This window comes from Rattus norvegicus, chromosome 6 (assembly GCF_036323735.1).
Source record: "Rattus norvegicus strain BN/NHsdMcwi chromosome 6, GRCr8, whole genome shotgun sequence".
NCBI lineage: Eukaryota > Metazoa > Chordata > Mammalia > Rodentia > Muridae > Rattus > Rattus norvegicus.
In genome coordinates this window covers 28,533,848-28,605,936 of record NC_086024.1, presented here as the reverse complement: position 1 = coordinate 28,605,936, position 72,089 = coordinate 28,533,848, and the positions used below count along the sequence as shown (strand labels likewise).

Sequence of the window (72,089 nt, the reverse complement as noted above, 5' to 3'; positions counted from 1 at the left end):
GGCAAACTCATGGGACTTACTGGTTCCTCCACATCCGGGAAGACCAGCCTGGACCTGAAGTAACCAGGGATGAAAGCTGGACCTACCTTCTCAAGCATGATGGGATTGAATCAGATTTCAAGTGTTATTTTGAGCATTCTAAAGGGTTTAATTTAATCAAAGGATAAGTCCAGACCAGAGACCATATTCTAGGGGTGAATATTCCAAAAATACTTAATTTTAAAAGAACTGGAAAAAAACCCACAAAATTTCTTTCAAACTGTGATAACTGACAAGACTCTCCAGGAACTGAGAACTATTAAGAAAAACAAAAACAAAAACAAAAACAAACAAAAAACAAGTCTTAAGTAGAAAACCCAAAAAACAAATGTGATGGTTTGCATATGTTTGGCCCAGGGAGTGGCACTATTAAAAGATGTGGCCTTGTTGGAGGAAGTGTGTCACTGTGGGGGTGGGCTTGGAGACCCTGCTCCTAGCTGCCTAAGGATGCCCAGTCTGTTCCTGGCTTCCTTTGGATGAAGATATAGAACTCTCAGCTATGACTGCACCATGCCTGCCTGGATGCTGTCGTGCTCCCACCATGATGATGATGGACTGAACCTCTTTACCTGTAAGCCAGCCCCAATTAAATGTTGTCCTTTATAAGACTTGCTTTGGTCATGGTGTCTGTTCACAGCAGTAAAACCCTAAGACAACAAGGAAACAAAAACAACATTTCTTCTGTTCCATGACTAAGATACAATTTTAAAACTATTCTTGGGGTCAGTGAGATGTTTCAGTTAGAAAGTAATTACTGTAAAAGCATGAAAACCTGAGTTTGGATCCCCAGCACCCGAGTAAAACCTCTCTGTTATGGGGAAGTGTGGATTGTTGTCTATATGCAGGTGAAGGCAGGTACAAGATAAGACAAGGCCTGTGATTGGGCAGTGAAAGAGTAAGGTGGGCATGGAGTTTGGAAGAGAGGAGAGCGAGGAGAAAGAGGAAGAAGAATCAAAATGGAGGAGGAGAAGGACGGTCCAGATCTGTGTGACCTTAAAGAGCCAAAGGTAGTTATGACTATTTCATAAGGGATGGATTTTTATAGGACAATTTGTCTTATCTAGGTGGGCAGATTATTTATTGTGAGGACATTTTGTGGGGTGAGGATTTACTGATATAAATCTGATTGATAAATTACAAGCTTGCTGTGTTTTGATTTTAATGGGTTACTGGGAGTTGTGGCTATAACCACACGTGGTAGATGCCGGGGATGTGAGCAGAGTTCACAGCAGAACGTCACAAGAGGGCGGCCACTGCTGGGGCCAGAGATTAGCCTGCAACAGCTTGGCATGGAAATTGGAAATGTAGCAAATCAGGTTGAGATGCTTTGTTGATTAAGAAGAAAATACCCAGCGGATGCCATGTGGCCTGTCAGAGATGGCATCGTGTGGGATGGTAGATTCTCCTTTTGTAAAATTTGCTGCTACAGAGAAGGAGAGCAGCTGGATTCCTAAAATTCACTAGCCTACTAATCTAGACAATGGGTGAGCTCCAGGTTTAGTCACAGACTCCATCTCTAAATAGTAGTAGTAGTAGTAGTAGTAGTAGTAGTAGTAATAATAATAATAATAATAATAATAATAATAATAATAATAGTTGTGTTTTATAAAAAGAAGGAGAGAAGCCAGGGATGTGTTTGTGGTATGATGTGAGGGAAAGGGGCGCCTCTATGGAGTGCCATTCCTTCCCCCTGAGGTACCAGCCACATGAAGGTACAGCATAGAACAGAGTTTATTTAGGGGCATGGGGAGGGGAGTTGAGAGAGTAGAGACAGAGAAAGGTGGGGGAGGAGAGAGAGAGAGAGAGAGAGAGAGAGAGAGAGAGAGAGAGAGAGAGAGAGAGAGAAAGTAGAAGCTGGCAATGAGCACATGGAGAGGTGGGAGGGAGAGCACATGAGAGAGGGCGGGGCAAGCGGCCCCTTTTATAGTGAGTCAGGCACATCTGTCTATTGCCAGGTAACTGTGGGGCAGAGCCTAGACAAAATGTCAACAATAACAAACAGGCAAGGTGGGGAGGGGTAGAGAGGAGCACTGATATTAGCCTCTGGCTCCCACATCTACACGACACAGGTACATGCACCCCCAGGTCATGTACATAAACACACAAAAAGCATTTGTAAATAATCTTTTCAAAGTAAATCCTCTCCTTCTAGGGCAAAGACATAGATTGTCAGAAGGGATTTTTCACAGACGCTTGTCTCTGTACTCCACTGCAGTTATAGCTTGAAATCCTGACCCCTAAAATATTGTATTGGGAAGGGACCCTCTGGGAGGGTGACCAAGTAGGGATGTAGCCCCCTATCTAGTGGGTTAGCACGTGTACAAGAGCAGCTCCACAGGGCTCCTTCACCCCTTCATCTGGTGAGATTACAGTACAAAGCTGGCTGACTACGGTACAGCCAATGCCAAGTTTACCAGCCATGATTTCCAACACCTCAACTTCTAAAGCGGTTGCTGGGAAGCCACCCAGTCTCTGGTGTTCTGCATGCATGGACTGTAACACCTGCTTCTCAGCCTCCCTTGAGAAAAATGACAAGTTGCCTCTGTTAGGGTGACAAGGGCGGTGCAGCAGCAGACCGAGCATCTGCATTGGACTGCATCTGCTGTTTAAAGACAATGAACTCAGCTAGGGAATGGACAGGCACCCAGAGCTGTAGCAGAAAAGGTGGGGACACACATGTCATCTGTGCTCAAGACTGGATGTCCATCTCTTGACAGGCAAGTGACCTGCCACTAAGTTATAACCCCAACACTTCTATTTCCTTTTATATTGAGACAGGGTCTCACTAAGTTGCTCAGACTTGAGTTTATTTTTTAATCCCAAGCAGGCCATGAGATTCTGCTGAGGTCACCCATATAGCAGCAATTATAGACCCGTTCTGTTGCATCCAGCTAAGAGCGGGTTTAGAGGAGCATAAAAGATGGAGGGATTGGAGCTTGTTTGCAATCGATTCTCAAGAAGTCTCTCAAGTTCAGCCTGCCCTGTCATTCACAGATTCGGTATTTGCAAACCCTTCTATTTACTGAAATTTGTGCCCCAGATCCAAACTCCCTGTGCTCCTGGGTCCTTCACAGACACAGCAAGACAGGGTTTGTGCACAGTGAGGTGAATTCCACCTCTCTGGTTCGGCTCCAATACCAGTGCCTTTTGGCAGTCTATTTAGTACCATGTTCCTCGCAGCTCCACGCCTTTGTTGGTGATTCCACTGTTCAAAATTAGCTCCTACACAGTGTTGAAGAGCTGTTGAGTCAGGAAGGCGTGGTGCGCCTTACAGAGGAAACGTGTGTCGGAGACGCCGTTCAAGCATGAGTTACAGAGCTGTTTGCTGTGAGTTTGATGTTAATGAATCAACGCTTCATAAATACCAGGTCTAAACCAAAACACATAGAAAACATGTACTGATAGAATGGAGAAACTGTTGTGGCCTAAGGCTTGCAGGAACCTAACTAGCCCCGTGTTCCCCTGGGGAGCAAGGTTCCAGTATTTACAAACATTACTCTTGCGGCTGTGTAGAACATGGTTTCCATGAGGAATGAGAACTAACTGTACTTGAAACAGCATCATTTTATTTCACAATGTACATTTCACAAACAGGAGAACCCGATTCTCCTAAGACTGAGGCTTGCCCAAGGCACCACACTCACTAAGTGTCAGGGCCAGGACTTGAACACAAATGCTCTGACTCTTATTCTCCTCAAATTTCTACTCTGAAGTGTAGCAGATGCTAATACAGCAGAAATACTAATGGCCCTCAGGCCAGGTCTCAGAAACCTACAGTCAGATATAGCACACACTGAAAGATAATCAGCCCAAGTCTGCGAGGATGTCTGCCTGGGCTCCTGACCATAGAGAGCGGCTGATCAGATAAGGAGCCAGAGTCTTGCTCGGGTCTTCCTGAACTTGGCTGTTTGAGAGCGTTATCAGTGGCCCACAGCAGGATCTGAAGTGAGATGGCAGCTGGCCCAGGAGAAGCCCGGTGTCTTAAAATTCCAGAGGCAGCAGTGCCTGGAAGCCTCGGGTTGCATGAAAGCAGCTTGGTTGTACACATGCTTGACATTCCCTCCAGCAACCCCAGCTCTCTCCTCCTGTTTCCAAGTCTTGCCGTGTTTTTCTTTTTTTTTTTAGAAAGACTGAACACATTAATAGGGGGAACCAAATAAAAATCTATGGCATTCTGGAGAACCAAACCATGAAGAAGAATGGTTCCCTTCTGGGAGGGAAGAAAAGAAGGACAGAGGGAAGGACGTAAGGACCGAAGAAGGGTGGGACAGACAGACTGACAGACCAACAAACAGACCACATTTTATCTTACTGAATGATACTTTTGAATTATTGTATGTCTGTTCAGTATTCAACTGATACCCTAGAAAAAAGTAAGCTCAGCTAGTGAATGGTGTGTATTTTATCTGTATGTGTGAGCACACTTATATGTACGTGTCTGTCTGTGTGTGTGTGTCTGTGTGTTTGCGCGTGTGCGCATGCATACACACATTGGACAAATAGGGTTAAGAAGGAACCAAAGCATTGGAAGAAAAAGGAAAAGAAAAAACCCTTCACTCTACCCATCCACTGCTAAATTGGTTATCTCCATGAGATCCCTTTCAAATCTTCCAAATTGCAAGGACATAAAATCCTTTGAAATGATGTCCCTTACAGAAAGAAGAATCAACATGGAAAGGTTAGTTAGAGGAGGCCAGAAGCAGGCCCAGGTTAACCAAGAGGGTCTGTGAGCTCCAGCAACTCTGGAGGACTTCTGCTCTGTGGACACTTAGGGACCCCACAGCCTCTCCCTAGTAGCATTAAAAGGCATCCACTACTTAAAGTCCCATCTGTCCAGCTAATACATGACCTACTGTGTAGAAATACTGGATATTGCACCATTTAAAGAAATCCCACCCCTAACTAAGAAGCTACTGGTCATTACCAACCGCTGGGAAAGTAGGAGTTGGTTTTATGGAAGTTGTGGTCTCGGGTGGGTTGAACACGTTACACTACATAGCCACACACCCAATAGTAATTGAATAAAATGGGCTTTTGTTTTGTTTTGTTTTGTTTTGTTTTGTTTTGTTGTTTTGGTGTTTCAAAACAGGAGTAGCACTGACTGTCCTGAATTTCATTCTGTAGACTACGCTGGCCTGCAACTAGTCCCTAAGTGTGTGTGTGTGTGTGTGTGTGTGTGTGTGTGTGTGTGTGTGTGTGAGAGAGAGAGAGAGAGAGAGAGAGAGAGAGAGAGAGAGAGAGAGAGACAGATAGACAGACAGACAGATTTTGATCCTCTATTCGCACACTGCCTTCCCTGTGGTGGTAATGATGGAAAGAGACACTTAGTCACCTGTGGAATCCCTATGGCTGTCTACAAATGAAGGCCCACTCATCCACCTCAAACTTTTGGAAATGTCTTACTATGCATGGCCATGCTGATTAACCAGACTGCCATGGACACTTTCATGCTGCAGAGGTCACTTACAGGTCTAGATGGCCAGCAAAGAGAAAATAGCTCCTGCCTCTCCTTCACAAGAAAGACAGTGTCCAATCTCTACCACTAACACTGGAAACTGAAATCTATTCTGGTTGGTTCTGTTCTCCTTGAATGCCATACAAAGCAATATCCTCCTCCAGAGGAGAGTTCCCCACCGTCTTCCAGCAGCTTCCCACCCACCCTCCTGCAGCAGACAGCTTCCCACCCACCCTCCTGCAGCAGACAGCTTCCCACCCACCCTCCTGCAGCAGACAGCTTCCCACCCACCCTCCTGCAGCAGACAGCTTCCCACCCACCCTCCTGCAGCAGACAGCTTCCCACCCACCCTCCTGCAGCAGACAGCTTCCCACCCACCCTCCTGCAGCAGACAGCTTCCCACCCACTCTCCTGCAGCAGACAGCTTCCCACCCACCCTCCTGCAGCAGACAGCTTCCCACCCACCCTCCTGCAGCAGACAGCTTCTGGGCTTGTGTAACCAAGCACAGTGATTGAGTTGGGGCTCTGAACTGGTCAAGATGGAGACCCCTTCCTTTCTCAGTCTCTATTTTCATTCAAAAGAGGATTGTAGCCACCCAGGCTCAGTGATGATCTGCCTTCTGGGGGAGCTATAGATTTCTAATGGCCACCCTCAACCTCATTCTCACTATAGAAATCTCTGGGTTCTTAAACTCGATAATTTAAACTTTCCTGTAGCTTGTACTTACTTATTCAGCCATCGGTTCTCTTTACGAAAAGCCTATCTAGTGAGGCTTGCTTGGCCTATTAATCAATGTATAGCCCCCAGCCAACTGGGCAGGGTAGCAAGGAAATGCAGACGAGAAGGGAAAGAGTTTCAACTCAATTTGGCTGGTATTAGAATCAATGATTGTTGTAGCTAAAAGGGAGCTGCAGAGCAATTCCTTTATTTGACAGATGAGTGGGCAGAGTCCCAGAGTGCTTACAGAACTTGCCTAAGGTCAAAAAACTGAGGACTAGTGGGGCTTAAATCAGAACTCGGGAGTCCTGACTCCAGGATCCTGCTGTGTTCTCTCCATATGACTAACTCCTTTAGGGCTACAACAGAAGACAAGCACCGCACCGAGTGCTTTAAATCGTAAGGTGAGCAGGTGGATCTTTTCTAGCCCACAGCCATCCTACATTTCTGGAATCCCTTCCTCTAGCCTCCCTTCTCCATTCTCTAAGATTCCAGAGTCAGGCCCTGGGTGTTCAAGAAAAAGGACTAATATGTATATTATGTTTTAAATGCAAATGTTTTCTACAATTACTGCCATTTTAAGTCTGTGGAGCCTTTAGGAGGTGGGTCCTGACTGGAAGATGCAGGTCACTAGGGAGTGGGCTTTGGAAGGTTATTCCCACTTCTGGTTCCTGACTGCTCTCTGCTTCCTGGACCACTGCCGTGTGGAGAGTCTTGGCCACAGCTCCCCCATGCCTTGACCTCTGACATACTGTTCCCACCATGATGGACTGGAATTCTCCTGAAACCTGGAGCCCCGAAATGCTTCTGAAGTGGAAACTTAAGGGTTCTTTGGAAAGTCAGTTGGATGGTGTTTCCTGGGACAAACATGTGAAGGAAGTTTTCGTTGAAGTGGACATAGGTGTGAAAGACTAAGGCAGATTCAGGAAGGAATGTTTCGGTGAAGCAAGCATAGGAGAGAGGATGTTCTGCTAAAAGATTCTTTGTTAACAACACACATGTATATGGTCTGCCTTACACTGTGTAGTTGAACTGCATTTGTCAGGACTCCACAAATAGAAATGCACCAAAAAACTTCTGGTGGTGTGCTGCAGTTTCTTGCCCCTTCATCGGACTTGGGCTGATTGGCAGAGTGATGTCAGCTGAGACAGATATACATGCTGAGGCAAGACAAGTGGAGGACACATGATGTTTGGAGCATATAAATAGAACAATGGCCACTGACAGAGGCTGAGCTTGGCTTGCTTATAGAGCTAGCTGTGCAATGCTTGTTGGTCTCACCTCTTTGATGATCTTCGCTTCCCTGAGAGAGGCACAGCTGAGAACTTCTCTTGGTGTTCCTGTTGGCCCTGGTCCCTCCTGCTGACTCATGCTGAGGCTGAGGCCTAACTGTCTCTGCTAGGTCATGTCACCACTGTTGCTAACCCAACTCTACCAAACTGGACTACTGGTGTATCCATGAAGTGTTTTAGAGTGGATTGAACTGCCACTGCTAACCTGTGACTGCTGATTTCCAGACAACACAGATGGGATTTGCTCCAAAGAGCTTTTCTAAACAGGTCCACTTCCCCTGTATCCTTTCTTTCCCACTATCTCTAGTGGGTGGTGGGTTACAAGGGAGGTTAAAGTGTTTAAGAACCATCATTAAAAATAAGATTTGAAAAAAATTAAAGTTACATTCTTCCTTTTTATCTTGCTTTTATCTTGTAATTTGTCACAAATGATGAGAAAAATAACCAGTGGAGTGTATATACTCACTACAATTTATTGAGCACTTAAGTATGTTCCAAGCGCTATGAGATCTGCTTCTATACTGGTAATGAATTTAACTCTTAACCATTAACTACTTCCATTGGATAAACTGGGAACTGGGGCTTTTCAGAGCCACCTGAGTATGGTAGAGTTGGGATCACAAACCAAAATGTGAATCTTTTACCCAGCACCCCTCCTGCCTCCCACTAATGGAAGCTGCATTTAACTGGCCTATGGCATTGCACACAGTCCATTCTTTCATGGAGGTGACTGTCTTTTACCAAATACACTTGTGCTCTCACGATCAATCAAGCAACCAGCAAAAACTGATAATGGATCCATTGCAATCCTGGTATTGTTTTTTACTCCTTTGCTCTCTTGCCTCAAATGGCTTAACTCTACAAAAACCACACAGGTCTTGCCAGCTCCAGCTGGCCATGTAGGAATAGCTTGCTCCCCTTCAGATTCCTGCTATGCTGAAGGTACAGTTGATTCCATCGTCCCTGCCCCCTTCCACAGGCACTTGCCCTAAATTGTAGAAAGAAACAAGCTGGGACCCTGAATCCACTTCCCCTTATACTGAGCCCTTTTATGTGGCACAATATGAATGATGTTGATACACAAAGAAAATATACAGCTCTGCCCTCCTCGGAGTTTATGACCTTGTAGAAGGAAAAATGCATTCACAAATCATTTGAAAAATAATGTGGGACCTAAAGCACACTGTGACGCCTGAGACTAGGGCACTGGTTCAACATAGTGAGGTCAGGGAATGTTCCAGAAGGAAACATATTTGAGCTGAGTATTTTAGGATCAGTAAGACCCATTTAAACTAAGAGAGGGAAAGAAGTCTACAGCCCACTGAAGATGGAGAAATTTCTTGAGCCTGTTCATGAGGTAAGGCCAGAGTCCTTTACTCACATAGCAGCAAGCATGCAGGGGGCTGTTGTTCTGTCAGCGTCTTGTGTCACGGAAGTGTTAACCCAGTATTCACAAGCCCCCAGGTAAGTAGCAGAGCCTACTGTGCAGAACATGGATGCTTAGAGAAGCTGAGTTCCTTGTCCAATTCTATGAAGACAGATGCCTGGGTTCCATACATGGCAGGGAAGTTGCAAGTCCAGAGCCTATGTCTGCACTTACCCTTGGGCCCAACAGCTGGGGCCCAAAGGAGTCAGTCTGAAGGCCAGATACACGATGGGAAACCCAGGTCTCCTTGGTTGGAAGCCAGATGCTAGGGCTAAGTCCTGAGGCCATTAAGCAGTGGGTTTTTTCCTTAAAGACGATAGGGGGTGCTGGTCACAGTTAGAGCAATCTTCTTAAACCAACCCCTGTGTTTCCTCCTTCCTGGTCTTATGTCTGAGTAGTGTAAAATTCTGGAAGACAGTTGGTCTGGAGAGATTTAAAGACATAGGAGCTGAAAGGAATAATATGGCTGCCATTGCTAAAAGGCAATCTTACCTGTGGCCTAAGTTAAAATCTTACCTTAAAAAAAAAATCCCTGTTTTCTCATATATGGAGTAGGCCAAGGATGCCCTACAGAGACTACAAAAGCCCCTCTCCAAGAGTCGGCTCAGATCACAAGTGCAGACCACAGCCAGAATCAAGACTTCAGCCTTTCTTCCCCTCACCAGAGATGGCCTTGTTTATACCTCAGCTTCTCTTGCTTGCAGTGAACTGTTTGACTTAGAATCTCCTAGGAAGAAAGATGGTGTCTTTCTCATCTACCTTTGTATATCTAAGACCCAATGCACAGCAATACACCTGCTAAACGAACTCACAAATCTATATGCCTTGTAGAGCCCAGAAATCCCACATGCATTTAATTAATTTATCTTTTTCTCCCCTGGCTTTCCACCATTTTCACTCACCGACGCAGCAAATGTTGGTTGAATTAACAGTTCATAAGTGTCATCCCACTCCAGGCACTGTGGGGGACGTGAGGCATAGAAGGTCCCCGTCACCCTCTAGCCCAGACTACTGGAACAGGTCTGAAGGCAGTAGGAGCTATGTACCGTAAGGAGTGTCTACAGTGTTCAAAGTGCTCTGTGGGTTTAAAGGGAAGAGAAAGCCCTGGGGTTGCAGTGGCAGCTTCACAGAGTACTTGAGCTTTGAAGAGGATTACTCTGGCCTGAGTGTAGAATTTACCCACATCACTTCCAAGCACGCGATGCAGCTTGACTCTGTGTCTGCTCTTCTCTGCATAGTCCCTATTTGCCCAACCTCTCAGCTATCAACTCGTTGCCCAATCAAAAGTAACAGATCTGATGAACAGGTAAAACAAGGCGCAGGACCCTTGCAGGATGCTGTCATATTTATAAATTGGCTTTCCTTGGCTTGTGGACAAGCCTCATGCAGTCAACTATGATGGGAAAGGGGACCAAGGAACCAGGTACAACATGGTATGTTTACAGACTTCCAAGGACCCCTCCCTCAGCAAGGCTCTGAGGAGATGCTATCGTAGAAGAATCCTGATAGGGTAGGCGCTTTGATGACCTGCCCCAATGTGGCCTCAGAGCTTTGGTTGGTTCTCATGGGAGGAGATAACAGATGGGGAATGGGGGAGAGAGAGAAGGAAAGCATTCCAATGAGGGAAGAAGAAAACCAGGAAGGGCAAAGTCTTGGTGATAACAATGTTCAGAACGAAACGATTCCTCTACCTCAGTGGTTCTCAACCTTCCTGATGCTGTGACCCTTTAATACAGTTCCTGCTGTTGTGGTGACCCCAACCATAACTACTTCATATCTATAATTTTGCTACTGTTATAAATAGGAATGTAAGTATTTTTGGAGATGGAGTTTTGCCAGAGTGTCTCGACCCACAGATTCAAGAAAGTCCAGACTATCAAATGACAAATACTGCCTTTAGTGCAAGGGGACTCACTATTCAGGAACACGTATGTTTATTCCTTTGGAAGCTGAAAAATGGAATATATCAATGGGTCGATGAGAGATATTCACACCTCTACATTTAAAAAAAGAATGCATGTGACCCTTCCAGGACAGCACAGGGTAGCAAGGCCTGGAGGCAGAGAGCGGGACCATGCACACCTGTTAGCAAGACTGTTGTAATTAGCTCCCCAAGACAGTGGACAGGCACCAGTCTTAGTCCTCAAAAGGCCTCATTAAACATCAAACAGAATTGGCCGCAGCCATTAGCAGATCTGAGAGTTCGACAAAGGGAAAAGGAAATTGTTTGGGAAGTACTGAGAGACACTAGGTGAAACTGTAGCTGGGGTGCAGGTAAAGTTGGCACAGAGTAGTAACCTCAGGCAGAACTGGGGAGTGGGGCGGGTATGGTGGAAGCTGGAGTCAGAGAACAGAACAAAAATGAGAGCTGTGTGTACGGCACCTCTGCCTTCATACGTCCGTAGCCAGTCCCGAGCCATCTGCCCCGTGCAGAGGAAAAGGAGGGCCCTTTTTCTCATGAGTTAAAATAAGCTGTCAGGCTGGGGACAAGGCTCGGCAGTGCGGTGCTGGCTTTGCAAGCAGGAGAAAATGGGATGGAGCCACAGGACCGGCATGGAAAGTGTCTTGTATGGTGGTGTGTGCATGTATGCAGTTCTAGTGCTGCCGAGTCGGAGTCAGGTGGATCCTGGGGTGCGCTGGGAAGCCATCTTACCTCGCTTTCTGAGGTCCAAGTCAGTGAGAGACCCTGCCTCAAATAAAGAAGTTATATGATTTCTAAAGAATGACATCCATTCAAGGTTGACCTCTGGCACACACACACACACACACACACACACACACACACACACACACACACGTATATAAAACACATCTAGGAACAATGTGAGTCACTTCTATGACTCGTTTCCCCAAGTAAAACCACCTTCTTTTTTATGTTGGGGAACCCTCAGTGCAAGGACTCCAGGTCTCCACATCAGAAGAAAAGTTGTCAGTTAAGAAACTTTCCCCATCCTCAACCAAAAAGAGCAAATCAAATTCACAAACAAAAAGAACAAGCAAAGTTCAGCTCTGAGCGAAAACAGGGATTAAAACAAAAAGACAAAGCAAATAGGTCTCTCACAGAATTAAAAAAAAAATGCACCAGTTACACATCATCAGGCACCATTTTATTTTGTTTTGGTCTCTGTGAGGTTGGTCTGGCTTGGTTTTTGTTGCAGGGTTTCCAATCTAAGGCTCACACCAGTTTCTAATTCATAATCCTTATGCCCCAGTCTCCTCAGTGCTGAGATTACAGCAAATACTTCTTAGCTGCCTCAGGCTGCCCCTTTTTTAGACATCAGAGAACAAGACAGATACCTCGAAATCCAAAATGTAATTTCCCTAAAGTACAAATTAATAAATATAAAACACTAGAAAATAATGCAAGGGCTGCTTTGAGGATCAGAAGAGAGGGGATACAAGCTATGAGTAAAAGACACATCGTAGGCCATTCAGAAAGTCTAGATTCAGGCTAGGGATACAGCTCTAAAGGTCCTGACTTCATGCCTGGGGCTGAAGAGTCTTCATTCAAAGGATGAGATCCTAAGAGAGAAACATAGTGTCAAAAACCGCAAAGAAACACTCCCATAGCTAGAGTCAGAAGACCCAGATAGAAACTAACAAAAATCACTGGGCAGGTGTGTACGTGCGAATCGCCTACATGAGAGGAGGAATTTGGGTTGACAGTATCCCATCTCATCACCATGACTGTAGGCTAGAATATGATCAAAGGATGTCTCAGAGGCTGAGAAAACGCCTGTTAGCAACTAGAAACCAAGCCACTGATTAACCAAATGAGGAAGAATGAGAAAATTCTCGTACCGACAAAACCGTCTGGGTGCCATGTGCCTGTCTTTGAAACTTATTTTAGGATCAACTTCAACAAAATGAGAGCTGAGGTAACTCTAAGGTGTGGGAAAGATGTCAGGAAGTACTGGGAGGCCTGCTGTGAAGCAGACCCCACAAGGAGGGAGCGAGGGTCAGAAGACTCTAAGAGAAGCCGAGGAGGGAAGGAGGACTGAAGAAGGGGCGGGGTGAGGCTCAGGCCTGAGAACACTTTAAGAACGTTAAAAGCAAAAAAAAAGAAATATTTAAAAAAAAGGGGCTGGGGATTTAGCTCAGTGGTAGAGCGCTTACCTAGGAAGCGCAAGGCCCTGGGTTCGGTCCCCAGCTCCGAAAAAAAAAAAAAAAAAGAAATATTTAAAGAACGTTAAAAGCATGGTGAGTATGGGGGGGGTGAATATAAGAGGTACTCAGACACCCCAAGGGAGAAGGAAGCGCTCTCAAATATGAAGCAGTCGGTTCAACAAAGAACAGAGGGTTGTTGTCCTTGAGGAAGAAGTGAAATGCATTCTGAACAATAAAGAGAGTGAGTGGTAAAGGGATAAAGTGGAAAGATAACTTAATGTGGAAAACCTAGAGCTATTCATCACCGGATGGTGGGCAGTGCTGAGAAAAGGACAGGTGCCATAAACGTGACCTCAAAATGAGAGACTTGGAAAAGAAATGATATGTCTGAGCAATTGGTGGAATTTTAAAAAGAATCGTCTATTTAATGATATTTCTTTGCTTAATAATATGTCTATGTGCATGTGTGTGCATAGTCTATGTGTGTTTGTTATGTGTGCACACGTGAATGCAGGTGTGTTCACCTATGCACACATGGAGAAACAGAAGGACATCAGGTGTTCTGTCCCGTCGCTCTGCCCCATTCTTTTGACACAGGGCCTTTCACTTAAGCTGGAGCTAGACTGATAGCCAGCCAGTCCCACTGATTATCCCACCTCCTCCCACAACAGCAGTGGGGGCTAGAGGCATGGCCAACTGTCTTTGTTGGGATCCAAACTCAGGTCCTCATACTTACCCAGAAAGAACTCTTATCTTCTGAGATATGGATCCCGCCTGAATAATTTCTTCTGAGCTGCAGGAAAAAAATTACATTGTAACCATAGGGGAAAAATATCATTGGCCTATCATAATTGATTGACTGCAGTAAACAGCCCCTCTTCTTGATAACATAAAATCTTTGTGTTGGTTCCACATTTAGAACAACATAGAGTCAAAGCAGAAGAAGAAGAAGAAGAAGAAGAAGAAGAAGAAGAAGAAGAGGAGGAGGAGGAGGAGGAGGAGGAGGAGGAGGAGGAAAGGAAGGAAGGAAGGAAGGAAGGAAGGAAGAAAGAGAGAGAGAGAGAAAGAAAGAAAGAAAGAAAGAAAGAAAGAAAGAAAGAAAGAAAGAAAGAAAGAAGAAAAGCTTAATTGTAGTTTCAAAATAAGATTTAAATCCCCCAGCCCCAGCAATACGAAAGCTGGGTTCAATGTTCTCATTTCTCAGAGAGATAAGAGGTTTGTCTTTACAGGACAGAGGTTTGAGTGGAGTTTAATGCTATCCTGAGATACAAAGTGCTAAGTAAAAACATCAAAGCGACAGGAACTCGGAAGCGCTGACGTCATTCTTTAGAAGAAAGAAAAGGAGAGGACAGTAAGGGAGCTGTGATCAGAGGAAGTCAGATGATCCTGTCCTGGGCTAGAATGGTAACGTGCATCACTAACACGTGCTTGGCAGCAGGCTGAGGGCACAAAGCGCCTAAAGCAATTGCTTCTGGGAAGCTGGGCTCAGGTGAGAATAGGAAGGGCAGAGAGAGGGAATGAGGTGAGTCTATTATAACCAGTGTGTGTGTGTGTGTGTGTGTGTGTGTGTGTGTGTGTGTGTGTGTAATATTTTATATATTATACTAAAAGTTAAAATATTATTTCTAAAAATATTCTTTAAAAATCTTAAAATACATAATCTGGGAAATACATATACATATACATATACATAAGACATAAGTATATGTCTTATTTGTTACTAAAGAACGATCTAACTCATAGATAATATAGAGCAGGCCTTTTCAGCATCTTTTATTTATGTGTCTGTGCATGATTGTGTATTATGTAAGTCCAGTGCCTCCACTGAAGGACAGTTATAAACTAACCACCTTGTGGATGCTGAGAGTCTTTGGAAACAGCAGCTACTGTTCTTAACCACTAAGCCAGCCCTCCTGCCCAAGATCAATGATTTATACATACATACACTTACTTACACACACATACAGGCACACACACACAAGCATGCACATGTGCACACACATACAGGCATACACAAACACACACACACTCAACCCTATGTCCTTTGACCTGTAGTCTGTCAACATATCCTTTCTTAACATACAGATAACCTTTTATATAAAGCTAGTAGAATTCACATTCAACTAATTCAACTCATGATTTATTTTTATCTAATTATAGGTTATCTCCCAGTTCCCATGACTTTTAGAGGGTTATTCTTTTAAAATATAGTATCCATCCAGTCTGACACACAACATTGAATTATTTTTGTTTTGTTTTGGTCTTCTTTAATTGAAAGTAGTTTTAGTCTTTGTCATTTTGTCATTCAAGAAGTTGTTGTTTCTGAAGAATACAGAGCATTTGTCCCACAGGATTTTTATGGAAATGGTGGGTTTTTTGGTTTTCTTTTCTTTTGTTGCAACAGACTTCCGGTTTGGGTGTGTTGGGTTTGTTTGCTGTTTCTTCGCCACAACATCGCAGAATACAGGTTTTCTACACAGCTGTGGAGCTCTGATTCTATTGACTTTTTGCTGTCTGGCCTCTATTGAACCAATTAGTAATCATTTGAGACGACTGCCTTTTTCAATTCTGAAAACTTAGTTCATTCATTCACTGTTTCCCTTTGTCTCACGGTGAGTTCCCAGTCGTCCACTGTGTTGTTTTTTAAAATGGCGGGCATCATTTTCTATACATCTTGGGACATATCTGAACTTCATAGCCATCTGACGTCTTTGCTAAACGACACACTAGGACTGGTTGTCCCACTCCTGGTCACTGCTTTGCTTTTCTTCCCAGACCTCAAGCTTTTGGTTAGCAGTTTGAAACTACAGGTAATACGTTATGCTGTGGATTCTGACTCCCACCCCTCCCCATTTCCAGGAGTGACAAAGAGCAAGGTCACCCACCCTAAACTGCAGATATCACTCCCCTGCCTCCAACCAAAGCTGTCTAGCTACTCATTTCTCTGCTTGGCTGTTTGCAACTCACCTTCACTTTAAAGAAGAAAAAAATATCTGGCTTTCCAGGAATTATATGAGTGAGTGGTCAAACAATGACCTGTGCTGAGCTCATTCTCCAGTTGGTGGTACAGGATACATTGCTGACAATCTTGAGTGAGTTGTCATATGTAATTCATAGTCTTCACAAACATGGGGGTATCAGCCCAAGGGGCAGAGATGATGGCCCTTTCAGTCCCACCGTATCCTCTGGCTCCCATCTTCCTCTCTCCTGTGTGTAACCATACAGAGCCTGCCCAACCAAGAAGTTGACTTTTCACCAGCTTCTGATTGATCTCTAGATCCTTGAAAGGACTGTTCTGTTACACTGGGGGAAGAGGAAACACTAACTTCTTAAAGCATGTGACCGGAAATTCTACCCTCTTTGATACACCTAGAGTTTTTTCAGCAAGTCATTTAGATGAATAGGCCTCAGCTTTCTTTTTTCTTTTTTTTTGGGGGGGGGGTGGGAAGTTGCAGTGAACTTTATGGATGGTATTCAAGAGAGTGGGGGCTCCCTAGGCCCCTCCTGTTATTATAGGGTCTTGGATAGAAATTGTGAGGAGATGCTCAGTGTTGGGGGCTGAGTTGGGACTCCTTAGCAACTGAGAACCTCTCTCTTGCTCTAAGTGTCCTTGCTGGTTTGGGTGGTCCAGGGTTTCTTACTCCTTGGAGGCCATGTAGGCCACAAGGTCCAACACCCTGTTGCTGTAGTCGTATTCATTGTCATACCAGGAAATGAGCTTTACAAAGTTGTCATTGAGAGCAGGGATAGCCCCAACATCAAAGGTGAAGGAGTAGAAGTTATTGTTGAAGTCACAGGAGAGAACCTGATCCTCAGTGTAGCCCAGGATGCCCTTTAGTGGGCCTCAGATGCCTGCTTCACCACCTTCTTGATGTCATCATACTTGGCATCCTGTTTCTCCAAGCCATATGTCTGATTCACAATGGTACATTAGGGGTAGGAACACGGAAGGCCATGCCAGTGAGGTTCCTGTTCAACTCTGGGATGACCTTGCCCACAGCCTTGGCAGCACCAGTAGATGCAGGGATGATGTTCTGGGCAGCCCCATGGCCATCATGCCACAACTTTCCAGAGGGGCCATCCACAGTCTTCTTAGTGGTAGTGATGGCATGGACTGTGGTCATGAGCCCTTCCATAATACCAAAGTTGTCATGGGTGACCTTGGCCAGGGGGGCTAAGCAGTTGGTGGTGCAGGATGCATTGCTGACAATCTTGAGTGAGTTGTCATTCGTAGTTCATACTCATCACAAACATGGGGGTATCAGTCCAAGGGGCAGAGATGATGGCCCTTTTGGTCCCAACCTTCAAGTGGGCTACAGCCTTCTCCATGGTAGGTATTGAAGATACCAGTAGACTCTATGACCAGCACTAGCATCATGATGTTTGATGTTAACAGGATCTCGCTCCTGGAAGATGGTGACGGGTTTCCTGTTGATGACAAGCTTCCCATTCTCAGCCTTGACTATGCCATTGAATTTGCCATGGGTAGAGTCATACTGGAACATGTAGACCATGGTGTTGAGGTCAATGAAGGGGTCGTTAATGGCAACAATCTACACTTCCCCAGATGCAGAGCAGAAGGCAGCCCTGGTAACCAGGAGCCCAACCCATTGGGCCAAACCCATTCATAGTGACCTTCACCATCTTGTCTATGGGACAAGGCTGGCACTGCAGGAGAAGATGTGGCTGTCTCTGGAACAGTGAGGAGCAGAGAGCAGACCTCAGCCTTCTTAATGCTGAGACCTTTTAATACAACTCCTCATGTTGTGATGACCCTAACCATAAAATCATTTTGCTGCTACTTCATAATTATAATTTTGCTACAGTTATGAATTGTGATGTAAATCTCTGTATTTTCCAATGGTCTTAGGTGACCCCTGTGAAACAGTTGTTCCCACACAGGTTGACAAACACCTATTGCTCTGACATTATTCAAATATCTCTCTTTTCTTTAATGGTTTATGATGCTTTGACATGTGCTAAACATGTGGATTTGGTTTCTGAACTCATATTTTATCAGTTCATTTACTTGTGACTGAGTACCACAGTCTTAGTCATAGGACTTTTTTAGCGTGTTTTAATATCTCCTGTGCCTACCCACATACCGCCTTTTTACTGTTCCGTGGTTATTTTCCACATGAACTTTCAGTATGGTTTTGTCTCAATCCAGGACAAAAGGCATAGCATTAGTTCCATTGGGAATGCAGTCAACATCTAAACGAACTTAAGCAGATCCAACATACTACAACAATGCAATATTCTATCCAGGAACAAGCAATGCCCTTCTATTTGTTCAACTGTGTGCCTCCCAGAAGTGCTTCATGGCTTCATTCATTGGATTCCCATGTTTCTTACTATTTATTTTAACACATCTTTGTTATTCTTATTCCTTTAAATATAAAAGGCTTACAACGTGTCAAATCAGGCCTGGCAAGTGCTCATTGTACTCACTAGGTCCAATACCCAACTTTTCCTCTTGTTTAGCAAATGACCTTCAACATGGTACGACCTAATTCTCTCAGAGCCCCAGCTTCTTCACCTGGGAAATGGGAGTTGGTACTGCACAGAACTGAAGGGGGCTGAAAGGATGAGCTGAAACGAAATTTCCACATGGAATGGCCCACCCATCCCTAGTGTACCAAGTTTTTCTTTTCCTACAAAATGTTGGCAAGGGTTGTAAGGATTACAGCATCATTTGATTGCTAGGAAAGTAAACCACTCCCGTTACGTGAGCATCCAAGCAAGAGACTGGGGAATGAGGCGGTAAAGAGAAGATGCAAAAGATATCATTAGAAAACTCTAGAATAATGGTTGTGCTAAAAGCACCAATTAAAAGCTGCATTGGAGCTAGCAACATGGCTCAGTGAGTAAAGGCGCTTGGCACCAAGCCTGATTACCAGAGTTCAATCTCTAGGACCCACAGGTAGAAGAGACTTGACTCTCATAAGTTTTGTCCTCTGACTTCCACATGTACATCATGGCATATCCATGCTTCTCCCTAACACACACACACACACACACACACACACACACACACACACACACACTCACACACACACACACACACACAAATAAATGTACTTTAAAAAACTCTCTTATTGCTTGTATAACATGGAGTATTTGTCTAGCTTTGTCCACAACTCTGTTCATTTCCTCCCCACCGTGAGAATGGAACGGAGCGTATGGGAAACAAGAAGAAAGAAAAAGAGAAACCCTAATCAATGAATGCTTCTTCGTGTTGTGTCAGACATAATTAGCAGACATTTGCATAGCTAGCGAGGGGGTGAGAAATATAGGATTCTTAGCTCGCAAAGTTTATTATCATTCAACTAACAAAAGTAATGAGACATAACTCCGTCTAGACAGAGAGAACAGGATCCTGGACAGGCATTGGAGTCTTGATGCTACCTGTAATTAATAACATAAATTGGATTGTTTTACATAGTGTGATTAAGTTTAAGATTCCTTGTTTTTTTAAAAGTAATAATACTAACAATAGTATTGTTAACTAACAATAGTATTGTTAGTATTATTGCTATTATCACTTATATGGAGGACAGAAGAATGGAGCTAGAGTTTGCAATGGTGGCGAGCCTCCCCACATGGGTGCTGGGAACCCTCTCAGGAGCACAGGAAGAGTGCCCTTAATTACCTGCGGAGCCATCTCTCCAGCCCACTTCTCCTTTTCTGTCAGGAAGGTTGAATGAGGTGATCTTGATGATCTCTTGGGCTTTTAAAATTCCACGGCTCTGTTTTGCATGTTCACAGCGTGAGAAAATGATTATCGTAAGACAATTACAAATAAAGTGTCGTTGAATTCCAGAAGATAATAAAATAAAATGACCCCACTTAAAAATTGTCACCACTTCTCCCTGCGCTGTGATCACAGTTGCCGGACTGGACATTTACCTTTATGAACTGCACATCTGTTTCTGCCTTGCAGCATGCCTGCTGGATCTCTTGGTGAAACCTTGTTGGTCAAACTGTCGGAGACAGACTAGTAGGGTACAAAATGAAACTGTGTTATTTATTCTCTTAATATAGGAAACATTCACACATGTGAGATGTGATTGCTCCTCAGGTTCCTTAGTAATTATCTAAACACACACACACACACACACACACACACACACACACACACACACACACACACTTTAGGATTAGTTCGTTTGCAGGGGAAAAAAATTGATTCAAAAATCACAAAACCTTCCCTAACTTTCCAAACTCTCTGAGGTGGGACTCGGAGAAATCCCATCAAATTTCTAACAGCGTTCCAAGTTCTCCTCCAGCCTGGGAATTTATTCATGACTCACAGTCCCTTCACTATCTCAATGCAGCAAGCTCTGTTCTCCCGTCGCTACTTTCTGAAGTAATCACCCGTAATGCCAGGAACGGTGCTTTGAGATCCTAAGCGGAAAGGATTTGTGTCCATCCACCTGGACTTTGGTTGGCATTACAGCATGCCCCTCGCCTCTGAGCCTTTCATTCAGCACTGAGCAACTTTGCAATCTTGCTCCCTTTAAAAGTCGCTGTACCATGTGGGGAACTGGGGACGTGCTGCCTTTCAAGACACCAAATGTCCCATTTTCAGAAAACAGCCTGTTCATTTCCGAGGCGCCTTTGGCTGCTACTCCAGATTCCCCGAGCCAAACAGAACTTCCCGGAGCAGCTGGGGCACGCAGGTGCTTCCGGCTCCTCCACGTCCACACCTGAGGCAAGCACCTCCACGTCCACACCTGAGGCAAGCAAGAGAGAGAGCATTTGAGGCCTCGCTCTTTGTGGGCCTGAGGCCTCCGGGCTTCCAACTGGAAACACCAGTCTCCTCGCCCCCAACCCCATCCCTACTCACCCACAACCACACCACTTAAATCTGGCAACCCAGGAGGACCGGTTTCCTCTGGATATAGCTTTCTTGTTACCCTTTTGGCAGTGGTTTCTCTTTAAGTTTGGTTTTCTTCTGAATTCAAGACTGAATGGAAAACAGTAATAAGTCCGTTCAAGATATGGAGGTGGGGGTGGGTCTAAATCTCCTACCCTCCCCCAGCAGACATACAATGGGACCCAAAGTACAAAACCCTGAGGCTCTTTACTACATAACCTGAACATTAACAGCAGGGAAAGAAAGAACATATTTGGATCGGTAAGTGAGGTTTAAAAGGAAAGCTATGGGGCTGGGGATTTAGCTCAGTGGTAGAGCGCTTACCTAGGAAGCGCAAGGCCCTGGGTTCGGTCCCCAGCTCCGGGAAAAAAAAGAACCAAAAAAAAAAAAGGGGGGGGGGAAGCTATGAGGTTGTAACACCAGGCAACACTCCTAACCCAACAAAAAGAAGCAGGAAAACTTCAGAGAGCAACGAAGCCATGAACCTGAGTGTACACCAACCTGTCTTGCACTTCATCCACTGTCTGACCTTGCCGGTCACGTGAGCCCTCCAAGCTTCTGTTCCTTGAGGAGGTACAGTTAATGCTATCGGCCCATTCCCTGAGGTGCCCCCATGTAACCAATGGCAACGACATTCCTTCTCTCTGTAACACTCTACCACACTGGGGGTTGGTATAAAACAGCCGGGCTACATAAACCCCTGCCTAGCATTTCCGGTGATCCAAAATGTGATCCCAATTACAACCCTGCTTAAAGTAGCCATTCATTCCTTTAGAGCCGGCCCCCTTTGCTTAAGTCTAAACCTGCACTTGCCATTGATTAAGGCCTCCACATTTTATAACTTTCTACATGACACATTTATTACATCTTTGTAATCTATCCCCACTAAAACGTACTCAAGCTAAGCCAGACACTTTTAGGACATGATTTTTAAGTAGTGGCTATGTGCAAATTGCATTAGTGCCTCCAAATTAAATTGTTTTTACCTTAATGCACGATGTCAAACAGAGAAATATCCAAATTCGAATTCTTGGGGATAGAGAAAGTGGTAACAGGCTTGGAACTTGAGATTTAGAGAAAGTTGGGTTCGTGAACTCATTTTCATCTTCAAACCGGTCTTGAGTCTTCTAGACTTAGAAAAGAAAAAAGCCAGTAATTCCATGCAGGGACTGAGGGGCGGGGGAAGGCAGAGGATGTGAGTGGGGAGGGCAAAGGGGACTGGAAGGAAACTGTGTATAGAAGACACCGAGAGAGAAAAGACAATAAACGCTCCCTTAAAGCTTTCCTGTCTCCTTGCCTGGTCCCCGTCAGCTCCACTCTGTTAATTACACCGTGTACTTTTATGTCTGTTTATTATGGACTCATTCCTTTCGCACCTGTCTCGGTTCATTTTATGCTCACAATAATCCCAGGACCTACAGGGAACAGCCTACTTTGTATCCATTTCTTCCGTGGAGGGAAGATGCTCTGTGAGAGTGACTGGCCACTCCTGTTGCCTGGTCAGAAGGGGAATCCAGAGCCTTCCATTCCCCTGTGCGGTCTGCTCTGCACAGATCTTGTAATTGCTAACCCTTGGCCGGGCTGTTCATTACAGGTGTAGACAAAGGTCCAGAGGGCACCCGCCAGCATTTCTAGATTTGTGTTGTCCTGGCAGAGGAACTGGCTAGTGATGGGAACAGAGGCAGTCTATTAAGGAAGAGGTGCTCTGAGGAAGAAGTGAGCTGGGAAGGTTAAGCTCAATGGCTCGGGGTCATGAAGGTTGTCACCCTTTTAGACAGTAACGCTTCCTCTGGCATTTGTCTACTGCACAATCTCTCATGTCGTCCCTAGTCAAGGGTTTCTTTCATGTATAAATCTGGATACATCTCTCCGTGCCTTGCCCTCCAGCTATATGCTGCCCCATAAAGCATCTCTAAGGACCTCCCTTAGAAGTATCAAAGGCTCCTCTGAGGAATACTCCCTCAGGAACATGCCCCTGGGAAGACCCTGGCTGCATTCTGGAGACCTAGATTCTGGGTCCTGCCTGACTCACTAAGCAACCCCACACATTTTGCTCACATTGCCTTGGCCTGCATCTCTGTCACAGTTGGAGGTTTCAATGAGCCCATTGACAGGCTCATAGTCAGTGCAACAGAATTTTCTATACACATGAAGGTAGTTTGCTAAGCTGAAAGTTAGACTTCATTGCATCCCATTGGTCCCTGAAACTGCCCTCCTTTAAGCTCTTGTCTTGGGAACATCTTTCAGTCACATCAGAGCCTCAGACCATCTGGCACAGGACCTGGTTCCCTGACCTCATCCTGGGGATCTGCCAAAGGGGCTGCTCCCCAGGGACAAGTGCCTGCCTGTCAGCCCAGCCCTGCCAGAGGCTCCCCAATTAGGTTACAGGTCGGCTCTCTTGCTCTGCCCCAGCAAGGGGCCATCAACAACCTGAGAAACCTGTGGCCAAGGCTCTGAGATGTGAGATTCACTATTGAATGAGTCAGTCCTGGGGCCTGCTAAGCAGTCACTACCCATAAGTGTGCCTAAGGAACAGGTTGGAAATAGGCAGCTCTAAGCTGAGATTCTGCTCTTATTAGATCTAACAGCCTGCTCCTCTTCCTCCAGTCACTCCTCAGGACTGAGCCTTTTGTGTTCTTCCCAATTCGCTAACTGCTTATTGGGTTAAAGCATCAAACACAGGAGTTCAGCCAGTTCTGGTTTTAGAAATCTGTAGTGTTCATGGAACCTGGTGAATCTGGGATCCCAAACTGTTGCAAGAAAAGGTGGTGTTGAAGATGAAGTAGAGAATCTTGAGTTGGGGCAAGGGTAGGGAGGAGAACACTGTGCAGTGTTTAACTGTGTTACACACCAAGCCTTCAGACAGGCTGCAGAGCCCTTCACTATCCCCCTGACTGTCTGAAACCAGAGACACACGGGGTGAGAGAGACAGCTACCTTGAGGTCCCTTCATTTTCACAACAAGTCTTAGAAGAATCTGGAGCTGTAGAAGGTCTCTAAGCCTGCCCTGAAAGTTATACTGAAGGCAGTGCCACCAGGCAGCTGTAAGGAGCCCCAGCTCAGGGAAGTTTCTTCATGTCGAATGTGTAAAATGCTCTGGTAGGGCTGGCGCTGATTAGCACTAGACCCTGAGCTGCTGGCTTGTCTGCATGCAGTGTTTCATCTAGTCCTCCCAGGCATTACGTGACTTATGGATAACAGAGAGACATGCTCACCCAAACAGAGGCAGCAAGCAGTACAGAGCTGAAGCAGGACTGAGGCCTGGCTTCAGAGTCTGTCCTCCTGGCCACCTTACCAAACAGGTTTTGCTAAATGAAGTCTGGAGACCTCTTAAGGAGGGAGGAAAAAGGCATGAGCTCTACTCTGCGATGTGGATCCCTTATCTCTCTGATTTCCTTCCTAGTGACAGATTAGGACACTGAGACTCAGGTCATTAATGAGCGGAGAGTTATCAAACTGGGATTCAAACCCAGGTCTGTTGGGTCGGTGCTTGCATTCTTCCCAAGGGCCTGACCTGAGAGTTTGTGATTCTCTCTCAATTTCTAGATTCTTCTAAGTCAAACTCTTAGAAGAAGGAAGAGCTCTGAGAATGCCATGGGATTGAGGGAAAATGTAGTCTGTTAGGATTAGGCAGTGGCATTCCTGAAAAGTCTCTGCAAGTCCCCAAAATGCTAGGAGCTGCTGACCCACTTTTGAGACTTTCTCAGAGCCAGCAACCATGAGATCTGAAGACACGTGGTCTTTCAAAGGGACAACACCAAATGAAGAAGCCAGAATTTTACTTATATTTTCTCTCTACTGCTGAATGGACTCAGGGTAACCAGTTCCCTTCTTGGGGTCTCCATTTCCTGATGTCTTTCCAAAGCCCCCAGCACCCACTACTTTCTGATCCTGTATCAGAGCTGTCCTTGGGTTGTGACAGCCTAGAAGATAGCACAGCACACTGATTAGGTGACATGCTGCAAATGGTTTGTTATTAATATTAGATGTACCAAACGTATGCCCTTTAAGTAACACCCATAATGAGAAGGAAAGAGGAAAGAAAGTAGCAACCAAAGGTAGCCATGGCACAAATACCAATTACTGGTGATTCCAGGTAAGTGTGGGTAATCAGTCACGGGACAGAACAGTGACCAGATGGAACAGAGGAAGTGCCATTTGTGCTGAATCTTGGAGAACGAGGAGGAAAAGCATTGTCAGAAGGACACAGTCCAGCTCTTTGCCAACCACGATGATTCAAGTGGATCCAGCCATCCCTCCAGCACCCTCAAGGAAGGTCTAAAAATGAGCTAACTTTTCCAGGGTTCCCAACCCGCAATGAACCAATGTAAACAGCTTCCTGCTACCCAGAGAGAATGGGTTCTAAGGTAGCTGTTTCTAAGAACAGCTGGGGACCAGGAATATTCTCTTTCCTTCAGTAATAACTTTAAAAATCTAAGACCCTAGGCTCAGGGAACTCCGAGGAAGAGGAGGCAGAGTGTTAAAAGACAGAAGGGATGGAGGGCACAGAGAAATCAAAACCTTCTAAACACATGAACTCACAGAGACCGTGGCTGCACGCACAGGGCCTGCATAGCTATGCATCAGATGGGTCCCTAGAGTTGAAAGGAGACATGGACACACACTCCCATCCCCAAACCAGAACCTTTCTCCAATTAATAGCCACTTTCAAATAAAAACTTAGTTTTCTTCAAGATAGTCTTCCTGAGGAAATGAGTCATTCTTAAAGGTGGTCCCCATGTTCAGGGGAAGACGGCCAACACAAAAACAACTCAACAGGGTTGGGGATTTGGCTCAGTGGTAGAGCACTTGCCTAGCAAGCACAAGGCCCTGGGTTCGATCCCCAGCTCCGAAAAAAAGAATAGGAAAAAAAAATAACTCAACAGCCATCTTTGGAGGTTCACGGTCTCTTAATGTTAAGTCGGGGCACTGTCTTTTAAACCTTACAAGTCCTTAAAGTACATATTATAGCTTCTGGTTTGGGGTTTTTAATGGGGTTCCCATGTATGCAAATATGTACTTGGAGTCTGTATGTGTTTCTTATGCCTTTTCTTTGGCTCCTTTGCTTGCTTGGCTGACTTTTGTCATGTTCTGATTTGTCTTTGATTTATTTTATGTCCTTTTGTTACTAATCCCTAGGTGCCTGTTTGGTTTCCAATAAGACACAGAAATCGTGTGGCTCTGGATGGAAGCGGAGGTAGGAAGGAGCTAGGAGAAACAGGGCAAACCATAATCAGAATATATTGCATTTAAAAAACTATTTTGAATAAGAGAAAGGGAGGAAGGAAGAAGGAAGGGAGGAAGGGATGGAGGGAGGGAGGAAGGAAGGAAGGAAGGAAGGAAGGAAGGAAGGAAGGAAGGAAGGAAGGAAGGAAGGAGACAGAAACTGAGGCTCTGTCCTGCCGTCCTACCCTGCTCTGTTCCCTGGCCAAACCTGTCCAGCCACGTCCAGTCATGCCAAATCTTGTCTCCTCTATCTGACCTATAAACTCCACCCAATTCTGCCTTGGCCTGCCCAGTCTTGCCAGCCTCTTCCCAGTTCTTAGGACTTGTTTTGCCCAGTCCTGCCCTGTCCTGCCTAACTCTGCTCACCAGCTCAGCCTTGAATGATCCAGTTCTTCACCTGCTCCACCCTGCCTGGCATTCACCCTCATTCAGCCAGCCCTTCCCGTCCACTCCTGCCTGCCCTAATGCTGCCATGTGCTCTCAGTCCTGTCCTGCCTGACTTTCTGCTCTGTGATGTTCCCTGTGTCTGAGACAGTAATCTTCTCCTCCGGAGGACTCGACGGAATCTTCCTTTTACAAGATTTCTCCTCTCTCTAAGGCTGTATGTGGGTACACCCTAGGAAGAACCCTGTGAAAGACACCATAAGGTATGCCAGGACAGGTCACCATGTCCCATCTCTTAGGACAGGTTGCCATATGGTCTCTTAGAAAAGAGTCACCATATAACCTCTTAGGACATGGTCAACACATGGTCTCCTAGAATTTAGCCACTATATAGTCTCTCAGGACACAGTCACCATATGGTCTTTAGTACAGGGTCACATGTGATCTTCTCGGGACACAGTTACTACGCAATATTCTCAGGTCTTGGTTATCATATGATCTCGTAAGACAGGATCACCTTATAACTTCTTGGGAAGTCATATCTCTACTAAGTCATCTCTATATTAAGATGCTATCTTTTAGCATATTGTCACTGTGGAAACTTCATAGGACATTGTTACTATATAATCACTTAGGACATGGTCATCTTGGGATCTCTTACAGTATAGTCTGCATAGGACATCTTGGGACACTATCACATGATCTCTTAGGACATGATCACTATATGATATTTTTGATGAAAGGCCTCAGAAGAAGAATCTATCTGAGCTTAGAAGTAGATAGCACACTTCACTCTTCTTTCAGCCAGTGGGATCATTTCTACATGTGGCCATTGTAATATGATAGGGTTTTTTGGTTTGCTATGTTATGTTTGATGCACGACCTTGCTATGTAGAGCAGGCTGGTCCTGAACTCATAGAGATTTGCCTGCTTCTGTCTCCTAAGTGCTGGAAATTAAAGGCATGTACCACCACATTAGATATTTTAGGGGCTTACAAGAAGGGCAGGAGGCAAATGAATAACCCACCCATACAGGTGGATAGATCATAGGATGTGCATTTGGATATTAATCTTTTTCCACCTCACAGACAGGAACTTCTTTCTCTTTGTTTCCTTCCTATATGGTTAACTTATTTTTCTTTGTAAACTACCCTGAATTCTTTCAAAAGGAAGTTAGGCAAAAACCATGGGGAACATTTATCGAGCCTACACTTTGCAGTGTTGTACAGTAAGGGACCCTAGAAGCTCTCGCACATCCTTACAAGGCAGTTTCAAAGCTCCCCCAAAGCCTGTGGTGTTCTAGTACACATACAGCTGGAGACCTGACACCCAGCAGAGCCAGGAACTCGGCTCAGCAGGGACCAATTTTACCCAGAAGGGAGAACAACCTTTAAGTTCTTAGTAACTGATTGTGCTCACTTTGGGGACTTTAAGACATCAGGTTGGGGGAAAAAAACTTGCAAAAGATGAAATGACTGACAGCCTTGGTTTTCTCAGATGTAAAGCTCACACACTGGATATCTTAAAGTGGGGAAAGGAAGAACCAAGTAGACACAGGAGAAAAAAAAACACACACACAAGTGCACATCAGGTTGCTTGCAGTGGCCAACATGGACACGTTAGTGTAGTCGTCACAATCATTAAAAAGGAGCAGAATTCCTAGGGATTCCATTACAAGGTAAGCCTGGAATACCGAGAAGATTTTTTTTTTATCTCCAAAGACATTATAGTCCAGCTAGAGGAAGAAATCAAGGAGATATTTTTAACAACTACACATAGTTCAAAGTTCTCTGTGCTGAGAACCCAGTTGGCAATGGGAGACCACATTGGCATCTTTAATCAAGGGGTACTAAGGGGCTCCCTCTCCCTCTGCTGCGAAGAGTAGAGAGGAATAAGCATACTGCACAGTGCTGGCCTGTTAACTCGGATTCTGCCAGGAGCCCAAGGTGAACAGGTAACAGACATGGCCAAGAACAACTGATGAAGGGAAGTGTGCCCCCAAGCAGTGACAAAATTGGAGTATCTTATTATGCACGTGTCATATTTTCTCAGCTCTAAATATGGAAGTGCAGAGAGATGTCAAGGGGGAGGAGAGTGCACAGCTTCGTCTGCTGCCCCCTCCGGGATCCAGACAATATGGCGCTGTGGGTCCTTCCTCTGGTTCTGTTCCCCACTCTGAGTGTGAACACTCAGCAAGGCAGTGAAGGTCTAACTAATGTGTAAAGATCCTTTCCCACATGCAGCACGGTCTCCACATCATCCTTGCCCCTTCACAATGTGTTGTACTTTTGGGTGAATTAAGTTATTTTCAGGAATAAATTCCACCTTGTGATCCCTTACAATATGCCGTTCTCTACTTCAGCCACTCCGCCCCTCGCCCTGTGAGACGCAGCAGCTAACAGATGCTTGGTACCGTTTTGATAAATGACTAGCTGAAGAGGATAAGGTAGGGGTAAGAATCAACCTCAGACTGTGACCTGAGATGATTAACGGGGTCGGCGAGAGAGTCACAGAAGCCTAGAGATGCAACTGGTCGTGGAGAAATAGCAGCGGTCATTCTTTATGGCCAACATGTCATTGCGCATGTCATGTCTTCAGCCTACAGCTCCTCTCCTAGTTTTCCTCTTGCCTTTTGAAACTCCACTTACACCATTTCTCTAGGTAGGGCTTCCCTGGACCCATATTGGAGACTTGGTTCCTGTCGTGTTACAGCACACGGTTACTTATTGCTTCGTCTGTCACTACTGCATGGAGCACAACACTAATCAACAGCACAGGTTCAGTTGGAGACAGACCAAGATTGGTAAGGCATCCAGTGTGATGTACTGTAAAACTGGTCTAATTCCTTACCAGTAACCCCTGTTCCTGAGAAAAAAGAAATGGACTTTTCCAGACTTTGATTTCAAAACATGTGATGCAATGTCTCACAGAAGGGTTCCTGAGACATTTTTTAGGGTGATCATGAATTCAAACTATTTTCATAATAGAAGAAATTACTATGTATTCTCTTCACAAAGTTGATTTTTTTTCGTCAACTATGATGAAGATTGTTGGCACTTTAGTATGAATCAAGGCTACGCTATAACAATGACACAGGTGGACCTTATAATATTTACCCCATTCACTTACGGTAAAGGAGAATGTTCGTCTCCAGAAACTTCCTTGATGAAGCAGTAGAAGGGACTAATGGTTTTGAATTTTGAGAAACAGCTGTTCAATACTCCGTGTAAAGAAATGGGAAGTAAAACTCATGTTATTTCTGTCACGCACCCAGGTACTGAAGCTGCCTCAAGGAAAGGCTCTTTAAGATGGACCTGCAAGCTGCACCAGCTAAGCTGGCCAGACAGTGTCACTTTTTTACTTGAAAGAATGACTAACAAACACATTCACGTGTTTGGCAGACGCTTTGTCAAAACCGAGCAGAGACTGTCACAGGTAGGGAAACACCTGACAATACTTGTAGCTAATGATATGATTTGAGCTTTCAAGCCCAAATTAGAATTTTGTAAAACATGTTTTTATCAGTCAGTGTACTGAAGACGCAGACTCTTTTTGATGTTTGACAAGTCCCACCTGTCTTTCTTCTCTTGCCCTACATTGTTTAAGCAGGAAGGAAGCCAGGCAAGTCCAAGCACTCTCTCCCTGGTGCCAACACAGAAGTTTAAGCTACACAAAGCTTAGCCACACAAAACATCTACTCTTCTCTTACTCATGACAAAACCCAAAGCTACCCTTTTTTTTCCGTACAAGGAATTTGGGACCCATTCTTTGCCTTACTATATGAGCGGTGTGATCATTTTTGACAACCATGCCAACCTGAGGGAAAGGCCAGTCCTGCCTTCTGAGAGCAACCACAAGACAACAGGCACCGCGGGGCAGGATGCTCTATGTAGTGAACACAAGTTAGGAGTCTTTTGTCCTCCGGCTTTCAGCTTGTCAACAAATCTGTAGCCTTCTGGTACTGCCCTTGAAGCTGCTACCTATTGGCCATGTGGCTTCAGGCTAGGCCACTGCCTGTGGACAGCCTTGGAGCTATGTTGATTTGTGCTACATTTTCCAGAAACTGCAATGTAGATTTAAATGGCCCAGGTAATGGTCCTTTAGGAATAGAGGTCTCTAAAATGGTATTTCTACTTTTGGTGGAATGTCCTGGTCTAGATCTACTTAAGTGGCACAGGTTGAACTATGTATCTTATTCTGACATATTCTAAGGCTGACAGACTCCAGGCTCAGTGAGGGACTCCTGCCCTCTGACTCTAGTTTGTGTGCATGAACAGCAGTTGAACTTTGTACAGAACCCCAAGGCAAAAGCCAGTATCATATGTAATGAATGGGCCCATTGGGGTTTTCCTCATGTAAAGACTTATGATGTGCTGGAGCTCAAGTGCAAGTGGCTATTGGGACTCTGTGGGACTTAAGAAAAGTGTTTCTATTGCTGTTGCTTTGCTTCTGCTACAAAAATAGATCCAGATGCTAGAATTACAGTCGTGGGACCCTCAATGCCCCAAGGGATAGACCCTATGAAGAGTATCTCAAAATGTTTCACCCTATTTTCCCAATGGAGCCAGAAAAGACTGAAAAGGGGGTCACCAAAAACTCGGGGGATAATATAAGAACATCTAAGTGGCCATGCCAGCTCCCCAGAATCAGAGATCTCGAGGACCATCATAGGGTGGTAATATAGAGGTGGGAGGTGAAATGCCTAATGTTTATGACACTGACTGGGAATCCTCAGACAGAGAAGCCTGAACGTGACATGAGAAAAGCCTGCTCTGAGATATTTCTCATAACCACTCACCAAACTTCTATTCCAATGGAAGACATGAAATGGAAATAGAGGTGTGTGATTTGAGCTGATTGAAAATTTACTAAAAGAATTTATTCAACAGGAAGACGAAGTGGGAGCCGAATGACTTTTGCACTTCTATAACGCTAGCTCAGAACTGACGTTAGCATCTATTGAGAGGAACCAATTGGTAGGCATATCTCGTGATCCCAAAATTAATAATTTATTAAGAAACCCATTTAATTTATTAAGATGGGACCATTAAGCATGCCCTCTGCAACATTCTCAAGCTCATTTTCTCTTTCATTTCATCTCGTCAGTGTTGATGACACGGAAACAGCCCATCCCACCATGGCAACAAAAGTGTCCATGCCTTCCCTAGCTGTAAAACATTGGAGGAAGGAGGACAGCTATTCAGGAAAGTGGGCACAGTGTGGTGGGTTTATTGCTATTATGCTGAACATGCCATAGACCTCTTACCAGCCCCAAGCAGGGCCTTTGATGATAATATAAAGCAATTGTTTTAAAGAAGAATTATTCTCTACATGAAGAATGAGATGAAACTCAAATGTTCACCTACTGTTGAAATAATGCAGGAGACAAAGGTCCCCATAAGAGACCATCCAAAAACATGACTCACGTACAAATTCTGATACTGGATATTTTGTTGGTGGTGGCTTTTTAGGACAGAATTTTGCATTGTCCGGGATATACTTGAACTTGCTATGAAGCTGAAATGGGTCTTCTTTTTTTCTTTTTAGTATAGAATAGGGTTTATTCAGGGCATGAGGAGGGGAGTTTGGAGGGTAGTAGAAGCAGAGAAAGGCAGAGAGAGAGTAGGGAAGTGGAGTAGAAGCCATGAGCATGTGGAGAGAGAGGGTAGAAGGGAATTGGGGGGGATGGGGAAAGAGCCAGAGCAGGAAGGCAAGAGCAGGAAACAGAGTGAGGCTGGTCTTGAACTCTTGATCTACCTAACCCTACTTCCCATGTTCTGGGTGGCATGGGCCACCATACCTGGATAAAAGACTTGATACTGGACACTCTGAAATATGAATCTCACAAATAATTTAATCTTGGGAATAACACTTGAAGAGTGGCAATTTTTATTTCATCAGACTACGGGGAAGCTAAGGACCCCAGGACCAGTTCACATGAGATGTACACGAGGTGGTTCCAGGCTACTGCCACCCAATATTCTGATGTTAAGGGATGGCAACCACAATAACCCTGTTGAGAACTTGCAGGGACAATAGCCACCAACTAGGGACAATTTACTCTTTACCTCTCTGTTGGGTCATCAGTCTCCCTTGTTGTTACTGTATTTTTATTTTTAAAATATTCACACAATATATCTTAATCATAGTCTCTCTTTTCCTCCAACTCCTCCAGAGCCTCCCCACCGCTCTATATACCCAATTTCATATTCTTTGTCTCAAAAAAGAAAAGAGGGAGAGAGAGAGAGAGAGAGAGAGAGAGAGAGAGAGAGAGAGAAAGGGAAGGGAAACCAAAACAAACAGCAAACCACTGAAACAAAAGCCCCCCAAAATTATGAAGTCTATTTTATGTTGGACAACTATTCCTGGGCGCACTGGGTAAAAAGGAATTGGTTGCTCCCATAGTATTTGTCCTGCCCTGGAGTGTAGATAATATACCAGTGATATCTCATTAAAGAAAACTGACTAAACCCTCACATGCATCAATGTTAAATGGCTTCTTGTTTAGTGTAGGGCTTTGTGTCAACTTCCCTTTCTCAGCATCGAGATTTGTACTGCTCTTGTGTATACTGTCATAGTTTCTGTGAGTTCATGTATGTGTCATTCCTGTTGTATCTGGAAGATGCTGTTTGTATGAAGTCATCCACCCTTTCTAGTCCTTACAAGTTTTTACTTCCCCTTTCACTTAAATCCCTCAGCCTTGAAGGATTTGATAAAGACATCTTATACAGGTTAAGTGTTCTAAAGTCTCTCACTCTCTGCATGTTGTCCAGTTGTAGATCTCTGTGTTATTTTCCATCTATTTCGAGTAGCAACTTCTCTGATGGGGGTTGAGGATTGTCATTAGGAGTGTCCTAGTGTCTTTTCAATTTCTGTGACAAAATACTATGACTACAGTATTTAATTTGGGACTCACAGTTTTAGAAGGTTAGAATCCACGACCATCATGACAGGGAACATGGCAGCAGACAGGCATTAATGATTCTGAAGTCATATCTGAGAGTACACAACTCAATCCATGAGCATAAGGCAGAGACCAAGATAATTCAGAGTAATATGGGTTTTTAAAACCTCAGAGCCTACCTCCAGTGACACACCTCCTCAATAAGGCCACATCTCCTAATTCTTCCCAAGCAGTTCCAATCGAGGACAAACTACTCAAACATCTGCGCCTATGAGTCCCATTCTCATCTAAACCACCATAAGAAACCATTTTATTGTTATCTTCCTTTTAGCAGAATAGTGGTAGTAGGTTTTCATATAGGATTCATGACTTTTCTAGTCTCATTTTTTGACACTTTAGCTGTGTCAGATATGGGTTCCATCTTAAAAGAAAATGGAGGAATTGGTTACTCCAATAACATTTGTGCCACAATTGCACCCATATTAACTTGTAGGCAAGTTGCTGTTGTAGGTCACAGAGTTTGTAGGTGGGAGATCTTGATGGTTCCTTTTCTTCTCTGGAAGCGTGCAAAGTACCTTTTAGCACCATGAACCCTAGTCAGTATAGTGGAGCTTCTAATTTGGTGCAAGCTTAATAGCTCCATGTTCAATGACATAAGCACTGTCACCACCTTGTAGAAAGTAAGCAATGACCTTGACAATAGCCTGTGACCACTTTGGCCAATGTAACAAGATGCAATCCATTCTTGACACTACAAGTTTTACTTGATGGCAGAGATATCTAGATGAGGCAGTGTGGCCCACATTATATTCACCAGTCTCCTTAAAACTGGAGCCTCCATAGTCTTCATATTATTTCAACTTACAGTTATACTCAGGAGCCTAGAAAAACTAACAAAGCTTACCCTGTATATTTAGAAAATTTGGCAGAAATAAAACAGAACAAACAACAGTGTCTTATCTTAGCTATCAGAACTATTTTCTTACATACACTCTCCACAATCATATCATTCGATGCTCCAAAATGTCCCATAGTTGCATAGACGACATGATCCAATGAGTAATAAATTAAAATCAAGTTGGCCTTTGCCACCCCACTTCATTTCTTATATTTTTGGTTGCTTTAATGGCTGAGCCATCTCTTCAGCTCCCCCAGTTCATTTCTTTAACTAAAATCCTATAAACCTTTTCCATATGCATACATGTGTTCATGTACGCCCTTCCACATGGTTAAAATAGCTACATTCTGATAGACTTTGAAACAGAACAAACAAATGTGAAGCATCTTTATACAAAATTTACTGAAGGAAGGGGTGGTAAGTCCAATGATAAACCTTGTTAGTGTTCTAATTTGGTTATTGTACAAACCCAACAGACAGTTTGTCTAAATTTTATTTGTCACAGTCTTGGTACCATCAATAAAGTCCCCATATCTAATACCATGGACAATATTGACTCTATGTAGTAGCAACTGCAGAGTAGTCTGCTCTCTTACACATTTGGTTAACATATCATTTTTGGTGCCTATTTTGACGGCCTCTTGGACACAATTTGCCTTCACTTTCAAAGAAGCAGAATACATCTTTACTTGTCTCCTTGTGGGATTTTTCAGAATCCCTGCCAGCATGTTCAGTCTTTGCAGGCAAGCTCATAACCATATTCAACTTCTTCTAGGACCATAGGTAAGACATTACACTGATGACATTCTCCAAGGTTATTTAAAGGATATATGCACACAGAATATGTAAGTATTCAAACAGGGACTCAGTCATTATATCTCAAAAGATTCAGTTGACATAAATTTCTCATATTTCAGCACCTCTGTATTGATGTAGGCCCATTATTCATTATTTCTATGCTCACTAATCACCCTACTTTGAATGGGATCCCTAGTTTTAATAGGTCGTAATGTCGTTTCAATGGGTCATCTCGTTAATGTTCACCAGAGACTCCCCTTCTCTGTAGAAGCATCATCAACTTCCTTTCATGCCCCCTGAAGCCTTTGTGCCACTGTTGATGACAAGAATTTATGTGTGGCTTCCAGGGCTCAAAGTTCCAGAGTTCCCTACTACATATTATTAGACTCACAATTTATGACTGCATGCTTGGATCTTCTGAGATGGATAGGAGCTTTCGCCATTCCTTAAACTCAGACTTTGCTCAGATTTATCAGATCAGCATTTACCAGCTGCCATTGTGCCTAGTTTTAATAGGTCGTAATATAAGGCCAATGTGGCCACAGGAGGCTTCCTTATTGAAAGAGAAAGAGTACTTACAGGATAAAAACTCACTTAGGACCCCTGGAACACCCTGCATGCAAGGGAGTATGATTTCTCTTATTCACCGTCCTTTGACGGAAGCAGTGGTTTCAGGAAACAGTTAATGTTGTTAAAGACCAAATTAACACTGGAGTCAACTAAATTATCAAGAAGGGGAAAAGCAAGTCCACATATTTCATGTATAGCAGATATGACAAAGCCCACTGGAAAGCTGTCTGTCTCCATTTTCTTACAAGATGTACCTAACATCCAAGCTGGGATCCAAAGCCAGTGAAACCGGCCAAACCTCCAGAGTCACTTCAGTACCAGAGAATGCGCTGTCTTATCAGCATTTTTTAAAGAACATCAGGCCATTGTCAAGGGTATAGATACTTGGTAGAATTAATGTTTTTACCCTTTGTAGGTAGAAACCTCAGAAAGACATCTTCATCTAATCACTTGATTCCAAGGAGCTCACTATAAATTAAGAAAACACAGACCACTTCAAACACTAAAGCCACAAGCAAAGCCTCACCAAACACCCCTATTATCCCAGAGTTCCAGACATTGCTGACAGTGACCAAAGCACTCAACTGACCTCTCAAAGTGCATAATCCTGGGACTATCACCGTGTTTTCCAAGTGCAGTTAATTAATGTCACTTAGGTTATTCTTCAAGAACCTTCTATAAGGTGGGCCAAAAGGATAATTACAAAGGAAAGCAGCAGTTAATGAATGAACTGAAAGACTGAACGAGAGGCTACACTGAGGAAGGAAGAGTGAACAGAAGACAGAGAGGGGAGGAGACTATATTAGGCATGCAAGAGAGAACCTTGCATTCCAACAACTGGAAGCAGCTCACTGCAATTAGAGAGCAGACTCTCTGAGAGCTGATAGAATCAGGAAAACGGAAACCTCTCAAGGCTTCTCAAATCAAGGAGATTTAATGGATGTAATTCTTAACAACTGCAGTGGAAAAGTTAAAACTACCAGGGGGCAGTCAAGCAACTCAGCCGTCAGGGTAGGGAGCCAGAGGAGAGGTAGAATCACAGCCCACACTGAATTCATCTGGCTGGGGCCACATTGTAGTGATGACTTCCTGGTGGGAGCTGGAGAACAGGAAACACCACGATCTGAGGTAGGAGATGGCTTGTGGTAATACCCTCCTACTCTTCATGTCTCATCACTGTCTTTGATGAGCCGAGCCTGGTGGAGCTTAGCTGATGTGGGAACCTTGGATTATATTTCTCAGGGTGATGCTGACTCCGACAAAGAAAATCTGGGGAAGAAAAGCATGGGAGGGTGAATAGGCAAACCACACAGGGGTGCTCAGGAAAGATGACATCAGAGAAGAAAGCCACACTCATATCAGTCAGGGTCCTCTGGGCTCTTAGACATAATGGGGAATCCGTTGAAAGGTTTGAAGGTAGAAGTCGATGGTTGATTTTTGTCTTGAAAGATTACTAAATCTTTTGATATATTTCTTTTCATTTCAGTTTCTGAGCACAAAATTGCAAGGCTTCATTATAGTAGATGCAGCATGAAAATACTGACGTCCCATTTAGGTTGCACTGGTGAGTCAGGGAGGATCTGGAGACTAGGAAAGAGAATAATGAGGTGTCTGGGAACATGTCATCCAAGAGCCCATCTGAGGGTATCAGTAACATTTTGCCTGGAGAAGAGAGCTCAGAGGGGAACCATGACAGCTGTCACAGCATGTGAGAAGCTGACACGCAGAGGACGGATGGTCTGATCCCTTGAATTTTCCAGGGGGAAGAATGAACTTCTTGGGGAGATGGCAGGAAGGCAGATTCTATTTCAGTTTGGAAGAGAGAAATTCCCAACCACTAGACCATTTCAGCAGTGAATAGCCCTCCTTCTCCACAAGATAGCAGGTGCCAGGGAGGAAGAGCAATCCTCTGGAAGCGTCTATTGGTTGGGGAAGATTATGGAGGAATACAGAATGTCAGTTGCTCAATACAGAGGGGTCTGAGTTCATACTCATGCTGTACATTGAATAGGGGCCAATGTTGGTCTTCGATCCCTGTGGTTATCAATGTGATGGGAATGGATGCATAAACATCCATGAACTCCCCCGAGAAGGCCCTCCCAGAGCCTCTCTCTCCAAGAAAAGTGATCTGTCCATCTTATATTGCAATATCCATAGCCTGCCACATAGACATAGTGCTTAAAATAATGATATTCAAAAGGCAAAAGACCAGAAATAATTAGAAGAGAGCATTAATGGAAACCATAAACCTCATCCTCTTGACAATGTGTGCACTGCCCACTTTGCAAGCTAATGAGAGAATACCATTGGGCGCATGAAATTATTTTCATAAGTAATAAAATGAATGGATGCTGATGGCATCTTGCATCTTATTTACTGATCTCTCAGGAACCAGTCACATGCTGTTGGCTGGACAGACACCTCTAGCTCAGAGGAAGGAGCAAACAAAGGCTATCAGACACCCAAGAGAACCCTAGCCCCTCAGTAGAGGGGAGAGTGGTTTGTGGTCCTAGTGAGCATGTATTGGTTGCTTGCCTGGAATCACTCTACAATCTTGTCAAGTACCACTAAGTTTCCTTCATTGGTGTGCCTGAGTTGGATGGTGCCTTACTCTTGGCCGAGTGCTATAGAGGCTCTGTAAATGTTTGCTGAAACGCGATGAGAACTGACAAGCTCTTGCCCTTTCGATGTCAAATGTCTTCTACAAGTTTCTGTGTTTTGACCCTTGATTTTTAGTTAGTGGTGCCGTTTGGGAGGTTGTGGGACCTTAGGGACTGTGGTCTATCTAGCAGAAGTGAAGTGGGTAGCTGGTAAAGGAAGGGCCTTGGGATGATGTCTGCTTCCGGTTCTGGTGAGATCTATGCTTCCTGGCAACCAAGACGTGAGAAGCTCTGAGTACCATGACCTCTGCTGCATAGACCTTCACCACAACGGACTGCAGCCATGAGTCAAAACGAACCTTTCTCCTCTAACCTGCTCTCTAACCTTGCAGCAAAGCAAAAGTCACTAACACACAAGAATGGTGAGGTGATTCAGTTTCTACTGAGAACAACCTCAACTGACCCTTGCCAATACTGGGAGATAGGAGAAGGCTAGTTCAGTAACCAGAATGCTGAGAATCTGATTCCTCGGTTCAGACAGAAGACAAATTAAGTGACTCAAAAGTCCTCTTTAGCAAGAACATTTTATTTATTTATTTTTTTTACTATCTGCGCAGTTTCCTCCCTGGAGACAAAGAAACAATGATAATCTGGAAATAATGGGCCAGGTTTCATGGCTTGTGAAAGGTATTTTATTCTTTCAAATAAACCCTTCCCCCATCCACTCCTTTGCTGGTTTGTTTTATTATCTGGATGGTGTGAAACTTCCTGAGCTGTTATTGCCACATCCTCATCTAACACTATAGCAAAACGAGGCAGGCATCATCCCTCATTCTGGCTAGCAACCCTAGGAGAAAAGAGATTGGCCTCACAGATGATACCCACTGTTGATTGACTAGGTCCAGCTCAGTCCAATATAAAGTAAGAAATCTGAACCTTACAAAACTAGCTTCAAAACGAAGGCTTCTAACTTAGAGATGCTTACAGCACAGAAACATGCCTGAGCCCCTTCAACTGTAAAACCCAGCCCAGCTTCCAAGCTCGCAGATACAGCCCACAGGAGGAGGCTCCGCCCCACAGCGCAGGTGCTCACCAGCCCAAAAACCTCACCAGTAAACACAGACCCTTTGGAGAAGGATCCGCAGCCCTCACAATCACAGTTTTCTGTTGAAGTGGCATTTTCCCAAAACATTATGTAAAAGCAAGTTGGAGAAGACGCTGAAGACTGTAACTTCCTAATTTGATTCTGCCATTTCCAGTAATGGGAAACCGCACTCCAGCCATCCATCTTAATAAGTGACAGATGCATTCCATTACAACTTCCTTAAATAATTTCTTGTGGTTTTAGAAGGAGGGGAACAAACAAGAAAATGTACTGTTCTGTGCTCTCTTGCATGTCAAGATTTCAGGAGCCATTAAACAAAGCAAGAGTTCCTCTCCAGTTGAGAATTAAGTGATCAAGCCTCTGCCAAGCCAGGAGTATCTCTCCAAAGCACTCCTCATCGGTCCGAGGCAAAGGAAAGAAAGCTGTTAGACCGTGTGCTGGCAAATGAGTTATAGTCGTTCGTACATGTGACTCGACAGTTGGTGTTACTGGGCCCCACCCCATGACACATTACAGCGTGGAGAAGGGTAAATCTGTAAAATGGATCCTTCTCAACTTTGTAGCTCTCTGTAGAAAATCAGATATTTAAAAATCCAGCAGAGCAAAGGGGGAGGACACTGGATGCAGGGGTTTCGGTTCTGATCTTGTTACTACTGCTTATGAGCCACGCAGCCTTGACAACACAATGCCTCTGTCTCTAGGTGTTTGCAACACTCACATTTTGATGATATAGTATGTGTCAAAGCAGCTCCGCTGGATTATCACCAGGATTAAATGAGACAATGAAGGAGAAGATATGTTAAACTATAAACATTCACGATACCATCATAAACAAAAGAATTCTTTCCTTCCTCTTCCCTCCCTTAACTCTCTCCTGTTTGCCCTTTTCTTCCTTTCTTCCTTTAAACCTTTCTTCCCCATCCCAACACCTCTGGTGTGCAGAACAACACCTAGCTCGCATTCTTGCTTGATTTTAATTGAAAACTCTATAATTAATCTTACGTTGTCAACTTTACTAGGCCACAGGATTTCCAAACATTTGATCAAATATTATACTGAGTATTATACTGAGTATGTCTGACGGGCGTTACCAGGTGATCTCGGTATTTGAATAGTGGAGTAAGTCGTTTGCTCTCCCACAGTGGGTGGCCACCATCCAATCAACTGAGGTTCTGAACAAAGCAAAGTAACGGAGAAAGAATGAACTTGGCCTGTCTGGCTGCTTGAACTTAATCCATCAGCTCCCCTAAGTTTCAGGCATTGGGCTTGGACTAGAAATTGTGCCACTGAGGCTCCTGGGTCACCAACTCACACTTTCAGAGTTCTCAACCTCTGTAATCTGTGATCCAATTATTTATAATAAAAAATAAATGATAGATACACAGATAGATAATAGATAATGGTGATGGACTGATAGATGACAGGTAGATAAATAGACAGACAGACAGACAGACAGATGATAGATCCATCTGCTGAATTCTGTTTCTTACAATGAACACAACACATAAAATGAAAGAATAATAACAAAGTCACTTTGGTTGGCTTGACCTTCTAAGTAGAAATATAGAACTGACGACGAAAGGTAAGTGAGAGAAACGTAATGGGAAGTTGAGCTATAACTCAGGGCATGGGGCTTCACACTTGAACTTCCAAGCAGGACCCTTCAAGGTTGTGGGCTTTACCTCAGCTCTGTTGTTCTGCTCTCTTCTGAGCCCTCATTACGCGCTCAGCAGTGCTCATGCATTATCCCATTTAATCCTCACAAGCCTGTTATTATCTGTTCTCTGCCTTCACCTGAAACACTGAGGCTTAGGAAATTCAAAACACCTACCCTACCACAGAGCTGGCGGTGGACTTAACTCTTCACCACCACACCACCACTTCCCAGTCACCTCTATGGTGGAAGAACGGTGGCCGTGCCATTTACTGTAGAATTTTAATATAACCCAAGCCAAGCAAACGTAGACAGGACGGGATAAACGGATGCACGACAGAATAGCACTCTGTCGAAGGTTCTTTAATGATCTTGATCCAGGATTCTGTTCTAGTTCTCTGGATCTGTTCTTATCCATGTGTCGGCTACATCTTGGCCTGGCTGAGCAAAGTTATGACAGAGACTCCAACACAATGTGCATTTCCAAGATGGTTCAGAGAAAAGCAGAAGACAAATCCTCTCCTCTGGAACTTCAGGCACACTAGGAAACGCCATGCTCATGGACCAACCAAAGAGAATCAACATGGTCAAGATATGGCCACACACTGATTAGTGTAGGCTAGGGTCATTTCCTGGCCCCTACACAACACCCAGGCAAAGAAGATGAAATGACTCTATCTGTCCAAGGATAAGATGACCAGCACCTCAGCACCACATGTAGGAAACTTGGAGCTATTGAGGGAAAAGTGGAGAGTGTAACTAACACTAGGCTATCCCACCGCTATTCCCTCCATTAAGGTGCCAGGACTCCCTTGACTAACAGCTAACAGCCTTCTTCCTCTGAGTCAGAGACAGCCTAATCAGTCAGCATCCTCTCTTCTTTCCAGTCACACAGTAGACCAGCAGACATTAAGGGAATAGAAACAAACACACACACAACCCTACCACACAGAGTACCACTGGATTGACATTCCAAAACAGATCCGATGTCTTTCTGGTCTCCAGAAGACTTTCAGTGGCAATGCTGGCAAATGACTACAATGGATGCACCAAGGAGGAGGAGGAGAAGGGATGTAGCGTGTGCAGAGGTCATACGTGGTATCAGAAGCCTAACTGAGGCTGACCCTTTGACCTTTCTGCTTCCAATGACGTCAGCCCAATGTGAGGCTATTCCTTGAAAGCATTTTTTATCATGGTCCCTAATGCCTTTGGACCAGAGCCTCCTTCTCTATTCTTTTTCTCAAACTCTGAGCCCCTTGACATTTGCAGTGCTCCGGGGCTCCCAATTCAACTCCCTCCTCCCCCACCTTGATGCATCTCTCTCCTTTATTCCTGCTCAGCTTGCTCTCAATCTCCTTTCACATAGACACTGGGGAGGGGCTGTGCTTAAATATTCTTGTTTGCAGCCCGCCCAAAGCAGAGCTGTTGTTCAATATCTATCTATTAACAACAGTAGGTACATTGATAAAGGATTCCAGTCCCCTGAGCTCTTAATCAGATGCTCTTTTGACTACTTCTAAACTCATTTCATCCTGAAATATTTATACTTCTCACTCATCAGCAAGTTGACTTATTTTCTATCTGTTTGTACGGTGAGATTAGCAACCGGGCTTCTCCTTGTTCTATAGATTTTTTTTAGTCTTAGAAGCATAGATGTCCCCTAAGCCTCCTGAGGCTAGGAGGGGTTAGTTTTCACAGCCGACATTTCAACGGATTGAAAAAATACAATATACTGAAATACAATACATCGTATCTTGGGCGGCAGTCACAGAACTAAGCCTGCACTTTAGTTTCTTGGTAACCCTTGCCTGTGCTCCTGGGTTTCACATCTGTCCTACCATGAATGTCTTCTAAAAGGCATGGGTGAGGAAGGGCTGAGTGCATGACAGCAAAAGGAGGGGAGGAAGGGGAGATGCTGCATCTACTGTTGCTACTTCTCAGGCTTGGTCAAAGGTTTTCCTGGGAACTCTATCATGTATTCTGGTCTTAGATGGTTATCATTATTCTCCTTGTGCAGACAGACAGGAAAGTGGAAGAGGCTCACCCGGTGACATCAGTGTGCAACCCCAGCTATGGCAGAGATTGGGACAAGAGGCTTGTAAGCTAAAAGCTTACCAAGTGTCAGAGGGAGTTCTAGGCCATCCCAGGCAGCTTTGTGAGACCCTGCCTTAAAATAAAAATTAAGGGGTTGGGGATTTAGCTCAGTGGTAGAGCGCTTGTCTAGCAAGCGCAAGGCCCTGGGTTTGGTCCCCAGCTCCGGAAAAAAAAATAAATAAAAATTAAAAAATAAAAATAGAGGGCTAACCTAAAGAGGACATTTGTACCACTCCCTCTGAGGCTCAGGAAACATCACAGAAGAGAGGGTAGAAAGAGCGGAAGAACCAGAAGATTGGAAAGGCTGTTGTGAAGGGCCGTCTCCTAGAGATGACAAGCTATGTGCCCATAAACTCATACTAGCAGTGGCTACAGAAACAAGGCCTGCACAAGACTGGGCTCCATTGTAGGTGGGAGGAGAATTCGTAGGGAGGCCCCACCCCTCCCCGCAGAGTTATATGCGTTTGGTGGAAGCTGAGGAGGGAGTTATATTTGCCTGTGGTGTAAGTACTAGTAAGCAGCCCTTGCTCTAGGAAATAAACCCTCAGTGGTGTCCATGCAGGCAATCCTATCTAAAACGCAATGAACTACAAAAACTGAAGACATGAAGGCAAGAAAGGATTTATCGGGGAAAAGAAGGGGTTCTGTGGGAAGAAGAAAGGAATAAGGGGGCATAATGGTGAAAATATTAATTCTGTGTGTGTGTGTGTGTGTGTGTGAGAGAGAGAGAGAGAGAGAGAGAGAGAGAGAGAGAGAGAGACATTATGAAAGATCAAAGGGTTTTTTTTGACTATTTTTTAGATAGAAGGTTTAGGATACAGTTCAGTGGTAAAAGCCTTGCCTAGTATGCACAATCCCCTGAATTTAATTTCCAATGCCCCCAACAAAAAAAAATTAAGAAGAATGTACTGTTGCAGAAAAGTGAGAGTCAGCCCTCATTCTCAGTTCAAACTCGGTCCCAGCCTTTGCACCTGCTGTCTCTAGTTTGAACAAACCAGCGATGGACTTGCAAGTGCTTAGGAAACAGCATCTGGAGGATGTCAGAGCTGAGCATCCCTCCTGTCCCGACTGCACTCTCTTGTGATGTCGTCTGTCGATGATTTGATGATGGTAGCAGACATAGCTTGGGGAATGATGCTTCTCACCCTCTAGCTGTCACTGTCTGGCTGAGTGGCCTTGAACAATTCCACTTCTCAGAACCTATCCACGAGGAGTTTCAAATGGATTATCGAACACCTAGCAGAGGAGTCTGTTGATGACTTAGCTCTCTTTGCATCTGACCATGTTAAAGGTACTTGGGAGGTTGATAAAGATCTTAGGAGTGCTAGCCCAACTGCTGTGGAACAGAAAACCCAGGGTCTAAATAACCTGCCTGTAGGAGAGTAAAAGTCAATAACTATTCTGTCTGGGTACTCCTTGCCTGGTGCTGGTGTAAAATCTAAAGAATTAACACTCCTTCCAAGAATCATCTGGAAATGGAGTCACAGAACAAAGTGGGATCAGAGGAGTCCTGGACCAGAAAATAAAGGGAGGGAAGGAGGAAATGGAGAAAGGGAAGGAAGAGAGAGAGAGAGGGATGGATGGAAGAAAAAAGAGAATAGGTTTCTTTCAGGAACCTCTTCTGCATAAAGGGAGTCAGCATGGAGTAGAAAGGTACTATGAGCTAATGAGCCAAAGATTGGCTCTCCAGTGACAGTGGCCTGCGAATGACACCGGAGAACACATTCCTTTCCCCTGTGCAAAATGCAGGCAACAGGCCTCACCCCAACTCTCCCACAATGCTACCTAAGACTTCAGTGAAATAAAGCAGACGAGGAAGGACAGGTTATGACGTCACCACGAGGGGGGTTTAGATGGCTCTGCCGGACACTTTAACACTTCTTTCTCACCAGGGGACATCTTGTGACTGGACCATCTTAAGAAGAAGGGGCAGCTAATAGAAATTTCATGAGACTGTACTATAGGCAAAGTTGTAAATGTCTACAAAGTTATAAGGCATATTCTTACCCACTGTAGTGGCTGGAGATACATACCTCCAGTCTCATCCTGTACTTGATGGCGAAGCTAGCGTGCGGTTTCAGCAGGTGGAATGATCTCTACCCAGTCTTCTGCATCTGAGAGCCTGTGCATAGAAATGTTTCCACAGAAAAGGAGAACCGGGTTTGCAGACAGAAAGAAGCCTGCTAACTGGATGACCCAAGATGGGAGGGTGGAAGAGGACCCTGCAGCCTGTGGGATAGATACCCCGTTGTGATCTCAATGACATCTCCTGGTATGTGGAAGAGAGGACAAAGAAGTTATCAGAGATATGACTGTGAAAGAAAGAGGAGGCCCCAGGATTTCTGGCTTTGAGGCTGGAAGGAAGAACCCACGGGCCCTGAGAACTGGAGGCTATCCTGGTCTACATAGTAAGTCTCAGGACAACCAGGGCTACCTGGTGAGAACCCTGTCTTAGATAAATAAAGGAGGTAAGAAAGGAGGAGAGAGAAGGAGATAAAGGAAAGAAAAGAAACAAAGTACAAAATGTCAAGAAAATAGTTTTTATCCATGTAGATAGGATGAAACTGGTGATACCTTGATTTTAAGTCCAGTTCAACCCTTCTTGGACACCTGACCTCCAGAACTTAAGATGATTGGTGAAGGTTTAAGCCTCTAGATGTTTTATAGTTTGTTGTAGAATCCAGGAGGATCTGAGAGAAGAGTTCCTTTACTTTTTAATTCAGATACAAAATAGCAGATTTCCTTATGATTGTCATAAGACCTTTGTTTTGACCGATCCTTCTTCCCATCCCCCACTCACTGCCCATCCCCCCCCAGCCCCTGCTCATACCCCCTCCCCCAGGTCCCTCTTTCCATTTTTATATCACATGGATTCTCATTCCAAATCTCCTGAGTTTTGTTTTTGTTTGTTTTAGGTTTTTGCTTTTTAATTTCTTTGTTTTTTTTTAATTTTTATCTACTTTCGTGTTTTGTTTTTCTGTGTTTGTATCATATGCATTTGGTACACACAAAGGTCAGAAGAGGGTGTGGGATTCTCTGGGAATAGAGACAGACATGATCATGAGCCATGATGTGTGTGATAGGAATTAAACCAGGTCCTCCAGAAGGGTGGCCACTACTTTTAGCCGCTGAGCCATCTCCCCCTTCCCCTATCCTGCCCCCTCCCCATGTCTCATTCTTTAAACCCCCTTTGGTTCTCTCATGGTCCCTTCTCTATTCTCATGGTCTCTGTCCTTATTCACTCTCACATAAGCATTGTCAGTCTGCCCTGGTCTTGGTGGATTCATCGGGTACGGTGCAGCCCATTTCCAGTCTCCAGCAGTGTGTTCTGGTCTAATGCTCCATGTGCCCCAGTCATAACGAATCACTAGGACTTCAGAACAGCAGAACTTTTGATCAGTGGGGACTGAGGCACTCTTGGGCTCTGCTGTCTTCCTGTAAAGGGTTCGGCTTTGTTTGTTCATCTGTTTGTGCTTAGAAATAAAATGGAGCAAAGGGCTTTGAAGTCCTCTTTCTATACAGTTAATGTTTCTTCATATTCCTTGGGATTTCAGAGAAATTACCACAGTTGGTGATGTAAATAGGCCATCTTGCATTCTCCTTCCAAACACTGGCTAAGCCCTCTAATATCAAGCCAGAGGTTTGAAGCATCCTTCAGAACTCTTTCAAAACTGATTTCATCACTAAAACACGATGTTCCCACATCAGCTGTGACTTCAGGGCATTCACAGTAATCTCTGCCCACCAGTGTTCCAAGAGAGAAGGGATTATTGACTGGGAACCAATTGGCCCCACTGCTGGTACAGTTATCAATCTGTAGTACCAATATGTGTTCCACTGGAATTCCTAATCTTTGCTCAGTCCCACCTACGTCAATGGCAACTTTAAGCTTAGTCACTAGTGAGACATCCTGTCCTCACTAAGGGTTGACTTAGGTCCCCAGGATAAGACATACTACATGCCTTTCAGATGGTTTTCTTGTCTGTCAGTCATTATTAATAAGGCTGCCCTGTGCTCAAGGCCAAGGCTGAGTAAGCAGAGCCCAGCTCCAGCCTCTTAGGTACTTCAAAGTCATTCTCCACTGGATCTTAGCCAAAAGGCCGAGAAGTGATCAAAAAGTCATTCTCTACCGAGTTCCTGACACCTCCCACAGACACTCTAGTGATGAGGCCCTGCTGTCTATCACCCACTAAACCCACACATTTTCTTTCCTTCTTGATCACAGAGGATGTTTAAAAACGCTCTTCTTCCTTCGGCAGCTTCAGTATCCTGAACCTGTTGGACACCAAACACTTGTATCCACCTTGGTCTCTTCCTCTGCGGCTCAGCAATTACCCTCTAGTAAAGAAAAAGCCAAGAGAACCATTGTCTCCTGGGACGCTGAGACTGCTGCTTCCTGCAAATGCCCCTGAGTGAGGAAACAGAAGTCTGAGTAAGGAAAACACTCACTGCTAAGTGCATGGGGTTGGAGCGCACGCCATTGCTATTTCGGTAACTAGTGCTGTGGTGAGTCTACTGTGGTGCCTCATACTGCCACAACAGAATTACTACAATTGTAGGAGAGAAGCTCCTTTGTGGATTCTTGTCACCCTTTCTCCACAGGACAGTGGGAAAGGGCCTCTGGTTGTGGGTGATGTGAGCCATCACACCTCTTCTACCCACCAACACGCTGTCTCCATCCCCTCGTGTTAGCAGTGGTTTCATTTGGGCCTTGCTCTCTTACTAGACTGTGAGTTTCTTGAGGGCAGGGTCAGAGTTTATCAGGAGATGGATGTTTCTGTGAAATCAGATACCAACTGTTCATTGGTGAAGGGACTGTTACAAATACAGAGGTGTAGGAAGGATGCAAGGGATAGTACAAGAATCCAGAACTAACAGAGATGGGAGGGATGAAATAAAAGGTCATGTTAGTAGCACCCAGAAGGAAAGCATGGGACAGGGTGTAAACACCAACCCAAAATGGTCTGAGAGGGATCTGTGAAATGTCACTCTCCTAGCTTCACTCTCCTCCAATCAGTTGAACTCTCCACTGGCAAACCGAACCAGACTTGGGGCTGTGGTTCCATATATGCCTTCTGTTCTGTCCATGATTCCTATAGCCTATAGGGCTCTGGGTATTGTGAGAACCCTCCCAAATCAGCTCTGCCCCATCCCTTGTGAATCTTACAGTCCAGATGTGACAAAGGAAGCTTCGCATGGGGTTTCATTCGCTGTGAGTCCACAGTCTGCTCTGCTTCTCTTTGTGACCAAGTCACTGCTGATTCTGACCCCTACAGACACTCAGTGTATCATACCTACTCCATTAATTGATTGTAAGTTGTTTTGCAACTAGCCTGGACCTGGACTATAAACTCTGTAAAGGTTTCTATCTTGTATTTCCTATGGTTATAAATACAGTATGATGACCACATGGGCACTTGATATTTGTCAAGAGGGTGAGTGAGCCATTAGATCTTTCTGTGAACAGCGATAAAGCTCCAGCCAGGCCTTATTCCTATGGAGATTTCTTGGGGACAGAAGCACCTAGAATCAGCCATGGTTTCTAGTCTTCTTCTTCCCTCCTTCTCATAACTGAAGAATGAGAAATAACCCCAGACCTGCTCCAAGAATAGACCGATGCTTCTGGGATATAGAATTTCTTATTCAAGCAATTGTTCACGCACAGAAAAATTATTACTGAGGCTATCCTGGGTTACGAGAAAGGGGGGGATGGACAGATGGACAGATGAATGGATGGATGGATGGATGGATGGACAGATGGATGGATAAATAAATGGGTATCAGAAATATAAACTAATGTTAAATTAATGTTTGGTACAGTAATCTTTCTTTAAGATTGACATTAGAAACCCACAGAGACATGGCTCCTCACCCCTCAGCCTGCTCCGACAGCTTTTTGATTTGGGAAATTTTCTGGCCTGCCCTACTCTCGGAGACCCGAAGTTAAGAAAGTTAATAAGAACAAAAATATTGCTATTTTCATAATAAAACTAGTAGTGAAGAATATGCCTATCGTATCTGTTGAAAACTAAGCTTCAGAATTCAGCAGACTTGCCTGGCCTCTCCACACATTCATTATGAAGAGAGGAGAGAGCTGAACTGCCTGACCCAGGTTCTTGCAAACACATCACTCAAGTGGGCCACTCATTCCTCTGAGCACAGTGAGAGAGCAGAGAGGAGAAGTTGCAGTAGAACCCCCAGAGAGAACCAGGAAGGGAGAGGAACACACACACACACACACACACACACACACACACACACACACACTGTACACTCATTTGTTCTTCAAGCACAGTACTGAGCTCCTCTTCCCCTGTACTAGGTGGTTCACAAGTGAAAGAAGATGAGGCTTTGGCTCGCATAGAAATCATCCCCTTGGTCATGAAGGCAATTTCAGCTTCCTGAAGCTTAGCATTAGGAGAGGAGACATGATTTCATGGCGATTCTAAGCAAGAGCATCCATCCATCTACTGAGTGCCTTTTTCTGTCTTTTGTGCCTGGTGAAGAAAACTCACTTGCTCTAATAGTGCCTGTCCCCCAGTCTCATGCCAGCCTAATCACCACCTCGGGGTGCTCAAGAGGAACTGTGTCTCCTATGGAGAGAATGGGGCAATTAGCTGTTCCCCTTATCTTTATGGCTGCTAGGCGGTCCTCTTACACAGTCACGTCCTGTGTCCCTCCTGTTCCCAGTACAGTGTGCAGTGTCTCTTCCTTCCAATAGTGACGGCAACCAGGCTTTGGGTTATTTCTGTCACAGTCTCAAGGCTCTTTCCCAGAATATATTCAACTGATGTCACAGGCCTCTGAGTTCAGAAGGCACTTAAAACAGAGAAGGCATGGAGTAGCACTGTGGGGAAGAAGGGCTTAACTGGGAGAAGGAGCAGGGCAAGACAGTAATGGAGAGGAAATGACTAAAGTTCATTACGTACATGTATGAAACCATATAGAAATGATGGTGGTGATGGTGACGGTGGTGGTGGTGGTAGTGACGACGACAATGATGATGATGATAAATAGATGCAAATAGTTTGAGTGGTAATTTCAGCAGGAAATTACCTAAAAATTAAGTAAAAATGGAGAATGGAGAAGTGAACCACAGGAAGGAGCCAAGCCATCCAGCGGAGAGTTAACAAACAGGTGACTTGTTTTGGGTACTGGGGCTCTATCCCTCTGAGACAGCCTTGAGGAACGTTGAAACAGGCTTTTACCAACTGATACCTGTCTCTCATAAGATAAAGGTTGCTTTTCATGTCTTAAATGAGATAACCCCCTGTGGTAGTTTGAGTCAGAATGGCCACCATAGGCCTATAGGAAGTGACACTACTAGGGGGCGTGGCTTGTTGAAGTAGGTGTGGCCTTGTTGGGAGGCAGTATGTATCAGTCTCTTCCTGCTGCCTGGGGGTCAAGATGTAGACAGCTCAACTCCTTCTCCAGCCCTATGTTTGCCTGGTGCCTCATGCTCTCCTCCATGACAACAATGGACTAAGCCTCTGAACTGTAAACCACTCCAGTAAAGGTTTTCCTTCATAAGAGTTGCCATGGTCATGGTGTCTCCTCACGGCAATAAAAATCCTAAGACACTCCCCACTCTCATGAAAAACCAATTACATAATGTGCATGTGTATGTTCGTGCATGTGTACGTGTGTGCATATGCAAGTGGTTGCTGGAAGACAGCCCCGGTATGGATGGTTCCTGGGTTGCTGATCCCTTTTTTTTATTATTTTTAAGACAGGTCCTCTCATTATTCTGGAATTTACCAAGACAGGTAGGCTGACTGACCAGCAGGTCCTCTTTCCCGAGTACTGGGATTCTAGCATATGTTTCTACATGGGTTCTGGGAGTTGAACATAGGTCTTTGTGCTTGTAAGGCAAGCGCCCTCCAGAATTCTATTACTTTAAAATTCTAGTTAAAGTGTAGAGGCCTGAGTTGAGGGTCCCATTCACTGGCCGTGTGAACTTGGCTCTTTACTTCATGGCTCTAGGACTCAGTGTCTGTCTTTATTGCTCCAAATAGTGAGCCAGGTGATTTCCAAGTATCTACGACCTGGGTTCAGGAATCCTTGGCCACTGGGGAGCTTTCCTTGTGCCAGCAGGTGAGGGTGAGCTATTTTCTTCCTCTGTATTGCCCAGGATTCACCCTTCCCTGTGTTGTTCACTAGTCCTTTGTATGGTCTTCCTCTGCACACAGACTGTTGGTTCCACCAGCATGAAGCCGAATTATTTTGCCCCTTCCTTGTTTCTGAGATATGTCTTAAATAATGGCTGAATTTATACATGTGTAATAATTCTGGGGCCATGGCCCCTGGATAGAGCAGCCATCCTTCCCCCATACAGTGAGAACAGGGAAGCAGTATAGTGTTGACCTGGCCATGACTCTCTCCGCCTCAGAATCCAGCAATGAATTAAACGCTAGAGGAGAAAACTTGGTTTTCTAACTGTTTTTGCAAAGGAAATCGCCTAACAAACTGTTTTGCAGGTAAACTTGCTAGTGTGGGAGAAACAGCAAAAGCTCCTGGGGAAGGAGAAGCAGCCGCCTCTCCCATTGGTCCATCTACGTTTACAGGCATCCGAGCCAGAACTACTGCTGTGCATAAGCTCAGGTTGTCAGTGAGGCTCTTAGCCATTTGGAAAGCACAATAAACTCGCCACTGCCATCTGCACTATCCCACGCTGGAGTCATTCCCTCCCCAAGCCTCACCTGCTATCGGGAGGCTTCCTCTCCCTAGGATTGGAGGAAACAGGCAAATCAACCCTGAGCACGCTTCAGGTGGCTCTGTGACCTTGCATTCCTCCTGCTGACCTTTCTCATGTTGCTCTTTGCATGGGCAACTCCAGCCATTACATTAGCAACACGCAATTACACCTTCAAGGTAGATTCAAGTTCAGGTGCTGCCAGGACATAAATAGCTTAATGAAGTGACAGCCATGCAAAACTTCGGAGTGGTATAAATCAGGGCTCTGATGGATACGAAGACAGGTTGGCAGGTTCGTGCCCCAGTATAAAGAAAGCTAAAAGGAACAGGGGGGAGGGATGAACTGAGAGAAAGGGGAAGGAGGAAGAAGGGAGGGGAAGCAAGGAGGAAGGGAGGGTTAAGAAAAAGGGAAGGGGACATGGGGGGACATACAGACAGAGTTCCTTCCCATAAAATCAATGCTTATAGCATGTGACTTTGTTCCTATGAGTGATTTCTGATTTTCACCCAACACTCGCAAATTATCCATATTGTCTTGGCTTCTCTGCTGGCTTCTCCTACTTCCGGCCTTCATGCGCAGCAAACACTCCTCATTAATCATAAGACAGACTGACTGCAGGTCATAACTTGCCCATGATCGTGAAAGCAGGTAGGGCTTCTTCCACACAGACCCCTAACTTCTGTCAGGTTTCTAAGGGACTATTAATCTCACATCAGAGACACAAGGGCTGGAAGCCACCAGCCAACCTCCAACAGCAGCCAGGACAGGAGTTCTACTGGTGTGCTAGCCATACAGTGAGAGAAAACTGCTCAAAGGTTCTCTGATGGCATTTGGCTATGCTCTCCACTGACCGCACAGCAAAATTACCCTGGCCACCCCAGTGTATATATTGATCCAAACATGGGGGACTGAAACCAGTGTCCACCCTAAGGAAAGAGCACCATGCAGAACCTGAGGTCAGAGGTCACATTTACAGCAAACAGCAAGCAATGGGCTTGACCCGGTCTCCATGGACTACTGAATCTTCCAAAAGTTCAGCAGCCATTTCTGTGTACATAGTCACCTGATTCAAAGGGCAACTGCCTGCACTCACGCTCAAAGTTTACAGGCCTGTTTACTTATCCCCACCACGTCACCAGCATAGCTGCTAACCGGAGCAGAATAAGTGGATGTTTTTTACCCACCTTACCCTGGGGATAGCAGGAACTGGGAAACATCCAACGAAAATATAAGGGTGCCACAAAATGTGATTTTAAAGTTTATAGTAGATACACTAAAGATCACAAACATATGGAGTTAATCTACCCAACTCTCTCCCGAGAAACCCAGGCCTACCCCTTGGGTGTACGCTACAGCCTTTTTCTTAATAAATCCCAACCTTGCTTCAGAAAATTCATCATAATAATGTATTTTACCTAACTTGAAAACAAAATATCATGGTTTCAAGACACAACTAATGCAAAATTGAAACGTCTCATGATCCTTTTCATAGCGAGGGCTAATCCTGTATGTATTTATAGGCTGGGTGTTGATTACAGACAATGTCATCTCAGTCGGCACGATGCTCTGTTACAGGTACGAAGTGGCTGTCGTCATGGATTGCAGTGTCCATTCCTGCTACCTCAGGTGTATGAGCAAGTGAAGAAAAGGTTCTCTGAAGAAATCAGAACCATAAATCGCACAGAGACACAGGAATTAGGAACGGCAAGTGAGACCACACCCCACACCCGATACAAAGAACCACTCCAACCCCAGCAGAGTTCTCACACCCCCAAAGGGACAGAGGTCTCTAAGGCTCTTATCTACTTTGGTCCCCAAAGGCAAAATGTGGCTAGGGCTTGGCTGCAAAACACTTTGCTAAGAGTTGCATCTCCTGGCTTACGGTTACTTCATTTGGCCTGCAGACCAATATACCTCATCTTTTAAAATTTAACTGGGCATCCATGCATAAAAAATGAGTGATTTTTACATTAGGTCTAAGTTTCAAGTTTCTCCTGAATTATCAGATATGGGAAAAATGTGGGCCTGAGTTTCTGCAGTTCAGCGCACTGCCAAAGCCAATACACCTGCCAACCACCGGCCTCTCCTCCTTCACAGGCCAAACACCTGCTCTCCCGAATCCCACACCCCTCATCCCACAGCACCCCACACCCCACTGTTGTCCCTCACATCAGCACTTCATTCTCTTGTTATTTATTTATTTATTTAAGATAAGAAAGAAAGGCACTTTATGCCCCCCTATATATGCACTGAAGAGGGGAAACAAGCAAGGCAGAGTTTACTACACGTTCTCCCTGGCTTGCCTGCCATTCTCACTCTGACCTGCCTTGAGGACCTTTAAGTGAATGAGTGACCCGTGCTGGCTCTGTCCCTACGGCCTACCAGGCAAGGACAGTTCCAGGTGCTTCTGCCCTCTGAGTCCCTCCATGGCTGTAGAAGTTTCAGTGTCTTAACTGGTCTCTGTTTAAATTCGCCAGCCCTTCCCCGAAAGCAATGGAAATATCTCTACCTTGACCATGCTGTACGCCAGTGACCCAGGGAAGGAGAAAGAAACCAAGCCCCAGTTGTTCTGGCTTGTCCCTTTCTTTATGCAGCCCCTACTCAAAGGTGACTCTGCCTCTCACAGGCAGGAGAGGGGAGTACTTCAATCAAAACCATGCCACCATGTTGGGCATAGTGGCTATAGTTCCAGTGTGAAAGGGGCTGATTCAGGTGTGGGGAGGGAGGGCAAGTTCTAGGCCAGCCTGGGCTAGCGAGACCCTCTCTCAAGACAGTAACGAACCATGCAGGTCCATTGATCACAGGGGTCTCCAGTATATTGTTCACCTTGGAAAACAGATTCTACTAACCCTGTGTGGCAACAGAGGACTTCCTCATCCATGCAGGTCCTCACGGGCCACGTTTTGCACCCTTGTTATAGCCCTGCCCCTGAACCCTAACTGTGAAGCAATAAACCTAGGACCGGGCCTGGACTCCATCTTTGAGATTTATACATCTCTTCTGCATGGTAGCTCCTTACAGACACAGCTGGTTACCTGCATGACTGCGCGTGCTCTACGCCGCAGTTACCACATCTATGAAGAACCAAGAACTGTGGTTCAAGCCTTAGAGTTTATATGCCTTCCTCATCCATGCAGGTCCTAACGTCAATGAGGTGTCCATGACACTGCTCAGCTACAGTGAAAAAGCACAGCTGTAACCAGCACTCGTTAGTCCTTGGAAAGACTAAACTAAAGAAACCCATCAACGTAAGCTCAGACACATCCAGATGTGCATGCCCAGAAGCAGCCCTGGGAAGCTACTGATAGCCTGACGCTCAGGAAGACTTTTTTTTTCCTTAATATGTGAGAGACATCTCTAGACCTGGACCAAAATGACTCGCTTTTCTCACAATCTGTCCTTGCAGTCATGATTAGGCCTGGGTCGTGTGCCTACTCCTGGGATGGGGAGCTGGGTCAGCCTCACCCAAACACTACCCAGGCAGCAATGAGGAAAGCCAGGTAACGTCAGGAAAACAGAAGACTCTGCTGTCTTCTGTTACTGTTGTTTATTTGTTTGGTTTTCACCAGAGGAAGATGGACAGAGGCTGCCCAGTTAGAGCCAAGCATTGTCCACTACACGCTTTCTCAGGTTGCTGTGCCTTTAACTTTCTTCCTCTTGTACTCACCATTGACTTGACAGAGACCCAACCCAGTGTGTGAGGGCCCTTTGTTTCCTTCATAGTTGCCACAGATGCCTGCAGACCACCCCTTACCCAGTGGCCCCCACTACAAGTACAGTGAGTGACCAGTGTCAGTCCACTGGGTCACTGTCTGGGACTTTGACGCAAGAGAGCGGGTCTTTCTGCACCACAGAGCAGGTGGGGCTGTGACTGAGAGACATGCTGCTTTGCAGAGCCCTGAGTGTTTATTTGGATTAATGGCTTTCGGAGCTGCCAGATTTCAAATGTAAATTAAATATTTATTGGTGATAGGTGGCAAGGAAAAAAAGTATACTTTGGAGGTAATTACTCATGTGTTCCCACGCAGCTGTCATGGAGGCACAGCTGCATTTCCGTCCTGTAGCTGGGGGCCCAGGCAGTAACGAGCTCCTCCATATCGCCTCACTCTCTAGGGCTGGAGCAGCGGCAGTTGCAAGATTTAGCTGCGAGTTATTAATTTTGGCTTTAAGTCACACACATACACACACACACACACACACACACACACACACACGTATAAGGTGATCATTGTAGTTCCCATTTTACAGATGAGAAAAGCGAGACTCTGGGAATAATGTATCTCATCTTGAGGTAGCAGAAGAGTTAAATCCCATGCAGCCTAATTAAAGGAGGAAGGTGTTTTGTTTTCATTCACCTGTATGATGGGGGCCGAACAGAGCCTCATGCATGCTGGATAAGCACTGTAGCCCTGAGCTACAGCCCAGCCTAATTCCAGATACAGGGCTAGGGCCAGGATGCCACTCAACTCTGACCCTGATAAGCATCCCTAGAACATACACACAACCTGAGGTAAGGGATTCTCACCAGCCTCTTCATGGACATCACTTCTCTTTAGCAATAATCTATGACATCAGTATTACTAACTCCCTTCTGAAAAGCACTTCCAGATCAAGGAGTGCGAGTATGTGCCCTTGAGGTGGTGTGAGAGGAAAAGACACCTGCTAACATACCTGATGACCTGAGTTGGGTTCCTAGGTCCGGCTCTATAGCCCACAAGCTGTCCTAAGATCCCCACTCCAACACTGGCTACACACTCGCACAAATAAATCAATATAAAAATTATTAGAACCATGTATAAACTAAGAGGTGGACCAGATGTAAATGGTATTGTATGGCTAGTTAATTCCCCTTGAAAGTATTTTTCCATGTCTAGCTTCTCTACATCCAGACCAATATACAGAGTGATGGTTGGCAGTTATCATAGTCTATATAGTGAGTTCCAGGCCAGTATGAGACCCTGTCTTAAAAATTTATAAAATAAGGTGAATAGGTGAATGGTCCCTATGTAGGGACAATGGCTGAGTTATCTTCTGGTGTACACACACACACACACACACACACACACACACACAAACATGCACACATGCATTCATGCACACACACACATATATGCACGCATGTACATATATATACCATAGCAGAGAACACCCTTGAATATATAACTTATTAGAACACACTTCTGCACTAGCGAAGGAAGAAGCAGCTACTGTGAGGATATGTAAGGCAGGAAAGACCAATGCTCAAAATAGCTCACGATGTCCCCTAAACATCCAAGTGGTTATGTCTGGTCATTAATCAAATGTACCATACGACTGTCACAGAAACCTGCCTCCTCTCTCAAAATAAGTCTGTTCTTTCATCTCTATTTAAGTCCCCAGCCATCACCCTCACAGATAATTGTCCATTTGCACAAACCCAATTTCTGACCTTTTCAAGTTTCCATCCATTGTGCTGATGGTGAGCCCTACTCCACGTAACCGTCTGACCTCCTTGATTTCTCTGGTGTCTGCTGACACCATTTTTTTTAACCCACTTATGCTTCCTTTTACAGGCCAAGTGTCTCATTTGAATACGCGTTTAACCTCACAGAGAATGATATGAGTTCTTTGCGCTTGATAGTGGCCAATTGTCCCCCACCATTGCAGGGTCATGTGACGAGTCCACTGTGAGGTCAGAAGCTTGACTGTGAGATTCTGCTAAGGCCAATTCCTAGATGACATGTTCTGAAGGAAGTCGTTCACTTCACCTCACACGTCGTATTATTTTTATATCCCAGACGCTCAAGTTGGAAAAGACTAAGCCTTTCTTATCTTCAGATAAAATAAAATACAATAAAATAAAAAAACCCTAGGATCCTCTTGAAGTTTTTGATGAAAGTTTTGCTAAAGTATAAAAATAAGACTTCTGAGAGTAGAGACCCTTTTTTCTCAGGTTCCCCAGATATTTACTGTATGCGTATGTAGGCCAGAGGATTAACTCAGCCATTGTTCCTCAGAGCCATTCGCCTTATTTTTTAAGACAGTCTCATACTGGCCTGGAACTCACCAATCAGGCTAACTGATCAGCGGGTCCAGGGCTGCCTGTCTCTGCCTCCCGTATACTGGGTGTATAAGCATGTGTCGCCATATCCGGAGGACTTTTACGTGGCTTCTGAAGATGTAACTCCAATTCTTGTGTTTTCAAGACAAGGACTCTGATGACCGAGCCCTCTCTCCAGGATGCTTTCTGCTATGTGAACGTGACATTTCTGTCAACTTTCAACCCAGACTTGTGGCTACATCCTGGCTCAGCCACTCTTGACCTGGGAAATCCAAGAGGCCCTGTGGTGCCTACTCCTGGTTGTCATCTTAACTACATCCGCAATGAACTACAGTCCAGAATTGGAGGGCTCACCTGAGTTCCTGATCTTAAGACTGGAAGACACAAGTTTCTGACCTGGACCTTGGCATGGAGATCGTGAGGCCTGGTGGCTATGAATCCCAGGAGACTAAGGCAAGGAGATCTCTGAGTTCAAGGTCATCAGGGACAAAGCAAGTCCCAGATCCAGCTGCAGTAGTGCACACCTTTAATCTGGGCCACACCTTCTGCTGGCAACCTATATAAGGACATTCGAAGAAGGAAGACCCACTCTTCTTCACCTGCCTGCCTTGTGGGACTGAGCCACTGCTAGATCCTTGGACTACCATTCACAGCTGCTGCTGACCATTGTTGGGGAGGTGGACTACAGACTGTAAGTCATCAATAAATTCCCTTACTATATAGAGGCTACCCATAAGTTCTGGGATTCTAGAGAACCCTAATACTGGCCCTTTGAAACATATCCTGATATCTAAAATGTGGGTAATGTGTCCATCCTCACAGGACCATTGTGGTAACCAGTAACATCCTCTGGATGGATGGGAACTGCCCTCACCACCTCGGTCACATCAGGAAGATCGCTAGAGGCCAGGGAAGAAGATGCTTGGTGTCTATATGGAGAAAAAACAAAGGATAGAGAACAGAAAGCACTCTACTCTTTCCTCTGCTATGTGTCACAAAGAGCCATGTGTTTCTGAGAAGCAGGACTAAAGAAAGGATCTGGGCAACTAAGGATGCTGAGAGTGGGATAGTCTTCTCCAGGCAATACCAAATGGTCAGTCCTAAAGATATACATGTAGTATATGTAACATTATACAGACTGAGCAGGTCATATGGAATATGTATGTATGGAATATATATATATATATATATATATATACACACACACATATATATATATGTAAAATAAATAGGACGTGAACTTGAAAGAGAATGAGGAGGCATACATGGGAGGGTTTGGAGGAAGGGAAGGGAGAAATTATATAATTTTATATATAATCTAAAATACGAAAGAAACACAGTGAGAAGAAGAGATCTAGGGCTGGCTGGGGCTGGGGCTTAGCCTGGATCTGCGGAGCTAGGTCAGTCGGAAAATCGTTCGCTGTGCAAGGATGAGGACTTGAGTTCGTTCCCAGGGACCCTGTAAAAAGCCAAGTATGACAATAAACTCTTGTAATCTCCCAGCACTGGGGAAATGGAACGAAGTGGGTCCCTAGGGCTCACTGACCGAGCAGCCTAGCCAAATTGACAAGCTACAGGCAATGTGAGATCCTGGTTCTCACAAAGCAAGGTGAGGCTAGCAAGGTGGCTCAATGGGTAAAGGTGCTTGCCACTAAGCCTGACAACCCGATTTTCATCCCTGGGACCCATGTGGTATAAGGAAAGAGTCAGGTCCTTCAAATTGTCCACTGAGTACTCTGGCGTGCACATGCACACATGTACATACATGCAGAAACACCCAGACTGAAAAATAATGTTTCAACAACACATATGGATTGATTCTAAGGAGCAACATCTAATGGTGTCCTCTGGCCTCCACAAACATGCACGCATATGCATAAACACACAGGGAAAGGGAGAGGGAGAAGAGGAAGAGGGAAGAAGGGAGGGAGAGAGAGAGAGAGAGAGAGAGAGAGAGAGAGAGAGAGAGAGAGAGGGAGAGAGAGAGAGAGAGAGAGAGAGAGAGAGAGAGAGAGAGAGATTTTCTATTTTCACATTGATGGAACGATCCCTAGTAATGTCATATCTTGGAATGCTTATCCAACCATACCTTATCCCTCCAAACTCCCCTGTGCCTTCTGCTTGTGCTGTTAGGGTGGAGCCCCTGGTGAAGGTGTATGGTCGTATTCTCTGTGAACTCCAAAGCTACCTGGGAAGACCGATGAGCATTGCCAGGGTTTCCCTTCCTGGCTCCAACTCCCTACAGACCTCCCCCATGGTACAAGTTACTGTGCGGCAGCCACCTGCTCCTAGCCTCTCATCCACTGCGCTGTCCCCAAGGAGTCCAGCTGACGTTCTCCTGGTCCCCAGGAAGAAAAATTTTCCTGGTGTAACGATATAAGTCACTTCCCAAATTTTCCCTTCCCAATTACTGGACACGGCCACAGGTCTTCTGGGCGCTGGGCTCTTCCTGTCTCAAGTGACCTTGCTACTTCCCACTGCCTGGAACAATAGAATGCATCAATTATAGTAAAATAGCTCCAATTTCTTGGCTCCCCAGTGCCACAAAGCTCTCTTGGGAACAATAAACTGTGTGCTCATCTAAGTCAATCACCTCACTCCCTCTTGATTAACCTCTTTAAAATCCAAGCCACTATCCCCAGGAGTAGCAAGACCCCTCCTTGGAGTAAATCATGAGCCATTCATAGCCAGTGTCCCTCTGTGCTCCAATTTCAACTCCACAAACATCACTAAAGTCATTGTAGTGCAGAGCAGCCTTCCTGAGTCGCTTTCCTTCCTTGCAGCCTCCCTGGGTCGGCTTCCTCCCTTGCAGAGACGTCTCATGGTCACAGGATTGAACTAAGGTCACAGAATGGGAGCAAGGGCTCTCACCCCAGAACACCGTTGGTGAGATCTATGTTCATCTTTCAAGACAGGAGTCAATGGATGGTGTCTGATGCCCATAAATCAGGAAAGAGTCAGGCAGGCATTATTTAGAGGTGTGTAATAAACTTGAACGAAAGCCAGAGACAGCACAAGTGCTTGCCTTTAGGGAACTTTATCTAGAAAGACAGGAGGTGGACAGCAGGGCATTCTCTCTCATTTTGAATACTCGTGTATTATTCAATTTGTTAACCCTGTCCCTTGATTTATTTTCTCCATGTGGAGTCAAACAAAAAGAAATAAGGAGGATTAAAAACAAGTCAAAACTATACTTATTTATAAATTATAGAAAAGAATCTAGCTAGCCTCTCTTCCTGGTCACCTGCAGGCATTCAAGTATCTGAGGGAAGCAAGCACTGGGAAGAAAAAATGCTGGCCCCATATCTTCCCAGGGACTGTTCCTTGTAATTACCTGATCTCAACAGCAGGTCCTACAGCAATGGTTGACAAAGGAAGGTCGATCTGGGGAAAGCATGAACTCAAACCCTCCTCTCCTTGTCTGCTGGAGACCACAAGGGTCTTGTTAGCATGACTAATTGCCTCTTGTGCAGTGGCGGTCTCCGTTGAGCAGGCAGCCCACTGAGTGGTGGGATGGTGCTCTAGGGAGTTCTGTTTGTGGAGTCTGGCCCACTGATGAGGAGAGGAATGTAGAAGTAGTTCCAAGTATGGACAAAACCTCAGGCTTTTGGTACTCTGGTTCTGTGATTGTGAGGAGGCTGCTCACAATGGATAATTTTAATTGCCAACTTGATACAAGCTAGCTTCACCTGGGAAGGGCATCATAGTAAAAGACTGTACGCGACGGGGTCTGAAGGTACCTGGAAGAGAATGGGAGACAAAAGACACGAAGAAGGACGCCAAGACAAGAGTCTGATCAAGGCGACAATTTTATTTTTCTCGGAGGCTGAATTTATACCATAACAGGGGTAACAGAGGGAGGGGGGGAGTATGAAACATTTACGCAGGCCAAGGACACAGTATTCGTGTGGTCAGGGAATAGGCTGATGTTGACAGGTTGTCAGAAAGGTCACAGGTTTGTCATATCTATTAGTCAGCAGGATGTTGGTTTTTCAGAAAGGTTACAGGTCATCGCATTGGGTATCTTGACGTATCATATTATTATTATTATTCATTCTGACCACCAGATTTGTATTAGTCTTCTGCAGCTGGCTGGGGGTTTTTCATGAACCCAGTCATACTTAATTCTAACCGTAATAATAACATCAATAATGGAGGGCTTCAAGGGCATCACTCCCAACAAAAGACTGCCTGGGTTAGGTAGTCTGGTGGGCATGCTATAAGGAATTTTTTTTAATTTGGTTTAACTAAGATGCAAGGCCTAGCATGTTATAGGTGGCCCCACTCTGTGTCTGGGTTCTGGATTATAGAAGAGAAATCAGCCTGAGGGGCAAGCATGCATATACTTCTTTATCTGTGCCCCTGACCCAGAACAAGGTGCTTCGAGCTTCTGCCTTGAATTTCTGCAATAACGGACTTGAACATGGAATTGTGAGCCAAACCCTTTCTCCTCTGAGCCTGCTGTTTGCCAGGTGTTTATCACAGTAACAGGATTGAAAATAGGAGTGCACTTGCTAGCTCGGGGCCTTGTCGTGTTGATCAACACCATGAGGACAATGACAGTCCCTATCTTATAGGAGTTCCTTAAGAAACAAGCAAGTGCATGTATGTTACACACTTAGATTGATGCATGGCACATGCTAAAGTGCTTATCGGTGTTGACTTTCCCAAATATTATTTCAAGCTCCCACATTATTTTTTAATAAATTCATATACATAAAAATTCTGTGGCTATGAAACCATGGATCATATCTCCGGGAAGGAAAAGTTAAGAAGAAAGCTTGTTATTATTCCTTAAGATTCTAGATTCTCTAACACCTCCTGGGAAGACAACATACGAACTCTTTGAAAAGTTGATGGCTTCCCTTGCCAGATAACCAATGGAACTGCCATAGCACATTCTGACATCTCAGGGAAGAGTGTTAGCACAGAAAAAGGACACAAGACTAAGAATTGGTAAGTGTCGAGTGACAAGCACACACACTCTTAGTTAGGGACACCATGAAGAGCAACTCTTATAAAGGATGGCATTTAATTGGGGATGGCTTACATACTAACCAAGGCCAACAATTGACAAGTGGGGCTTCATAAAAATGTCTAAGAAATCTCTCAGAAAGTATTGTGTTCATTACCCTTAGCAACTGGGGAAGTGCAAATTAAAACAACCCAGAGATGCTTCATCTCACCCTACTCAGAATGGCTAAGGTCAACAAAACAAATGACTGTAAAGAGGTGGGAACCCTCAGTCACCATTGGTGGGATTGCAAACTGTCCCAGCCATCCTGCAAATCAGTGTGGGCAACCATCAAAGAGCTGAAAATTAGATGTACCACTCCTCAACATGCATATAAAGGACTCAAAATCCTGCACAGAAACCTGCCCAACCATGTTCACTGCTGCCCTAGTCACACAGGCGAGGAAATGGAAACAACACAAATGCCTTTCAGCTGGTGAATGGAGAAGGTGCTATGTACATTCTGTGTTCAGAAAAATGAAATTTGCAGGTAAATCGGTTGAAGGGGCTCGAGACCCCATATGTACAACAATGCCAAGCAACCAGAGCTTCCAGGGACTAAGCCACTACCTAAAGACTATACATGGACTGACCCTGGACTCTGACCTCATAGGTAGCAATGAATATCCTAGTAAGAGCACCAGTGGAAGGGGAAGCCCTGGGTCCTGCCAAGACTGAACCCCCAGTGAACGTGATTGTTGGGGGGAGGGCGGCAATGGGGGGAGGATGGGGAGGGGAACACGCATACAGAAGGGGAGGGGGGAGGGGGATGTTTGCCGGAAACAGGGAAAGGGAATAACACTCGAAATGTATATAAGAAATACTCAAGTTAATAAAAAAAAAAAAAAAGAAAGAAAAGAAAAGAAAAGATACTATCCTGAGTGTGGTAGGCCAGACCCAGAAAGACAAACTTTTCCTTTTCTCTTTTATTTTTGGTTCTTACCTCTAAATTTTTAGATGTGAATGTTATAACCTAGAGGAAACAGAAAATCCAGGAAGGTAAAGAGAAACTGGTGGGTGTGGCACTCCAAAGTGGAGAATGGGGAAAATGTTGAGTCTTTTAACTGGCGAGGGAGTAGAGGCATAGATATAGAAAGAAAGGGAGGAAGAAAGGATAAATAGCACTGACAATACTTGAAGAAGATACAAGGAATCATTATTTTATATTTACCCAAAATTGCATATAATAAATGTAAGTGTATGTGTATATATACATTTTCATGACGTTTGGGATAATAAAGATCCCCACAAGTGCCATGGATTAGCCAACCAAAACGCTATAGCATGCATGAGAAACCTCATTTCAAGTTGACATTGGAAGTCTAAGAAACCCCAAAACCAAAAATCAAAAACCAATATAGGCCATTGTCGTTGCTCTTGGTTGCCTCTCTGAACGGGAAAGTAAGCCCTATTACTGAAGACATGATGCACTTTGGACACAGGACTTGGGAGCAATCTGACCTGGAAGCCTCATTCCTGAGAGATGCCTCTCAAAGTATCAAAAGGTACAAGTTGGCAAGGAAGAGGAGCCATCAGTAGTCCTGCCTAGCGGCAAAGGTGATGCACCACCGCCCTGGCTAGACTGGACATACATCCCACATGGGTGACATAGTGATTCTTTGCTCTGGGGGGTTACCAAAAGCTGTCTAATTGGATTTAAGACCTGTTAGACAGGAAGGAAAGTGTGCCTCGTATTGTCAATCTAGCCAACTATGTGTCTGGAGAGGTCATAGACCTGAGAAAAGAACCTACTGCTGCCACTTCCTAAGTCAATATGATTCCCAACTGCACTTACACTCACAGATGGGTAGAGCTTTCACCCCTCATCAAAGAAGCTTCCTTTTGCAGCAGCAGAAGAATGTACCAGAAGGCTAAAGTCAGTTAAAATGCAGAGAACAGCTGAGTGTGGGACGTCCAACCCTAAGTGTTATCTACAACACAACTTCTGCCATCCAGGGCTCAGTGAACATCAAGGAAGAGGACACAGAAAATTGTTACGAGGCAGAGGTCTAGAAAGTCTGCTGTGAGACTGTGCCTTTAGCTAGAACAGGGAAGCTATATCCATAAAGCCTTAACAACAATGGCTGCCTATAGAAGACCTGAACAATTCCAACAGTTAACATCGCAGCACAGAAGGAGAAAATCTCAACAAGATCCCACACCTAGTTGAAGGGCTACACACAATTAACAGCTACCGAGAGAGAAGATTTAGTCTTCCCCAGGGATGAGCCAGCCAGCTCATTGGTTATCCAACACCAGGTGCTCAGCCCTAGACACACACATGAAGGCGTTCCTGGGTGAGCTCAACAGGTTGCATTTATACATTTATTGTTTATTTATACACTTATTATTAACAGCAATGGTTAAGAAGAGGAGGCAGAGAATTTGGGAGGAAGGAGCATGGCGATGGCAGGAGAAAGAGAGAGTAGAAATGATGTGATTATAGTTTTCATAAGCTTTAAAGAAGGAATTATCAAGCCATGGCTAAATATTTGATACTACGGGATGTAGAACATCTCTGATGTTTTTCAGAGTTGATCAATGTTTTCATTTTATAATCACCAAAGCTGAGAACGCACAGCACATGGTAACAGGTGTGTTTAGGGCTATTCCAGAAATTGTCAGAAACTCCATCCTAATATCAAGCCAAGATACATTTAATATCTTTTGATGAGACTCATTATGAGTCAGCAATTCAAACAGCAAACATTCTCACATAGTGCAACTAAAGGTATTCTAAATGGATAGTTATGTGTTGGGAAAAAATTAAAAAGTCTTTGTTTCCCATGGTTAAACTATTACATGTACATAAGAGCAAACAGTTTACTTGTATACTAGAAACACTGGAATTCATAGCATATGATAGTCTTGAATCAGACAGCCAGGCATGGTGAAGCACACCTTTAAGCCTGGTACTTGAGAGGAAGAAAAAGGTAGATTCCTGTGATTTCTAAGACAGTTAGAGCTACATAGTGAGACCCTGTCTAAAAACAGCAAATAAAAACAACAGTCTGGCATCTGGACTAAGGTGTTGGCAGCATTTGTTGACACTATGTTGTACAACATCATGCACATGTCTGTGTAGTCGTATATTTCTCACAGCCTACTTTAATAAATGTCTAACCACCCTTCTAGCCCACCACCCACCAGAGGTAGTGTAAAAGAAAGGTTATTAGCATACAAGGGAAGTGGACCTGTTTAGAAATAGTTCTTCAGGGCAATTCCAATCTTTGTTGTTCTCAGTCCAGTCCATTAGCAAACACCAAACATGAATCAGTAGCTGTAGACCAGTCCACTCGGCAGACACCACACACGAATCAGCAACTGCAATTCAATCCTGAAGAAACCGTAAGGCTAGTCAACTAGCCCAAGTTCGTGGAAGCAGCAAGAAGCTACAGGAACCTTGTGAGAGTTTCTATGATATCACCACAGGCAAAGATCAACAAAGCAATGTAAGATGAACCAATATATGGGTGTTGTTAGGGAAGAATAGCAAGGCAGAGCAAAGCGAACCAATGCTTGAGCTCCCACTGTCTGAGGGGTCATATTTGGGAGGGGCAGGTGCAACGAACTTTATTGATGGTATCCAAGAGAGTAGGACTCCCTAGACCCCTCCCATTATTATGGGGGTCTAGGGGTGGGAACTGTGAGGGAGATGCTCAGTGTCAGGAGCTGAGTTGGGATGGGGACTCCTCAGCATCAGAGGGCCTCTCTCTTGCTCTCAGTATCCTTGCTGGGGTGGGGTGGGTGGTCCATGGTTTCTTATTCCTTCGAGGCCATGTAAGCCATGAGGTCCACCACCCTGTTGCTGCAGCCATATTCATTGTCATACCAGGAAATGGGCTTTACAAAGTTGTCATTAAGAGCAATGCCAGCCCCAGCATTAAAGGTGGAGGAGTGGGAGTTACTGTTGAAGTCACTTGAGACAACCTGGTCCTCAGTGTAGCTCAGGATGCCCTTTAGTGGACCCCCAGATGCATGTTTCACCACCTTCTTGATGTCATCATACTTGGCAGGTTTCTCCAGGCAGTATGTCAGATCCACAATAGATACATTGGGGGTAGGAACACAGAAGCTATGCCAGTGAACTTCCCGTTCAGTTCTGGGATGATCTTGGCAGCACCAGTGGATACAGTCTTGATGTTCTGGGAAGCCTCACAGCCATCACTACCACAGCTTTCCAGAGGGGACATCCACAGTCTTCTGAGTGGCAGTGATGGCATGGACCACGGGGGCCAGTGCAAGCAGTTGGTGGTCCAGGATGCATTGTTAACAATCTTGAGAGAGTTGTCATATTTCTTGTGGTTTGCACTACCACAAACATGGGCACATCAGTAGAAGGGGCAGAGATGATGACCCCTTTGTTCCCACTGTTCAAGAGGCCCCTGACCTTCTCCATGGTGGTGAAGATACCAGTAGACTCCATGACCTACTCGGCCCAGCATCACCCCATTTGATGTTAGCAGGATCTCGCTCTGGAAGATGGTGATGGCTTCCCACTGATGACAAGCTTCCCATTCTCAGCTTTGACTGTGCCATTGAATTTGCCATGGGTAAAGTCATAGTGGAACATGTAGACCATGCAGTTGAGGTCAATGAAGGGGTCACTGATGACAACTATCTCCACTTTGCCAACGGCAGAGCAGAAGGCAACCCTGGTAACCAGGAGCCCGATAAGTCCAAATCCGTTCATACAATGACCTTCACCATCTTGTCTACTGGACAAGGATGGCACTGCAGGAGAAGATGCAGCTGTCTCTGGAACAGGGAGGAGCAGAGAGCTGTGGGGTCCATCACACATCCTTTCACATGTCTGCTACAGCAAAACATCCTTTCCCCTGTGTCTGCTTCAGGAAAACATTCTTTTATGATTGCTTTAGTAAAACATCCTTTCAGCTGTTTGCCCCAGAAAAACATCATTTGACATAACTGACTTTCCAAAGAAACCAGAAGTTTCCACTTCATGTCCATTCTGTCACATACCAAAGCTGGAGTGAAGCCATATGATACTACACACATGAGCCATTCCACAAACCCTTTCTAGTCATCACACACCTAATTGGAAAGGTTCAGAACCTTTCATCGATGCCAAATTATTTCTGACCCCCAGATTCAGTTGTATGAGGTTGGGACCCTCAGTTTAAAAAGCTGGCATAGAAGACAACTTACTATAACATAGTTGGATGTATTCACCCCCATGATTCAGTACATGCATGTGGACCATGGGCCATATGCAGGGACATTGAGAAGAGCAATAAGATAGCAAAAAGGATTCATTAGCTTTTAAATGGATAAATGAGTGGTTTTTCTTATACAAATGATAATATTTATACAATGCCTATAACACATAGCAATCCTCTTTATCTATGGCACATATCTATGGCACATAGACCTTCAATCAATGCCAAAATCTGCAGGTATGACCAAACTCTACTAAACTATTATTTTTCTCATATACATATCCATTCTTGAGATGTTTAACTCATAAAGAGTCACTTCACAGGTTTTGTCATCCCTACCTGTGACTAACCGGTCCTGCTGCTTTGGGTGAGCACATCACAGAAGAAACACATAGAAGAGCAAACAACTGCTTAGCCACGGCCAGAGACCTGCAGGAGGGTGGGTGCCTGAGGTCCCACAGTCTCTCTCGAGGAACTCTCCCAACAGTCTAAGAACTTTTTATAAGGACTCAGTTCCTAAATATCCACAGCCAAGAGTGACATTCTAGTGACCTTTAACCCATGAGCCAAACTGTGACAATGCCTATTATAAAACTTAATCTTGTGGGCCGCTGAGATGGTTCAGTGGGTAAAAGCACTTACCAGCCAATCTGATGGTGGAAGTTCAGTCTCTGGGACTCACGTGGTAGAGAAGAATCAACTCCTGCTAAGTGTCTTCAGACCCCCACACATGGGCCATATTATGCTAGTCATTCCTTCCCCCTGACAAACACAAAATTAATTAATTACTTAGTTAATTAATTAATAACTGTTTAAGGGCTGGAAACATGGCTCAGTGGTTAACAACTCCATCTGCTCTCCCATCCATGCTCCCACCAAAGCAAGGGGATTAGATGTTCTCTCCCGGCTTCTACGGGCATTGTATGCAAGTGGTGCACAGACATACACACAAACAGTGCATACAGATACACATACAGATGAAGGAAATCCCTTTTAAAAAGCCAGATATGGGGACACATGACTTTAATCCCAATGCTTGAGAGGTAGAGGCGGGTAGAGCTCTATGAGTTTAAATCCAGCCTAGTGTACATAGTTTCAGGCTGACCAGAGCTACATCATGAAACCCTGAGTGGTGATTTAAATAAAAAATGGCCTCCATAGCCTCATAGGAAGTGGCACAATTGGAGGTGTGGCCTTGTTGGAGAAAGTGAGCCAGTGGGAGTAGAGGGAAGTGCTTTGCAGGAGGGGTAGGGGCGTGTGTAGGGGGTGGGTGTTGAGTTTTGCTGTTTCAGGCCTGTTTCAGGCCTAGTGGCCCTCTGTCTCTTCCTGATGCCTATCGGTCCACATAGAGAACTCTCAGCACATAGGCAGGCATTCCTCCTGCCCTGATAATGATGGACTGAACTCGTGAACTATAGGCCAGACCCAATTAAATGCTTTCCTATATAAGAGTTGGTGTCTCCTCACAGCAATAAAAATCCTGACCACCCCCTCTCAAAATCTTTTTATCATTGGAACATGAATTAATAGCTAAAAATTAATTTTCCCATGTCAGATGTTAAATAAAATAACTCTGAAATTAAATATCTATAATAAATCACTATAATTAACAATGAGTGAGCAGAAAATTAGTCATGCAAACGCATATTATAGCTTGTTCTTATTAGTCAAACTTTAAAACCATGGGGTATTTATTTGATATTGCTGAGGCAAGGTCTCATATAGCCCAGGTTAGCCTCAGACTTGCTTTACAGCCATGACCTCAAATTCCTGATCTTCTGGCTGAGGGCTGAAACTACAGGTGCGTAGCACTACATTAGCTGTAAGAATGCTTTTTAAATAATCTGATGGGTTAAAATTCTAAGTGTTCTGTCAAAACGGTCATCCCTGACTCCCAAATGTCATGCCTGAAAAGAAGAAAATTTTGAGATTTTTCTCAAATGATAAATACAATTTTCAAAGTTCTTTCTTTATGATGTGCTACAAGATGCTCTGTGAATTCTGTTCTGGAATTCTGCACATAGTATTTTCAGACTGTGGTTGACTGTGAGTAAATGGGGCCCACGGAATATGAAAGCATGGAGAAGGGTGAACATCTGTACAGGGAATTGTTCTAGTCACTATCACATTCTTAAATCGGTTCACATACTCCAGTGAGGTGGACGTTATTGTGCCTAAGTCACGGATGAGAACGATGGGAAAGAGGGTGGGTAAAAGCTCTGTCACGCCACAGTTAGTAAATGGTGAAGGGATGGAGATGGCTCAGAAGTTATGAGTCCTTGCTGCTCTTGCAGAGGACACAGGTTTGGTTCCCAGCACCCGTGTAACTGCTTACACTGTTGTGGTAAGTAATTAGCAAAATGGTTTCTTTTATCCTGCACTGTGGTGCCTCATGGCATCTGTGGGATATTTTCATTTCAGTCAGCAAAGCATCTCATCCTTTTAGCTCTAACCCATATCACACTATCAATGGCTACTCCCTGAGCCTAGCAACAATCTCTCTACCCATCTAGTTCCCAAGGCAGGTTGCCACCATGCCAGACACACACATCCCAATTCCATGGCAGCCCAGCGTGTCTAGCCACCACACACTCTCTTGAACTCAATTAAATCGCCACATGAAAGAACACACAACACTATAACCTCTGATCCAATTGATAAGATATAATTTGCTCATCTAGACATACAAAATTCTGTACACATCCATCCCTTAAGAATATTCATAACAGGGCTGGGGATTTAGCTCAGCGGTAGAGCGCTTACCTAGGAAGAGCAAGGCCCTGGGTTCGGTCCCCAGCTCTGAAAAAAAGAACCAAAAAAACAAAACAAAACAAAAAAAAAAACAAAACAAAAAAAAAAGAATATTCATAACAACCTGTAAATGTGCAGAAAGGAATCTTAACATCCACCTCCATGTTCTCTCAGCTGCCCGCTCTTCCAGTCTCCTCCTCTAAAACTTTTCTCCCGTTCCTAACTCCATCCAGGGGATCTGTCCCCCTCTTCTGCCAGTGTGTGTTCATATATGCATGCAAAATACTGCAACACATAGAAAAGAATCCCTGTAATAAGTAAATGGTAGACACCAAGACCTGACTAGCTATAGGATTTGAACCCTTAATCACTAATTTAGCCTACTTCCTGAGATATTGATTCACGGACATTAATATAAGCAGCAGTGTAAAAGAACAAGGTAAAACTACACATAAAAATGCAAATAAGCTGTGAACCACAATATTAAACAAGCAGAGTTCATTGTAAAGGGCTAAGTACTGTGAAATTCATTTACAAAAAGTTTTAGAACTGAACAAAGTTTAAAGATATATAAACATGGGGCTGGGGATTTAGCTCAGTGGTAGAGCGCTTACCTAGGAAGCACAAGGCCCTGGGTTCGGTCCCCAGCTCCGAAAAAAAGAACCAAAAAAAACCAAAAAAGATATATAAACATATATTAAAGGATAATTTCACTTACTCAAATATTAAAATGGAACCTATGAAACTTACGTTGTTTATAGATTAAAAACAATTAAAAATCTACATGATTGGTGCCAGTGTGTGGCACATACCTTTAATCCTAACTCTGAGAAGTCAAAGGACGGAGATTCTCTAAGAATTTGAGGCCAGCCTGGTCCACATGACCTAACTCTCAACCAGCCAGGGTCACACAGTGGGACCCTGTCCCATAAACTTTATATGATAAAGCAAGAGAGGAAAAAAGAGAGCAATAATAAAGCTTGGGTAAACGCTTGAGTTGGTGAAAAACATAAAAGCAATTAGTTGTAAGTTCCTATAGTGTATACGTTCATTAGTTGTAAGTTCCTATAGTGTATAAGTTCATTGCATTCCACAGTGATTTATTTTATATTTGAAGACAACTAGGAGAGGACTCAGAAAGTTCCCTACACACAAAAGTGGTGAATGCACCATTCGGAGATGCTAATTACTCTGCTTTGATCATTGAATACTGACTACAGGTGCTGAGCTCAGGCCCGCTCTACCCTGTATGCAACTGTGA

The 72,089-nt window shown here is 44.6% G+C and overlaps 1 long non-coding RNA gene across 1 annotated transcript; it reads right to left on the bottom strand.

Moving 5' to 3' along the window:
- Window positions 1–12,015: 12,015 nt before the first annotated feature.
- On the bottom strand, window positions 12,016–71,326 carry LOC103692567 (uncharacterized). The gene is made up of 8 exons (XR_005505726.2): window positions 70,953–71,326; window positions 68,720–68,839; window positions 21,903–22,048; window positions 20,415–20,773; window positions 19,947–20,034; window positions 19,690–19,786; window positions 13,774–13,830; window positions 12,016–12,452 (listed from the first exon to the last, which is right to left on the bottom strand). It is a non-coding gene; the product is annotated as an uncharacterized LOC103692567 (long non-coding RNA).
- Window positions 71,327–72,089: the final 763 nt, after the last annotated feature.